We start from the raw sequence: 72,089 nt of genomic DNA, 5'->3' as shown, positions 1-72,089 counted from the left end.
TTTGCACTAGAAATCAGCTTCTTCACTCATTCTAAGATTATTCGTATTAATGCTAATGATCATACTTATGAATGCTAAAGAGTCGATGCAGCCATTCTTTTGCCACCCCTTTCCACTTTTCCTGAATATATAAAAGTTTTACTGGACATCTGTTTGAAATATCAGACAGAAAACATTCTCATAGCTTTAATGCAATTATTTTTTTAGTTACTTCATGTTTCTATCTTGTGCTCTCACGTTTAAATTATCTGTAGCCATACTTATCAGATTTTATTTGAATGGCTCTTTATTAGAAATACCTCATCATGCTCTGTGACAACAGAGCAAAAATCAAACTGTTTAACTAAGTCATGCTTAGTAGAGATGGAATGTGGACAGAAAAGGCTTTGCTGAACAGTTATTGATCCAACTGTAAAAGCTTTGGCTGCACACTGTCCAGGCATTCTCCTTTAGATTGTGATTACCAATGTATTTAAAATTATTATTTGATATTTGAGCACCTGTGTTTGTTTATTGTAACAATGTAAGAATATAAAAAGCAACTGCAGTGAAAGCCCCATTGGTTTTCCTTACTTTTAAGCAGTTTGGTAGATTACAGAAATAATATTTTATTACCATGGGTATAAGGAAGTTTAATAGATTTCAGTTGGTGCTATATGAGTCTTCCTGTCTAACATGCTTCTAATTGTATAGGTCTCCAATGCACACAAATGAAAAACTAATGTCATAATATAAAACTATGTTTATCATTTCTGTTCTCAACTTCATCATATAACCATGACATCTAAAATTCCAGTTTACTTAGTGATAGAAAAGGTAAAAAGCTAAAAATTTGTGTTAAATTCGGTAAAGCAACATCTTGTATTGCAGAAAATCACATGGATAAAACAGGATGGTAAAAGATTGTCAGGGATTGGAAGAGTTCATGCCTTAATACTTGTTACAAAGTTTTGTCCATTATAGCAAAAACTGTATAAAGAGGTCACAACCACAAAAGCTTCCTTGGAACTTTGGGCTGTGAGTTAAGCCAGTTAAATAAAATAAAGCGGACACTGTTGTTCAATTATATATCAAGTCCAGGATGAAACAAACAAGGCTGAAGGAAAGGAATACATCTGCAAGACAGCAAATGAAGCAGAGATTCTTCCTTGTCTGGATTTGGGGTGAGAGAAACCACAGCCCACAGAGGCCAGGTTTGCAGAGATGCCCCCAAAATGATGAGGGAGGAGGAGGTTTCAGGTGTGTGGCATAAAAGGCAGCGAACACCCATCCTCCCTTACACAAACCAGCCCAGCTGTGAAACCCCTAACCCCACAGGCCACATCCATGAGACATTCATGTGGGAGGCAGCTGAAGAGGTGCCATAATCCATCAAAGACCCCTAAAGCACTCCCCACAGGCCTTGCAGCAGAGCACAACACATGATGCAAAATGATGCAACAGATCCAGAGTCTGCTGCAAAAAACTGTGTCAAACTGCCCCTGCCAGAGAGAGGTACCTGTGCAATCCCACCTAGATTGAGTATGTATTATTCCATGCTATGCTTTTTGGGAAACCCTCACCACCAAGAAGACCAGCTGGAGAGGTTCATTGGGACTTCGGTGGGATCCATGGAGTGGTGATACTTTTATTCTCTCTCTGTTACTATCTTTCTGTCCCTTTATCTGTTTTCTATTTCTTTATTCTCTCTCTCTCATATATTTACTATCAAATAAAATCCATACTAATTGACATTGGTGTATGGTCTTGTTCGCATCTTAATTTGAGCAGAAGCCTTTCTAGTAACTTTAAAACTGGATCATGTCAAAGATGAAGGTTCTAAAGAGAAAAATTATAATATAGCTGAAAAAAGGCAGTAGCTGTGATTAGAACACAAGCTTAGACGAACAGTTGGGAATTCTGTTTCCCTTCTGCATATGATCTTGGCGGAAAAAAAGGCTCAAAGAGATAAACTCATTTTATTGTACTTATGATAAATGTAAACAAGTTCTGAAAATTATTATGATGTGGAAGACTCGTTCCCTTTCCAGCCCTAGGCAGCTCCCTGAAACTTTATAAAATTTGTATAAAATCCTCTTACAGTTATTTCATTACCTACAAACAAATTGTTTTTTTTTAAGAAATTGAGTCTTAAATTCTCATTTAACTTTTTTAAAATATAAATTATGTCATAAATGATTTAATATCCTATTCCTTATAACATCCATTTAAGTCAAATAAAACTGTATATATTCCTAAAGTCTGTAGTCATATGACATGTGATTGAAGTGACACAATGAAAATTATATAAACTTATAATTTGTTAGTAAAACATATACTTTTTGATTCTACAGCATATACCTTCCTGGTATGGGTACATTGTCAAAGGGACCTGTATCATGGCTGAGGGGTCGGTGGGATGCAGAGATCCCGCGACTCTCCCTAGCTGTGATTGTGATTTCTGCTCTGACGCTTTATAAAGGCTGTTGTAAGGGAAAATCAGCTCTTCAGAGTGACACAGAGTAAAGAGAGATGGGGCTTTGTATCTGATCTCTTGGAGGCTTTTAATCCATCTCTTTGCCCCAAGAAATCTGTAAACGAATGTCAACAGAGAAGCTGACTTTTTATGCCCTGTAGGTCAGGGTGGTTCCAAGGAGATAATCAGTGAGAAACATAACATGAAATGGGATAGGGACAGGTGGCTTCTAAAATCTCTCTCCCCTCCACAGAGTGATGGGTGTACTGTGGGCTGGCTCACTGTCCCCCACATATCTGGTTCTTTTTTATTTGGTCTTTTTACAAAAGAGTAAACTAACTAACTTCTCTGATTTCTTAACCTTTTATAGAACATTACCTTCTTGTTGACACAGAGCTCCAATGGGAGAGGAAAAATGCATAAGTGGAGTTGTAATTCTGCGGATGTTTTGTGGCATATTTGTGTCAAACCTTTGTGTTCTGCTATGTTTTTAAAGACAGGTATGGATGCAGATTTCTGGGCTTTATTCCTGCTGGAAGAGGAGGAAAGCTTAAGATGTTTTCAGTTATCATTTTGAAATAGAGTTACCTTGTCTGGACAGCTTCTCTTTCCAAAAGTAAATGGCAAATCCTTTATGACTGCATTCAAGTTGAGTTTAATTCACCAGGTCCAAAGGTACTTCCAAATTTACGTATCACAAAGAACACAACAGCACCACTCTACAAACTGACAGCTGTGGAATATGTGCAACAACAAGAGAAAGTGACTTAAAATTCTTCAGTTTGTTATGAAGCAGAAAGTGATAAAATAACAGATTTTTGTGTGGTTTGTTTGTCGCTTTGTTTTTTATTTGTTTTAAATATACAATTTAAATAGTATTGTCATTTCAACATATAATAATTATTCTACTTCACTTGAAAATAGAAATTTGACAGATGTTATTACTAATTAGGCAGACATGGGAATTAATAATATCTTGATAGTAGGGGCTTTTAACAGACAGTGGCATTCCTTACTATCCCAGTTTGCTCCATTACTTTTCTTAACCTTATTCTTCCATGAGGGAAAGAGTGTGGAATGTTGTATTTATAAATCAATCATATTGATGCCATGATCACTTAGTACACATGGATGTGAGAATACTTAATATTGTAATTTAAGTATAGAAAAAGTCCAGGTGATTATTTTGCATAGAAGCAATAAACAAGTTTAAAAATATATCTGTTGTCAGCCTGATGGGTTCAATATAAGGACAGAAGTTCTGTCCAAGCAACACAGATCCCCAGGAAGACAAATGTAACACAGATTTTTGCATTTCCTAATATGCATACAGTCAGGCTCCCGCACTAGAATAATTTAATAATATATTTCTAATCCTTGTTTTCTTCTTCTGAGAAAACAGAGTAAGCTGACAATAAAATTTGAGATAAAATATATTTTTATGATATGGATGTCCATTAAGTTAAGAATCAAGATGTTGAACTGCAACATTTCAATTGCTATTTAATGCCCTAAAGGGAAATTGGATGGTTTATTGACTTAAGTATTGTATTCAGCTCTTTCCTTTTCCTTGCTCTGCAAGGTAACCATCATTACTGATAAAATGGGGGGACATGATAATCTCATTTCTGTAGATCATATATGTATCTATAGATCTATCTATATATAAATATATATAGAGAGAGTGACTTGCTGTGTATAATAATGATGTTTCACTATGGTTTGAATCATGTCTGGGAAAAAATGGTAAATTTGTTTATAATAATTCTTGATTACCTCATGCCAACTTAATGAGAAGGATGCAAAAGAACCTAACACATTTTACAGACAGGTGGCCGCTTCGAAAGCTCTTCTATATTTGATTATCCTCAGGCTGAGGATTGGAACCTGGAGCAACCTGGAACCCAGATTTCCATTTGAGCAGATTTGCCTGTTCCATTGCCTGTGCCTATCAAATGGTGATCTCTCAACAGTTTTATAAAATAAGATATATCTCTGCTAATGTCCTCTGACAACACAAGCCATTAGTCATTTGTTCCACAGTCCTAAGTGAGGGGCAGCTTTGTCGTATGTTAGATACTTTTATCCTTCCTACCTTTTGCTATTCTCACCTGCATTCTAAGCATAAATATTTATATTTGCTTATATCCTAGTGAGATCTGATGTGGTGGGTTAATATGAATGACTCTGAGCTGACATCACAAAATAGTTTTTTAAAATCTCAGACCTTTTCTGGGCCCTATTTGCATTTGGAATGCAAGTTTTGAGTCCAGAGATAACATTTGTCAACTTCGCAGTTTAGAGCTGGTAATTCAAATTCCAGAGAGCACTTCCAATGTGACCTTCTCACCCTCCATACTCTCTCCTTTTCCTTCCCCTCTGTCCCCACCTAAGTTATTTGAAGCAGCACTTGCTGAACAACTCTCTGTTTTTCCAGATGATGGTAACAGTGCTGCCAGCTCTGCACAGCCAGTCCCAGCTCTGGCTGTAAATACTTTCTGAACAAGTCAGTAATTAATGTTGCACTGATGACTGGTGGCATCTGTATGAGTTTATTATCATCTGTACTGAAACACAATGTACGATGAAAGCATGGGGGGACTCTAAAGAAAGAGGCTAATAAATTTACATGAATTAACATTAAATTTAATTTGCCACATGCCAACCAAACTGTGCAGATCTAAATCCTTTAAAAAATATAGATTTCTCTGTTGCAGCTGCTTCCAAGGCCTGGCTGCTACACTTCAAGACTTTGTTCTATTTCTCAATTATAACTGTTTCCACACATGCTGACTGATATATATGAAGTATTGTTTTCTCAATTAGAGAAATAACATATTTAATTTTATTTCTTAAGAATATTGAAACCATTAATTTATTCATGCTTTTAATATAATGCACAGAATAAATATGATCTATTAGTGCCATTTTCTCTCTTGCCAAAATATGAAAGGGTGCTGGAAAACTAACACTAATGAAATTATACTTTTCTTTGTAGTATTTAGGCTAAAAACATGATCGCATTGAAATTTGATAGTAACACGGAAATTAACAGGACATTACCACCTAGTTACCTAGTAAAGAACGATAAGCTGACTCCTTCTTAAGGGTTTCTGTAGTGGCTTCTGGCATCCCCCAAAACACCAAGCACTGGAATGAATAATGTTAATATTTATGTCACTGTTTTAACAACCATAGTGTCAAAAAGAGATCAAATTCCCAATAAGCATAAAACATAAAGAAATAGAAAGAAGACAAAGAAAGACAGAAGGTGTCCTGGTTTGGGACAAATCTGGAAGGGTACTTCCAAAGGGATGATTCTTTTGGCAAAATGAAGGGCAAAATTCAGCTGCCCTTCCCCCCACCTGTTCGGGAGATAAGCCTCCTTCGAGAAAAGTAGAAAAAAGCTGTTTATTTACAAGCAAAGTACTCACAATCATGAAAAGAAATTAGTAATATTAAAGAATGGAACCTCTCGCTGTCCTGAAGAGATGGAAAAGTCCTTCAAAAAGTCCTTCTGTAGCTCAGAGGAAGTCCTCTGTGTTGTGTTTTTCGGGTCACTGTCTCTCAGTCCCTCCAGTGCTGGAATGCGGTTTCCCGGGCCCCTGTGGGCCACAGGCATGACCTCCAGGTGTTCTTCTGGGTTTTCAGTCCAAATCAGGGCTGAACAGTTCCAAGTAAAAGAAAAGCCACAGTCCGGGGAACTTCTGTGCCTCAGCAAGCCAAAGAAAACTAACTAAAAACAATGGAGAGCTCTCCTACTGTCCGAGCTGCAGACAGCACAGCCCAGGAGCTGGAGGAGAAGTGCAGTTTCTGAACACAAAGTGAGCGCTTTTTCTTTCCTCCCTTCACCCCCGGAACCAGCCTTAAAGGTGCAGAACTTAATATCCAGCATGAACAGAACAGACAATTGGGGATACAAGCATCATAAAGTCACCCAAGGGCAGCAGAAACAAAACTTTCCATCAGAGAAGTCTGTCACGATTTCATAGCTCAAAAGCATACATTTGTCCAGTTTTACAGGGAAGTGAATGTAAAATTGTCATGGTTTTAAAACAGTAAATAAAAAACTACTTATTTCTTGCTGTGAGATATGGATTAGAACAAGAGCAAAACAGGCATAAAACTTAAAAGGAATAAAGAAAGTTTATTAAGAAAACTACAAGAATAAAAACACCAGAATAAACTTCCAGAATACTCTTTATCCCCCACTACCTGACCATTCCTTTGTACACGTGACAACATAGAGACAAAAAACTTTAGAACTTTGGTGGTTAAAACAGTCTCAATTCCTGCTACAGTCTTTTCATCAGTCTTTGTAGAAAAACAGAAGTTTTCTTCTGCTAATCTATGGAGTTTCTCACGAGAAAACTATTTCTGTTATAGTTTTCTATATCCCTGATGTCAGCTGGCCGGAAATCCTGACATCAGAGTTCACTCCTCCCATTTCACATCACTCTGAGGTGTATATGGGTCAATGAGTCTAGGGATGGCAATTTAAGGATGAGTTATTCAAAGGCAAAAGTCTTCTTCATCTGTCTCTGTGAGCTTCCCTGGAAACAGTTTTCTCATTGCCTCAAGCAGCCTCAAATCTTCACCTCACTCTGTTCCAGCACCTCACTGTATCACAATTACTCTTTTGCTCAAAATCCACACTTTGAACACTCCATTCTGTAGGGGCTGCTTTAGTTGGTCAGAAAGAAAAAAAAAAAACATAACAAAGCATCATTGATAATATTTTCAAATATAAGCTAGCAATTTATCATAAAAGCATACTGCTAGTATGTAATTCTGTAACCAGTTTTCAGTGGAAAAGTTTAATTGAAAAGTTGCTAATTTCATAACAGCAAACTCCTGGAAGAAAGGTGGCTAATCCAAGTCTGTAAAAATTAATGCAAATGAAAACATATTATTTCTGTTAATTCTTCTGTCTTTCAAAACTTGCCAAGGTTTACGAGTAACAAGGAAATGGCAGGATGATGAGTACTTGTATATCACAAAAGGAAGAAAGAGGTTTGAAAAAAGTTAGAGCTACACAATGTTTTCCTCAGACACATGCATGTCATCACAGATTGCATTGGAAAAGTGCTGTCAAGACAGCAGTAGTTAGTGAGTACATTAAAATTAGATTTTCAGTTAGAGAAATATGACTAAAAGAGTAGAAAATGCAATTGGTCACCCTCTTTTGTTTCTAAGGATCCATTATTTTACATAAGGATTTTTTAGTTTACTTATACCCTGTCCTTCCTTTTCTCCTAATTTTTGTCCTTTATTTTAAAAACTGAGAATGAAAGAGAAGACTTGTTTGAAATAAGATTAGATTAATACCTTCAACAAAGTATGTTTAATGTGACTATGAGAAAACATCTCCTCTAGTAATAAGAAATTTTCAATACTGAGAAGCCAGAGCATCTGTGAAATAGTATATTTTTTTTTCTGAATGAAATACAGCAAGCTGAATATTACATTTTTAATTATAAGGAGAAATTTAAATATGTTGTCAACTTTAAACAGGTATCTTTGACAGAAAAAAATCACTTGTACCCTGTATTAGAAGATATCAAGGATTTCACAGCAAAATAAAGTGCTCTGAAAATAATTGCTATGCTTTATTTTTACATCCCTAAATGTACTTTAGTTCTCATATACAACTACTTAATCAAATAGTTTGGCAGAAAAACTGTTTTCACCTTCCTTTTCAGTTGTGTTTGAAAAGAATCAGTCCAGAGACTGGAGAAAGGGGCGATGCCTACTAACTATAAGTGTCCATTCTTTGCAGTACAGATTCTGACGCCTCTGTTGAAAGGAGATTTAACGTTTTCTTCGTAAGTGAGCATTTTTATTGCATACAGACTGCTTTAACTCAGCAGAGAAACTATAATTCTTCGTATGAATTACATAGGGTAACTGAAATATCCCAAAACAGGCAAATCAATGTTTCATGTTACCAGGTTGTCTCTAGAACACAGTCTGACCCTACACGTCCAATTCTACAGTGTTTAGTTTAATCTTTTACAAACAAACAGTTCATGTTTAGATCTGACCTTTAAGAAGGATTAAATGTTTCACCTTAACCTGTTTTGTTGTCATATCAAATAATTTGAGGTAACTGGAGAGAAAGATAATTGTACCTGAAGCTCTGCACACCAAAGTGGTTATTCTGAAGGGTTATCAAGTCTTTCAGTGAATACAAGACTCCCCTAGCTTTTTCTCTGCAGTCTTCATCTACAAAACAGTGTCAATTGTCCAAGGAAAAACAGGAAGAAGATTTTGCTGCATGTGAGGAAAAAGATACAACTTCGGGGGTTCAAATAAACTGGGGTGTTTATTAAGGGAAAGAAACAAAGGGGAGGAAGGGATAATGGGTGAGGGAGAAAAAAAGAAAAGAAATTAAAAAAAGTCCCGGGTCTGAGGATTGAGGAATCCTCTGGCCGAACCGGTGTTTTGGTCCCAAAGCAAGAACTCAGCTGCACTGCAGTGAATGCAGCTTATATAAAAAGGTCTCTAAAAGAGATGTAGACCAGAGTCTGCAGTGTCGGGTCCTCAGCTGCAGCTAATCCACAGTTAGAGGGCAGTTCTTCAAACTGCACAGGTCCTTTTATAATCTCTGTCCCCTCGGCTTGTTGCTGGCAGTCCCACCCCTATAGTTGTTGTTGATGGGTGCTGGTAACATCTTCTCCTCCAACAGTCTGCTGTCCTTGGGGTAACTGAGGTTTTGGAGGGAAAGTTCCTCATTAGTATTCACCGTTGCCGTGGTGTCAAGTTACAAGTCTTCTGGGGCAGGTTAAAAATTCTTTGTAAGATGCTGCTGGTGAGGGGATTTGCTTTGAAAACCTCGAAAGTAACAAACTTAAAAGGGATTATTAAACTTACAAACAATGCATCAATAGCAACGAACAAATGAATAAGGGACCACAAAAATAGGGATAACGCTTATGACAATTAAACATTCAATTGGAACACACAAAAAACACAACCAGTACAATTCTACAATGAACAACTTCTAAACAACAACAACAACAAACAATTCCACATGCAAAAGCCAATCTAAGGTTTTATAGATGACACTGCATCTCAGTGTTTCTGAACGGCTTGACTGGACGACTTTTTCAGAGTCAAACTGCACAACTCTTTGCTCTTCTTTATCTGCAGTGTCAAGAATAGCATGGAGCCAAACTGAACCTGTCATCCATTCCCTGACCTTCTGTTCCTCTTTCCTCCCTAAGATATGCCTAACAAGTAGGTAAAGAGGATCTGGTTTCAAAGGTGAGTATTATCTTGGTGCTTATCAAAACTGAGACTCTCATGTCACTTTTACCTGTGAAAATGCCTGAAATTGTTACCTCTAAGAGAATTCAGATGTAGGTAAATGTCTAAATTCCTACTGAAGTCTTATTACTAGTATTTAAATTGTGTTTTTTCGGAGGTGGGTGTTTGGATGTAGGTCTGAAGTGGATTGATATATACTCACCAGAGATGGAAACATGGGTTTTTAAGAAAAGAGTTGATAGCATGACTGCGTGGGATGAAGCTAAACTCCGTTTATAACTGTAAGCTATGAACTTCAGCCACACAGAATTGTCAATCACAGCTTGTCTTACTAGTATACAGTTGGGCAAAACTATAAAAGTTCAGGGGAAAAGCTGCTTTTGCCAAGTATTTTAAGTAGCATTTTTAAATGTGTAGTTACTCCTTAAGTGATAGTATAATACTACTATTTTCAACAAGTTTAAGAAAATATGATTTCTTTTCTCCATCTCTCTCAATCATTATTTAACATTTTGCTGTCACAGTTCTAAGATTTTATGTTTTATTAAGTTTCTATGAATGTTTATTAAAATGTAGTTTTGGAAAGTGTAATTTTAACAAAGTGATATTCAAATATAAAAAAAAAAACAAAAATCAGGAAGAAAAAGCTGCAAATTTAAATATTCTATGTAATTTTTAGTGCTAGAATGTCATAGTATTTGTCATCCATCTTAATTTTCTATGATGAATATAACTGGATAATTTTTTTTCATCACAGTACATTTTAATTCCCGTATATTTTAAATCGCTTTCCAAATGAAAAATAGTTTACTATTGAACTATATTTCCTCTGGAGAAAAATGTCATCTGTTTGTCAGAAATCAAAGGCTCAAATGTATCCAGCTGTTACTGAATTACCTAAAGAAACTGTCTTTTATTTTCTGATGGTTACTGCATGAACGATCTGGCTAAAAAAGAACAGTTACTGCAGTTACTAGATGAGAGATTTGGATAGGAGTTACATAATCTCATTACCTGTAGGTGGACAGAGAACTCAGAGAGAATACAGGTGTAGATTTGTTAATGAGCACTGAGTCAAGCAGGAGGAATACCTGAGCTATCCTTTAAAAACTTCTGAAATGCATTAAGCGCAATTGTATTTTAATGAAAGCTCTGTTTTGGATAATGCATAATGCATAGAGGCATCAACAAAAATTAACTAGTGTTTCTAAAGACAGTACAAAACTTTCTAACATCAAAAATTTATGCCATAGCATAAACGAGTGTAAACTTAGCATAGCCAGGAGAATAAAAATCATCAGCTGATAGCAGTATTATAGAAAAAAGGCTTTCTTGCTATAATATTACATTTCATCTATATCATCTATATCGTCTATATCAGCTACATCTATATCATCTTTATATATCTTTATCTATATACACTTATGTCTTTATCTGTGAATTTGAGGTGCAGTTTCTACATGAATTTATAAGCATAGTTGAAGAGAAGAAGCCAGAAAATTGTGAGTAGAAAGAAGTAGTTCTTTAGCAGAAGACACGCAAGTAAAGTGGATCAAATGCCCATGGTTTTATTAAGTTGGTCATTTTGCTGTCATCCAAGGCAAAAAATGGTAAACATTCAGATAAAATACTGATTACAAATAATTAAATGAAATTGTATAATTAGTTGCAGAAATATATTTCTTTAAATAAAAAGTGTATCACAATAAGATGAATTTACTACATTTTTTGAATTTCTGAATCTGGCTAAGGTAACTTGGGAAAGCTATTATATTGCCACTTAAGCAGGTAAAAGGAGGATGATTAAAAAATACAACAAGATATAAGTACAACACTTTTTAAAAAGACTGAATTTGACTACTTAGAGATGGAGAAATATTTTAACAAAAAGAATAAGTAATAGCAAATAAGTAGGGTGAGAGGGGCAGCAGCAATCTGCATTAGAATTTGTTAGATTCAACATTTTCATAATTGATGGGGAAATTAATATTAAATTACATGTGAATTGCATTATATTAAAATATTTGGTGATGCCAAGTTGGTGAAATGGTAAGAATTGGAATTCACAATCTTATATACCTGAGTTATTTGCCAGCCCTGACAGAGCCAATAGGTGAGTGAAGGCAGTGCAACTCTTACTGTCTGTGTGCCTTATCCTAGGCTCCAGGAGTGATACCTTGCATAAAGGGCTGAAGCCATCCTAAGGTGTTTCATCAGTGTGGTAGTGAGTGGATATGGCTTTTCTTCAGTATCTTTGCTCTTCACTAATTACATTAGTTGTAATTACATGCTGTTAGTGGCATTACTAACAATGTTAATGAGTCAAATACACTGGACTTTCTCCTGCCAGATAAATTTTTAAAGGCTGTTAAAAAGTTGGAGTAGGTTTCAGGAAAGACCTATGCATTATTCAGTAGTATTGAGTAGTAGACATGTCTTAATGTGAGATCTTTAGAGAACTCAGTCTAAAAAGATTTAGAGGCAGTTTGATTATTCTGCAGAAGTACTTTCTAGGAAAAAAGATAGTGGATTCTGAAGGACACATAAATCTAATGTAATAAGAGCTAGAAACCAAAATCAAGAATGTTTTCTTTCCCTGATGCTTCGCTGCATAGACATTTCCCCCAAACACAGTCTCTTTTCAGGTGTAGGGTATTGATGACCTACCAATCATGCTATGGAATAATCAGTGCAACCTATGTTATCTTTGAAGGAACTGGCTGTGTTTCTGGAGATGAAGTCTACCGAGGAAGGGTTCCCCTTGTCTTGGCAGAGATCAGGTCAGCTGCTGTGGTTACGTTTTGGAAGCCTAGGCAGAAACTAAAAGATATTTTTACATTAATAAAGAAGCCATTTGAAAAATTACCTTAAAATCGCAGTTATCTACTCTTCTGCTAAATAGCATTCTACTCTGTTCTGTGGAAAAGCATTGAACCATTTTACCTTCTTTCCCATCTATCAATTAAAATATAAAAATATAAAAGGCATTTGCTTTTCTCTAAGGAATATTTGTATTTAGTTATAATTTTTAATATCTTAAAAAAACAATGAAATTATTGCAAACTTTTAAAAGGATCTTTTGATCTCAACATTTTTCTAGTTTCCTTCATCTACAGTTTTTTATTTGATTTTTCCTTTGCACTGGTATATATCACAATGAAGTCTACTCAGCTCGTGGAGTTACACACATGTATGAATAATAAAACCTTTTCTATTTATTTGACAAACTTGATAATTTTGTAACACTGATTTAGAGAACTGGTGAGAAGAATTCTTGTTGCATCTCACATTCTGGCAATGTTTATATTAAAGTGAGTTCTTATTGTTTTACTGTCTGGAGTTTCTTTCAGCTCAGCTTGGGAAAACTGACTATGTTAGACCTATAAATCCTACTGGAACTTAGTGGCAGTTGCTGCTTTGGTGGTTTCCCAAGATTAAGAAATTGTCTCACTGTAATAAAGCCTACTGAAATGCTCACCATGCTGAAAATGAAAACAATGCATATTTTTATAAGAAAGAATTAATTAAAAAAATATTTTATGAACAAGTTATATACAAGAATCTGATGAATGGTATGCATTGTAATATGTACCTTTTAGTTATAACCTTTGATTTTCATTGTCTGAATTTTTATTAAGATCTTCATGAATTTTAAGAGCAGTTTGATAAATTACAACCAGAAAACCTTAATAGAACAGTTAAAAACCAGAACAAGGGTATTTTTTTGTATTATCCTTGTAAATGGAATAATGAAGAAATGTCACAATGTTTTGCTTAAATGCATTGCAAAAACTTGGTGTAACATAAGACCACAAAAGCTTTATAAACTTTATGTACTTTTTCTTGGACTCAAATAATAGTTTTTGCACATACACCTTATAGGATTTCAGTGTGGGAAACAAAGCCTAAGGCTATAATCCTTTTAATTTCCATGGTCATCATATTACTCCAAAAGGAGGAACATTTCATTGAGTGAAATCTTTACTTGAAAAATAAATAACCTGGAAAAAACATGAGTGATCAAGACACACAGTTAATGTTTCTTTGTACATTTTTTTTGTGCACATGACACTAGAGTTCACAGTAAAGAGGAGGGGAAAGGCTCTGTTTAGGCAACAAAATAGCTTTTAGTGCAGTTTAAGTAAGTGACCTGGCCTTGCCTGGGAATTCTATTAACTTTGACTTAACCTCAGACATTTAATTTTTCTCACAACCCTTAAATTAGAGCTTGCAAAAAGTCTACTAGAACCAGCTTTATTCCCAAGTGGTACACAGAGAGCTTGCCTTTAGTTTCAGCCTATCTGCATAGAAGGCATTTCTTCACTGCTGAAAATCACAATGGAAGAGCAAATTAGGAATGAAGTTTATACACTGCTAAATTAAATTCCTAAATTTAAAGCTTAGCAGTTAAGGTATTAACCACTTTTTTCTTCTGAGTGAGGAAAAATGTTTTGTAAACTCTTTTAAATTATTCAATATTAATCCAAGATGTTGGTTTTTAAAATAATTATTTTAATATGTTTATTATCTCTTCTGTCATATTTCAACTTCTTAGATTGAAAACAACTTTTTAAGTTGATGTGTATCCAATACAGAAAACAAAGCTTTTATAAAAGGGAATCAGTACATCATAAGGAAACTATAAGAGCATATCAAATCACATGAAAGTAAATCAGCAATTATAAGTACTACTAATTATTCTGTAAAATAATATTAATAAAGAAAAATTATCAACCCCAAAATCCCAGGTTTTGATTTAGTTATAAATTATTACCCATATATAGCAAAACCAAACAATATTTCCAGATGACTTTTTTGGGGTTTATTTGATAAAGGGTTGTTGTATTGATTTTTTTTTTTTTTGAGGGGAGGAGGATGTGAAAAGAAAAGGAGGGAGAGAGAAATGTTTGAACATATCTAGTTAATTGATTTTTTAAAGTATATTTATTTTACATGGTAATATTTATGAACACTTTATTTGCTTAATTTAAAGCTACCCAATGCATATTAAAGTAGCCTCAAGAGTAAAGACAGGAAAAATCTATTAGCAGTATTCTCGTATCTGGTGAACAAAAATAACCAGTTGTTTCTCTGTTCAGAGATGAAAAAAAATTATTTAGGCAATTAATCTGGCACTCTGACATTGAGGGTGATTTTTTTAATCCTGATTAATTTTCTTTAGGCCAAGGAGAAACCTGTGTCTGATAATTTAAGTGTGTGTCCTCATGAGATGGTCACAGCCTGTGAGAACTTCTTTTTTGGCCTCTGATCTTTCCCTCACCTTTTTTCTAAAAATTCTCCTCTTTTTCTAGAGTCACAAAGTCAGAAAATCCCTTCTGAGGCATTTCAATGTAAAATACGTGGTGGGATTTGAAAAAAGAAAAACCAGAAGATGTTCATGAGGACAATAGTTGAAGAAAAGAGCTTTAAGAGAGAAAATTTCTATTTCCATTAAGAGATTAATGCCTGATTTAATTGATAACTGTTATTTTTCAGTATGTGAGATGAAACTCAAACTATTTAGAAAGCATTCAGCCATGGACATGATGCTTAAACAAAGGGCGTTGTATCCTTTAAACTTGGGAATATTCCATCTTTATCCTCACTTCCTTTACTGCTCATGGTTAACTTTTACCACAGTAAAATACAAATCAGGGCATTTCTTAGTCTCCTCTTTTCCAGAAGCTGTTGATTCCTTGTTGCTTTACAGCCATTAAGCATAGACACACACCTACCCCAGCAGTTTGTGTGTTATACTTTTATGATTCAGCAACCCTGAGAAAATGCAAGTCATTAAAATTTTGCTAAAACAGCTTTCCTACCCAATGACTGTTTAGTGGTTTTGTTATTAAAAATGATTAAAATATAATGTGAATTTTGAATCCCTAGAAGGTTGCACTTAAAACACAATAAAGGCTCACCTCATTACTGTTTAATAATATTAGATTCAACTTAGCATGATTATTATCCAAATGCTGCTGTAGTAGAATTCTGTAGGTAAGATCTACGTTATTGTTAATGCCAATCTGCTGACATTGCCTTATACAATATATTGTTATTAAGTATCTAATAATTTTACAGACTTTCATTACAGTCAGCAGGACTTAATTCAGTAAGGCATTAAGAAGATGTAGGAAACCAGAACATTTGCAGCAAACCTTACACAGCACCGTAGGATTTCTGCTTTGCTCTTGATGTGATGAATCACCTTTGGGTAGAAAAGAAAACCCCATAAAATCCTTTATTACTTATACCTATTAGAGAGGATATTTACTGTGCTGTGGTTTAGAACTTAGTCCTGAAAAAGTATGGATTCTAAGAAAGCCATGTTTATCTGTTCTTTCTCTGCCTGCTTCTTTCCTTTCCTCCATTTTTGCTTCATTCTCTACAGTATGTCAATCATTAACACCAATTTTTCTCTTTGAAGGTTTATATCACATATGAATCCTTACAAATGAACTATTAATGTGCAAGCACCAGGATCCTCCATTCCCTCACAGCAGGCACTTTGTCCCTGAAGCTTAGCCTTCTACCACTCTGATTCAGACCATTGGCAACCTCATGGCTTGGAAAAGTGATTTTTTCCCATTTGAAGATATGGTATACACTACGTGGCTCATCTATCAATAGATTTCTGGTTATTAATTGCTCATAAATGTTCATGAATTTGTGTCACTCTGATGAACCTCTTAACTTGCATACAAGATATTAATTATTCATTTGTAAGTAATTATGCTGATGATTTTTGCATCCTCTATAGCAGCTCATTATGTAAACTAACCATGTTAACAGTCCCTGTACTGATTTAGACCTGAGATACAGCTTTCCCTGACCGCAGATAAAGACTGCAAGATTAGATTACTTCTTTTAACAAAGTACAAATTATTGATAGGTATTAGTTCTTGCCTTTGTAATTGACAAAATGGAAATATTTGCTCAAAAACACAACCAAAAATGAAATTCTTTTTTAATTTCTTAAAAAAACCCCACAATCATTGTCTTAGTTTTAAAAATGAAGGATGAAGTATTAATTTTTTAAAAATTGATTTGTATCTTGAAGAAAAGTATTTAGTTAGATGATTGGAGGTCAGGGGAATTTGGTTGGGGTGTTGTGGGGGTATTTGGGATGGGTACCCCTGATGAAATGTATCTTGGAGACCCCAAGGGAATATTTGGAGAGGTCAGTTGGAGAATGCCATTCTGAATTGCAACATAGTGTTTTTCTAACCCATTTTTGATATCTAGTTTTGAGAAGGTCAACACAAAATGAGCTTGAGATTATGCCAATATCCAGAGAGGTTAATTAAACAGGGTATTTAGATCCCCATGAAATAAATGAGCATCTAAAAAAAAAATCTACATTTTTTTCGAGAGAACAAGAAGTTGTTTTTCTTGGAGGTAAAGTGTCATGATAGAAGAACAATGCTCTACAATCATTGTTTAATTAAAAGGATTGATTGAAAAATAAGTTTCAGAAGAGATACAGAGAAAAAGACCATATCCAAACATGAGAAAGCAGAACTATTCTAGGTGAATTCATGATTTACTGAGATGATAAAGCACTTGAGGAACCAAAATTCACTGAGTTGTAAAAAGCATATAAAGTATTTTCAAACACTATTGAAATCAAGGAGTTTTTCCCTTGGTTTATTTTATTTCAGGGGAGGCTAGAGAGAAACTTATTTTATTTGTACTTAAATTCTGCCACTCTTGATTTACATTTATCTTCCTAGATTTCTGTTCATACTGTACTGTTGAGAACAGGAAGGATAAATGGAAAAAACCCCAAACAAACAAACTGTGAAAAAACCCTCCTGCTTTTCTTAGGTCTGAATATCCTAGGAATCTCAACTCCTTTGCATGAGGCACTTCACTGCACTGGAGTTTGTGATGTGTGCTTGCTAGGGCTCTCAGGGACTCCAGAACAATCTTTTAAGGGCATTTCCTAAAATAGGGAAAGCAATCAACCATAACCTGTTTGCTTTTCTATTTTATTATGAAAAATTGTGTCAGACAGGTGTCCTTTTGCTTAATACATGTATAAAAGAAATGTAAGAACAATTTCTTTGTCAATGGTATTATTTTCATGGTTCCTAGAAAGAAGGACTTTTTTGAAATTTGTTGTGTGGTCCTTACTGAAGGTCTGGTGCACTGCTTCACTGGCAAAGCTCCACTGCTCTATTAACTTGCAGTTAGAATCTTGAATTAGGTTTTGGGGGTAGCTTGAATTGTGCTTAAATTTTTCAGCTGATGTACAGAGCAGTTCACTAGTTTAAATTATGTAACACTTCCACATTCTGCCTATTATCTCCATTTTCTCACTTTGGAAAAGAGTCATATTAACTTGGGAATATATTATTTTACGATAAAACTGCTTTTGAATATACTCCTTACTCATAGAAGTAATGAATATTTGTTAATAACAATGGTAGCATTGTCAATAATCTCTAGCTTAGTAATAGATTTAAGGAGTTGCTGGATATATGAATAAATACATGTTCACAGAAACAACCAAGCTGGTGTAATACTTCCTGTACTCACTTTACTAAAGAAGTGGGAAGCTGCTTTTGAAATTTTTATATGTATTTGTCAATGAAGATCATGAATACCATTTCAGCATTTAAATAGCACGTAGCTACTTTCCCAAAAGCAAACAATAGTGCAGATTCATCAGAGACTTATTACCAGCCAACACAGCACACCTATCAAAGTTCTCTTCCTTTCAACTGAGGTGCACCCCTCTTATTAGTGACATGCATTAACCAGCTTCATTTGAGATTTTGCATCACTTGAGTAACTGCACAATAATGCTTAGTTTATATAATGAGCAACAGTGCAAGAAGCAAAATATTCAGCATAATTAATTAGAAATGAATAATTAATGTCTTCCATATACTTACAAGTTCATCCAGCTGTCATGTACTATAAATGCATGAGAATTTTAGAAATTTAATATCCAAAGTGATGCAAGTACATGGTTGTTGAATGCTATTTTTATACATTTTGATCAAAATCCTGCTGTCTACATCAGACTTCAAGCTCTAGGGAACTGTGGGGGCTTTGCCTAAGAGTAGTAAAATATTATTCATCAGGAGCTCTAGAGATAGGACAAAGACTTATGGGTTCAAACAGAAACGGGAAGTTTAGGTTAGACGTACGGAAGAAAGTCTTTACTGTGGGGGTGGTGGGGCATTGGCACTAGCTGTCCAGAGAAGTGGTGGATCCCCGATGGATCCCCATCCCTGGAAGCATTCAAGGCCAGCTTAGATGGGACTTTGTGCAAACTATTCTAGTTGAAGAGGTCCTTGCCATGAAATCATTCTATAATCCTAGTTTGAGTAACATCCATTTTGATAATCAGATATGCAAAGATAAAAGTAAATAAGGTATAACTTCTCTAAGAGTATAAAGATACTAGTTCTTTGTCTTTTTGCTAACTCAAATTCACATATATTTAGAATCAAGTGGATAATTTCCTGTGAAAAAACACAGAACTATCCTGGTTTTATTCATGTCTGAGTAGCCCTCTTGAGCTGATAGAAGTAGAGAGTTTCCAGGGAAAGCTAAGACCCATACATTAATGAAATATAGATGGAAAAATATAACATTCGAACATAGATGATAAAATTGTCTCAGGTGAACAAAAACCCAACAATCACCCATTATTAGATATTTCAGCAAATCCTTAGAGACAATAGATGTTATATGTAAGTCTACTTCAGGAAAAGTTTCAGTTTGAGCTCACACATTTCTTGACTCAGAAAGCATCTTACCACAGGGCACAAATCAGAGGACAGGCTTCATTAGTTTCAGTTCTACAGTTTCATTAAACTACTTGTTTGCTTTTTTTTTTTTTTTTTTAATCTCAAATCCTTGGTGGTTTAATTCTACATAGTCTGATTTATTGGCCTATAATGGTAGTTTTGTTTTCAATTTATGAATGCTTTACCTTATTTTAATTGATATTTCTGGGCTTTTAAATTATTTCTGCATGGATCTCATTCTCAAAGGGTTTAATTTGGATCTGTGTAAAAATTGATGAATGTACAGAGGAATGGGAAAGAATAAAAGCAAAGAGCTGAATACAAATCTTGCAACTCAAAAATGGCTCCCCAAGGGGAGATTCTTTCAAGCAGATCAGTGTCTTTCTGTGTTGAAGTCAATGGATCTACACTGGTTTACACCTCCTAGGGATCTGGATACACACCATTAATACCTGATTCAAAGCCCATAGAAATAATGTGCTTTTAGTAATGTAACTTTATGGCTGAAATAATCAGTTGGTATTTATGAGCCTCCTTCTTAATGAGTTCTGACATGTTTGCTAGGGAGCCTGTGATCGTACTTGCCCAGGGTAAATCTCTGAGGAGCAGTTTCTTTCCAGGGATGCTCTTGGAATAGTGCACACCTTCATGATTGCTGGATATAAATAGGCAACCCAGATGTTGCTGTTGAGGAGATGTTGACTATGTGGGGGGAGGGAGGGGGACATTCTATGAAACTGTTTGCTGTTTGTTTGTTTGTTTGTTTGTTTTCTGAAACATACCTCAGGCAGTTTTTGGCTTCTAATACTAGGAACTGAAGTTGTTAATTTTGAAGCCCCTGTGAGAATAGTAGAGAAAAAAATGCTTAAAAGGATTTTGTAAAATATACCTCCCACTCATTTATTAGTAGCAATATGTCTACTAGGTAATTTAGTCTTCTAACTACTTAGGTACTTAGGACATTTGTGGGTTTTGGAACAGGTGGAGTCATATGTCTTGCATATATGCATTGGAAAGGTACCCTGAATCTTGGCTGAAATTGCTTTCAGAGCAGTAGAACTGTAGCATAAAAATGGGTGAGGGATGACTTAGTGCCTGCGTGGTAGTGACTTCATTGGTTTCTATTGTCTTAAAATATGAACTTTTCACAATTTTTCTCATTCCTTTTCTGCAGACCTTACTTGAGAACCTCACGAGACCAGTAAGAATTTTATTATGACACTTCTGTATGTTCTATTTTTGAGTAGGTTTCATCTGTATTGTTTAGGCAGTGTAGTCCCTGTCCCAGTACAGTTAAGCCTGGGCAACAATAAATAGTAAGCAGCATGCCAGACAGAGAGAGCTGGAAGAAATAGAAATGGCTTTTCATCCAGCTTGGGGTTTTTTAGTTTCAAAATTATCTGATAATATGTTTCATTCACTAAATGGTTTATCACTGAGATGCCTTATTTACTTGAGATAGTTCAGATGAATTTCTATCAAATATTTTTGGTGGGTTTTTTTGTAAAGTAGCAGATAACTTGATGAAATTATTTCTGACACTTTGGGATGCTTACCAAAGACAAGGAAAAAATAATGCACCTCCATGTATCTTAATATACTGGATTAAATGTTTTCATCTCAGCTTATCAAGATGTAATGGCTATCTGTTGCTCCAATAAAAAAAGAAAATATAAAATTGAAATAATCTGATAGATCTCAAAAAGCCCATCTCATAAATTGATGATGGAAAGGATGATTTAATCATTATATTTTGATTATTTATCCTTTATTTATCGTCATTCTTTGTTTAACTTTGCAATATCAATGCTATCAGTCTGCTCAGATTGGAAAACACAGCTGACAAATCAAAAAATAGAACAATTAGAATTTTTTTCATGTCTCACTTGGGTAAAATACTTGCAGTTACTGCAGTGCAAATGACCTTGAAGTCTCTCACAGTTCTGATGAAGTTCTCATTTTTCCTATAAATTCAACATGACTAAATATGTTGAATACTGCCACTCTTAAGGCTAACTAAGAGTGATAAAAATTAGGAAAAAAAAGTAACTTTTAAATACAGAGGAAATGTAAGTAATGTGGTTCTCAACATGTGCTTCAGACTATTTTCTTGATGCCATTACTCTCCTTTTAAGCCCTTTTTTGGATTCCTGTGCATGCATGCCATTGCTCTTTGCCTCAAGGTGCATAACGCCTGTATCATAAACCATGAGAATTTTTGAGTGATACATTTTACATAAAACTTTTAAATAGCATGTTTATAAACTTTTAAAAGAGATTTTTGTCTCCTAATTCAGAGCTGAAAATAACTTTTCTTAGCTCTTTCAATGCCTGGATGTTATAATTCTCATTAAAGGAGAAATTACTTTCATTCATCCTATAGAGGATGAATGATGAATTCTTCTACTTTTAGAAGAAGAAATAAAAATTCCAAAAGCCCTGACACAGAGCATTTGCAATGACTTTAATTGCTGAGGTAATTAATGTTAGTAATACTTGTTCCCACTTAAATCCAAATTAAAAGTGCTTGGTTCCAGGGAAGTTGAGACCAATGACTTTGTGACAGCTGTAAGATGGTTTTCCTAGTTGTCAGGGAGTTGAAAAGCTTGGTGGCAGCAGTGCCAAAATTTATGGTGAATTGGTTTGTTGGAGGCTGGTATGTCCCAATTTCATGGCAAGATGCTGTCTGGATATGAACTGGGAAAAGCAAAGTGCACACTGACATGGAAGTTGTTGAGAAGGTAGACAAGCCTTTCCAAAACATAAAATTATTTTCCCAGAGACAATTTTTTGAGTAAATTTTTATTGCCACATTTGAAAACTATTTGGATAAAACTCACAAATTTGTATCTGAGTCAAGCTTAGGTGTCCAATGCCTAGGAGAGAATTTGAGGATCGTTTGCACATTTATTGTGCATTCCTTTGGTTGTATTCTGTCTGGTATTGGTAAGAAGTTGCATTTGTGGGGATATGGAATGCTAATACCAATTGTCAATAGAAAGTAAGATATCTTTTATGAATAGTATTTTAACATTTCTGCTGCTTAGTACTTACTTACTGCTACTACTTTGTACTACTTACAAAACCCGATCTTAACTCTGAGACTGAGAGAATCCATAGCATTGTACATTGATACTGAAATACTGAGAAGATAAGAACTATATCAATGGGCTAGACATCTTTTGGGATATCCTTTGGGATAAGCAGAGGGTTTCCTCTGGGGTTTTCTTTATGTGTTCCCAGTATGTTGGTTCTAAACCTCTTGTTTAGCTAGACTTCTTTTTTATCAAGGAATAAGTAAACTGTTGGAATGAATGCTGAGTGATCTTCAATGTGAGCACTAAATCAGATGAATATTAAAATTATATTTACCTCTTCCTTTTTCATGCTGATTCACAGATTGAATCAGAGAGAGAGGACTTCTGAACACTAGTTTGCTGTGATAACATTGCTGAGCTCTTTTTTACATCTCTGTCATACTTTGATAACAGAGGCATCCACAAATATAAATACATCAGTGCTGTTCATTGCTGCAATATTCCTTCTCCTATAGAGAGTACAGAATGAAATCAGCTATCTTATTCCAAAAGTTTACATACTGCTGAGTCAGAAGCCAGGAGCAGAAACTTCTTAAAATATGTTTTTTTTAGAATTCAATGTGACTACTTTATGACTAAAAATGTCAGCACGAAGTATCTTAGCACTGGTGTTGTGTATTTGAAAATACAATCACCTTAATACTACATGTATTTACTCCCTGCACCTTTTAAATAAAACTACAGTTTTTGAAGGAAACCAACGCCTTTTGAGATTTGGACAATATATGCAATATTTTCTTTATATGTTTAATATCTCCCTCCCTTTCCTCTATCTCAAAGCAGTCAGTCATTGGATAGCTAAGTTATATTAAGAAAGCTAGTAAAGATTACTTTTATTTTTGTGGAAAATTACCTTATTACAACACATCAGATACTTATAAAACTACTGCATAAAAAAAAAATAATTCTTTACAGTGAGCAGAATGGTGAAAAATATTTATGCCTTGTAAATATTACTATGAATATGAAAATAAACACCCAGAATAAAGGGATGAACTTACTAGAGAAACATAAATGATACAGACAATACTTTGCAGAGATCAACAAAATCCCAAATCTGATAAATTTTGTATTAGAAGAAATATTAAGGCAACAAAGGTCAAGAGAACATTGAAAAACTATTTCTTACATTTAAACTAGTTGAAGAGTTTCATAAACACTTTTTAGTGACTGACTCTCAAGTGTCCCAAGTTGAATAAAGGGCACATACAAGAAGTTCCTCTTTTTAATGATTCTAGCATTCTTCATTTTATACCTCAAAAAATAAAAGACAAATTTTCCTGCATGTTTTTTTTCTAACAGTGCCAGAGGTCACCTGTAACACTGCCACTGAACATAGCCCCTCAATGGAATAATTTCTCAAAGGCATGTATCTTGTTTCGTCAGAGCTGTAGTAAAGTCATGTTTTCCAAAAGATGTTCTTGATCATACATCCGATTTACATTACTTAGGCTTAGGAAGCCCAAGAACTCTGAAACTGATGTTTCTTTTCCTTTAAATTAAGCAGGAGATTTTTCTCTTTCCACATTTTCCACCCAGAAAAGGTCTGAAAATAAATATCTTCTGAAATTTTCCCTAATTAATTTTACTTTTGCTGTGAACAAAAGTGCCATAAACAAGAGCCAAGCTCTCAAGAGCAGTACCTCAAACAAAGGAAGAATTAGGTATTTGTTTCTGCATAAACATGTGCATTACTTCAGTCATCTAACATACCAAACCTCATCAAATTAGCATGATTTCAGTCTCTGTAGATATTTCCTTACAAGCAAGTAGGAAAAAAAAAAGTGGGAAATCATGTAGTTCTGATTAACAGTCTGGGTTTGTTAGAAATTTCAGGCTGTCCTTCTCTGCATAATTCTGATTAGAGGGAACAGCAGTGAACAATGTGTCTCTCCTGGACAGAAGCAAGAATTGGGTAGGGGGAAGAGTGGAGACACCTGCATTTTTGGGTTTGTGGAGAAGGAGAAATCACTCATATACATGAAAAGACAGCCTAACATTGAACGTTCCAAAATAATCTTGGGATATAAAGGCCCACAGAATTTGATGTGTGCTTTACTTCATTAGGATTTTCCTTCCAAAGAAGTATTAATTATTTTAGATTAACCTGAATAGAGGATAAACACTGACTACACTAAAGGATGAAATCAAGGTTAATTAAAACATCTAAGTCTTTGATTACAAAAGTGATAATTGCAGTAGAATTAAGAACAAAATAACTCTATTGAATAGTTCCTTATTAGGTATGCTCAACCTTTCCTATCAGATCCTGAAAGAGTTTTTAACACCTTTTTTGTGTCTTTATTCTTATACTCTTTGTGTCCTAGAAAGACAGAGAGAAAAGAAGGAAATGAAGACTGGAAGGGAGGAAGAAGGGAGAAAAAAAGTCTTGTTACATTTATGCAAAATACCTGTCTTTCTGTGGGTAGCCTGCTTCCATCATGATGTGCTTGATTTCCTTATTTCTGAGACACACAAATATTTGCTGTTTACAAGAATTTGGTATAAGAACTGTAGAAAAGCAAAGTCAACACATATATTGATGTTAGTAATGTAGAATTTTGTTTCAAAAACTGAAATTGGGAGGAGAATAAAGTACTTTAGCAGGACTAGGAGGAAAAGCTCCTAGTACAGCTAATAGTCTGTGGTGTCAGCTGCAACTGTGACTTTCCAGGAAAAGGCTGTAAAAGCTTTTTATCTTCCACTTTTTTATTCTCTTTCCCCCTTTATGCGTAGTCCATCTTATAAGAAGACTGGACTACAGTGTAGCAACAGGAGTAAAAGTACTGCCTCTGAAATATATTCCTTTCTTTTCCTAGCAAGGAAACTTCAAATTCTTGAGGATAGTAGCTGAAAGGAAGGAGGAACAGGAAAGATTGTTAAAATGGAGGTATACTTAAGATGGTTATGAGGAGGTTCCCTGGGTGGCCCTGTTTCATATTGTCAAATACATTTTTTTATCATGAATAATGTGCTCACTGTTGGAGAGCTGCCTTAGTGCTTCCAGATCCAGGTTTTCTGAGGTAGGTATGGTTGGTAGGGCTGAACATGCCCTTTGCCCAGACCATCCAGCTCTCAGGGAATGGATTCTGCCCACTGTTCAGCTTTCTCCATGAGGGGCCTCAGTGTCTGACTGTTCAATGGCTACAGGTGAAGGACCTGTGCAACAAAGCAAGGGATAATAGCACTGCTAATGCCGTGGACCTCTTTCCATGATCATGGCTTTAAATGACAGGCTTAGCTGCTCTCACACAGTCAGCTTTGAAGGGAAGCTTATTTCACATAACATCTTGATGATAAATGGTATTGTCTTGAGTTAGAGCAACACGTATAAAGCAGGCTGGGATCAATAGCGTGAGGCTGGGAGAATTCATTATACTGTGTCTTGAAGTGGGCCTCCAGGGGTGTGCCAGGGACAGGCTCTTCCCAGTTTAGATGAGGACACAGGCACTGCCTTATGGCTGGTGTGCTGAGGATGGGGTAGCCAGAGACAGGGGCTTCCAACCCTGTGGAGGGGAAGGAGAGGACACAGCACCTGGGCTGGTTCCTGCCGGTGTGTTCATACATGCCTGAGAGAAATGGGGGTCTCTGGGGTGCCAGCTGAGAAAAGTCAAAAGCATCACCTACACGTTTCCGTCTCACTGTGCCTTTGTGGAAAGACCCATAAGACAGGCAGATTTTGCTGCTCCTTGTGTTATCACTGGAAGATGGACGCAGCCCCAAGGCCTGGTCAGTGACTTCTGCTGCTGCCCCCCACCCTGTCTCTCAACCACAGCTCTCTCTGAGCTGTGGGCTTAGCCACCTCCTTTGTGGATCTGCCTGGATCCAGGGGCTGGTACACTGCAGGGGTCCTGAAGAGTGGCATCAGCATCTCAAGGAACCCCACAGTTTTGGTGCAGGGAGCTCAGGCTGAGATCACAGACTTACAGAATAGTTCTGACAACAACCACAGAACTACTTCTTACCTGAAGAAGTGGCTAAACAGAAAGCTTCTCTGCAGCTGGGTGAGCCCCTGAGAGTGAGGTGAATATCACTGGGGCAAAATATCTTTTGTACCAGGGTATTTCTTGCAAAAGTTTTGTAGTCCCTTCAAGGTGTCTCATTAACCTGCATGCATCAGGGAAAGTCAAAAGTTTGGAGCCCTGAGTAGCCCTTGCTGTGGAGAAAAATGCCTGGTTCATGTTGGCAGTGTGCACATGTGTACAGACACCATCATTTAAATCTCAGCCCATTGCCTACACTGCAAAAATTATAAAGGTTTCAGAAAACACTCAAGGGATTGGGCTAAAGACCTTGGCTGTGATCAGAAACAGCAGTGACCTCAGGCCCTTTCTTATGTGGAGACAGGAGAAACAAGTAGGAAAAGTGTTGAGTTGTTCATGGGGGTCTCTAGGTCTTTAAGGAGACAAAAGCTATAAAGACGTTTATTGTTGGGGTCAGAAATGCAAGATATATACCTTTATCTGTGATGCCTAACTCTGACACTCAAGAAAGAAGTGAATTTTACATAACACCATGGAGACAACTGTAAAAGTTAAGTAGAGAAACTGAAAATGTGAGTGTGTAAATTAGAGAGTTTTCTTAAGTCACTGGGTGAAAAAAATAAAGTTTAAGCTAGTTTAAGCTAGTTTAGAAAATAAGAGGGAAGATGGGGGAATTAGGGCATTGTCTCTTTTCCTTCTTCCTTCTTCATTTTCTTCTTCTAAAGGTTTTTGGGTAGTATTAAGTGATTGGATAGAGAATGTCGCAGTGCAACACACACGTGTTGGGTCATTGGGTCACTAAGAAAAATAATTTACTTGGCATTTTTTAATTGGATAAATAGACATATAAAAGGCCTTGAAGAAGTTCTTTGTTAGCCATTTTGTACCTTTCTTAGTGCACATAGCTCCTTGTACCCTGTATACATGTAATATAGATTAGAGAAGAATAAAAAACCAAGTCTGAACAAAAGAAAGCTTCTTCTCTCTCATCAGTCTCAGTGCAAAGGGGAAAAAGAACCCAGACATAAGTGTCCCATCAGGACAGTTTATTATATGAGTACATCAATCTCAAACACAAAGAATTCAGAGAGTTAAAGTCCTTACTAAAAGCTTTTGGTATAAAGTCCCGAATTCTGAGCAGCAGCTTGCCGGTGTAGAGTTCTGTTGGTCTGGACAGCCGAAGCAGTTGCAGTAGTTCTTCTGGTGATGATGATCATGATGATGGTGGTGTTGCTCTTCTTCGTATGTGTCTCCCAATACAGGGGATTAAACTCATAAATCATCCAATCAGCTAAAAATATGAATCTAAAACATTCCTTCTACACCAATTTATGCTTAATTCTAAATTCATGAAAGCAGTGTCAGTTTTACCTAAATTCTATGTATAGAGCATTATCTGTTTATGTGAGTAATCCTATCTGTTCTATCTAAAAATGCAAGCTATGTTTTCATTGTGTCTGAGACTAAGTTGAATCTGTGAAGGGTATCACTACTGAACTTTAAACTAGGCCTTAGGGCTTTTCACTAGCTAACACAGACTCTTAAGACACTTAAGCTATATTTCTACTTACTTAAAATTAAAACCTACACTCTTATTGCATATCTATGTGGTTTAATATATTTTATTTCTTTTCTTTCTCTGAGGGACCCAGTGAGGCTTTTATTTCAGATTCCAGCAGAAAAGAAATACTGTGTTTGTTGCTTTTAGGCAGATGCTCAAAATTCTACAGCTTGGGAAATGTTACATTTAGCTGTCTTCATTGTAATTAGCTGTTATTCTCTATTTGCTGAAAAGCTGGTTATGCATTTTGGCAAAAAGGGCTGTGAGAATTTTTCAGCTGTTCCTTTGCTTTACCATATTCTTAGTCAATTAATTTTAGTCTTTCTGTATGTTACAGCTAATAGTACAATATTACTAGAATAACAGGGCTTTCTCTGATATCTTTAGTATTCTAAAATTAAAAATTATTAAAACTGAAAGGGCATTTTTCAATTAAATTCTTAATTATCTTTTGTAGAAACAAGTGAATTAATTTTGAAATTCATGGTTCTTACTACATAAATGAATACTTTATGTTGTTAGTAGGCAAATAGTTTTTCTTCTGTTTTCCTATTAATTCCAATAAATCTGTCTTTGAATTTTCAAGTGGCTTTTTGACTTCATATTTAAAATATTATTTTGACTTTAAATTTTGAATTTCATTGTTTTAGGGAAGGTTTCTTAGATGTTTATGAAATTAGCTTATAAGATGGGGCTACGAATACAGACCTTTCAGATCATGGTTTTACATGGCGAGCTTCCAGAAAAGCAGCCTCCTTTCTGCTCTTCTGGTGAATACAGCATGAAAACATGCCTGATTCTCTAAATCTGCCAAGTTTAAAAATTGTTCTTGAGCTAACTGACTTCCTCAGTTTCTATTAGATGGACAGGTATGTATATATACCCTTTTGACACCACTTTGAATTAAAATTGTACCTACACTCAAGTTCATTTAACCAGAAAAAAACAAATCTTAATAATTTGGTTTTGGTTTATTTTACTTATACTTTGCATACTTTTGAATTTTGGTTATACAAAAATAGAGGGATGTGGTGATATTAATTTTCCCTTTCCCAGCTAAATTACCTATTGCACTAAATTAGTTATAAGCTAAAAGAGCTTCCAAATTAATATAATTTGCTGGGGTTTCACTAAAAAAATTAAATACATTTAGGTCCTGAGACTTTCTTTACTTGTTTTAAAAGGTAAGGCAATCTGAATATATACATTTCTCTCCTAATTTGACACTTTTTAATTTAGTGAAAATTATTTTGAGGTTTTCATATTATTAATTTTCTCTCAAGTATGGTTAAGAAATCTATTTTCACAGAAGTATAATTAGGTTCAGTAAAAAGTTCAGCTTTGTCTCTAACTTCAAGGGAATTTTTAGGAGAAATATATTTTCTAGTAGGTTTTGTTGTTGTTTTTTGTTGTTGTTTTTGAGTAAGTTTTCTAATTCTAAAATTCTGAATGATGGTTTTTCACTGTACATAAACATGTCCAAATTTTGTCTGACAGATAAAATCTCACAATATTCTTTCAAGTTTTCTGCTAAATTTTAGCAACACACCTGGACTGTGCTCTTTTTCATTCTAATTTGATTTTGATTGGATACACCTGCTTATCTTGATATAAAGTATCAAAATTCTTCACTTATCCTTCCAAAAAAGTGTATGACCTTTCTCTTTTCTTTCATTATTATTCATCCTTATTTAATATAATTGGTATATTGGTATATATTGATATATTTTCAGTGCTCTGACCTTCCTAGAATTCTGCCATGTTCTTCATGACTTTGACCCAGAAATATGAGAAAGGGAGGCACATTTTCAAAGAAGTTTCTTCCTACAGGAAAGGTAAACACATTGTTTTAAAGAAGTTACTTTTCTTCTGCCTTCGTGCTCTTGGTTTCCTTTGTTATTCTTTTCCCTTTGAATAATTAACCTTGATGTATGTCATCACCTACATTTGACAGCCTGTGAGGTAAACACACATCAAAAAGCATCTGGATATTGTGGTGTGGGGTATAAAACCTGAGTAAAATCAGATTCTAGGGTCTTTTGTAGCACTCCAAACAACAAAGTTATTGAGATTAGTAAGATATAAAATAATTTCACATCCAATTCTTACTATAAAAGTCCCTGATTTTTTGATATGTGATAGACACATCTTAAAAATTTTGAAAACTATTTGAAAACTATTTCTATGGTTTTTTTTTTTTTTTTTTTTACTTCTGCCTATGGAAAAACTTGGACTCTTTAAATAAGCCCATTGTGAACTGAACACTCTATGTCACAATCCTCCCTTTGATAGTTTAAAAATCATTTGTCTCAACTTCCTTGCATTTGCAGATAACATGCACCAGGAAGCATACAGGAGGATTGTGACATACAGTGTTACCAACTCTTCTGACAGTAATTTATTGTCCCAACAGTTATGTGATTTGATTACTGTTTTACTGTGAGTATATCACTAAAGACACTTTAGCAATAAGCAGTCTACCGGAAGCAGTGTGTCTAAAGTACTATTAAACACTCCATTTCTCCCTGAGACCAAAATAATAATTAAAGATTATACTGAAATCTTGTAAAAAATAATCTATCATTCCTGACCACTTGAAGTAGATTTTGAATGTCCAGCAATGAGCTGACTGGAAAATATCTGTAGGCATGATCCACCTTTTGGAAGCTGAGGAGTTATTTCATATTCCATCAGTCAATTAAAACAAGAATATGACTGGACTGCAGACTTTGGCTTACAGATTTCAGAAACTGGAAAAAAAAAATTGCAATCAATGTCACCTGGTAAACAAACTGGGGTTCCCTGTGTTTTCTTCACTTTCTTTAGGTGTTTCAACTGAAAATCCTATCTTGAGGTAATTTCAAATTTCTTTTCAGATTTTTCTGTCTTTTCTGTCTACGATGCACTAGTTTAGGTTCTTGTCCTACCTTACACACAGAGAAAATTAAATTTTTGAAAAAACTCAATTTTTAAGCAAGTACCAATTACTTCTGCATGATACTGTCTTTTCAAGAGACCCAATCTTTTTATCTACATAATAGTTCTGTATTAATTCTTGGGATCCTTTTTCTGATAGAAAGTGCTGGTGCACGAGAGTAATGAATACCAAGAAAATAATGTTTTAGTGTTAACTATGGGCTTGCAAAGGATCTTATTTGTGACTCTCTATACAAGGGGTTTCTTCCATAAGGGTTATGAATCTGACCAAAAGCTGGACTAACAGACCATGAAAGTTTAGGCTTTTATAACCAGACATTCACTTTTAAACAGGAAATTGAGACTACTTGTCTATTTTTAAATCTGTTACTTAACACATTGTCATTTCATCCTTAAATCCTTAGCAATGTTTTTCTTATAAAAATATGTTCTGGGGGTAGTATAAAAGGCTAAAACATAATAGAATGTTTGAAAGGTTCTAATTTATCACCTTATAACTGATACTATATGGCATTTTCTCCAAAATTATGAAAATAGTATTGTAAAACAAGAGATGACAATCCTAATATTGGTTTCAGGTAATGACTGATAAATAAATTTTGCTGAAGATCTTTTTACTTCCTCAGGTCTTTCAGACATATTGAATAACTGCCTAGCAAAAATAATTTAAATTTTGATATTGCTTAAATGTCTTTGCATGCATATTATTTCTTTAGTTAATAGAAAAAGATTTTTTAACATTTTTTTATGGGTATATCTGTGGTGATAATAGCATGAATTTAGTAAACTGAGTGGCTGTGCTGAAACTGAGAAAACAACAGAATTGATTTAAATGAAACCTGCCATGAAAATCTTTTATTTTGAAACATTCTTCTTTCACATAGTAAACCAGAATTTTTGTAGATGACATTTTTATAGTATGAAAAAATAAGCTTTGATGAGCAAACTTGTTGGATTGCTGAGGATGAGCTGACCCCGTTGCTGAAGATTTCAGACACAGCAAGTCGTGTAACAGTATATAAGGCAACAAGATACACACACAAACACACACACATATATAAAAATATTATTGACCCATATGAATAAAATGGTTTATAAGGCAGTGAGCTTGACAGGGGAGGGAGAGAGATTTCTTCCCAGAACAGAGATTTCCTTGGGTGAAAAAATACATTGGAATTTTTTTTCATATGGATCAACTATGATTTCACATGCTCACACATCATCACATGCTTCTGCAGCTTCTAGGTTTATGACATGTCATTAGTAATAGCATTATTGATGACATTGTTTCTTTTTATACAGGACTTGTGTGATTATTACCTTGACATGGTAATATTTAATATCAATTTTGCATGTTATCTTGAAAATAGCTTCTCTTGAAGTCAACACTGTGCAGCTTCCGAATTCATCATTGTAAATCCATTACACTTCCTTTTTTCCAGTCAGTTTGATCTCTCTGGGAAAGTATGTCATGTGTCTTTATAAACAACATGTTCTGCTCTGTGAGATGTGCGCTAGTAAAAAAAAAATCAACAAAACAGAAACAAAAGAAAACAAAAATCCAACATGGGTTCCCCATGTAAAAATGTTTTCCTGTTGGTGAGCTTTCTTCATAGTTATGCAAATTAAATTTGGCAAGATTTTTGTGACAGCAACAATGCACACTGACAGCCATGTCAAGACTAGAATTTGAGGTAATTATACTGTGGATTTTACTATATGGTGCCATGTCTTGATCTGAGACACAAAGTCACTCACAGTGAAATCCACCTGCTTATAAATATTGATGTTCCCAACATGACTTGTCAGATTGGTGATGAGTACAAGCCCTTTCTTATAATCCAGAAAATTATTGAACAACATAAGTTCACTGTTGTTTATCTTGCCAGCTTTGTTGTGATCAATTGCAGCATACCAGATGTCAGCTGCCAAAGCAGCACATTGAAGTCATCTGTGATGAGCAGTTTGCCTGCCACAGGATCTATGCCAGTGTTGTAGTGAAGGCTGTTGAACTTTTTATTTCCCCTGCAGAATTTGTTTTTTGTTTTTTGTTTTTTCCCAGTTCCAGTGACAGCACTGTTGAACTTGCCACATAATGGTAATAGAGCTGGTTTGAAATTCCTGCTTGGTCGAGTTTGATTTTGGTTTGTTGGGGATTTTTTGCTGGACTACTTAACTTTGTAACTGCAAATTGTGCAAGGTTATTCGTATTGCCTGGGCATGGTCTCTGTGTTTGGGTTCCAGAGATTATTAGTTCAGCTGTTCCTCCCTGGATCCTCTCAGTACTGATATGGTTCTATAGCCTTGACAACACCCTTTGCTCCATCAACAGGGGGTTTTTGTTTTATCCTTCACTCATATTGTGGGAATGCTAGTATTGATCATTTGAGCTATCACCACCTTGCTTCAGTTTTCAATAGGATTAGACACAGTTTTTGTGTAATTTTCTCACACCTGTTTATTTCTACTCACAAGGCAAACTGCTTGTACTTGATTCATGATTTCTTTTAAAACATACCTGAAAGATTAGTAGTTTCTGAATTAGGGTTTTGTTAGTAAATAGTTAGTAAATTGTTAGTAAATATGGGAAGCAGTTTTGAAGATCTTCATATAATCTTATCTATTCTTCTATCCAAAATTGAAGCTGTAACTCTTTTGAAGGGCAACTTTTGTTGTTCAGGAACTGATACATTTAATATGATTGAAGATTTTAGGAATATATAAAGGTTAATAAAAGATGGAGTATACAGTTTTAAGGAACTGGGGTCACTGAGTTGTACAGTGGATAGTGGGATCTATCTCAATAAAGGGATGAACAAAATATGCTGAGTACTCCTCCAGAGCTATTCTTTAAGCAAGCTCTATGATGAACATTTTAGCTGTCTCCTAGGTCATATGAAACATTCCTCATTAGCACACAGACTATTGAGGAAAGCTTCTGAATGAATCATCTGATATTTTCTGCTGCAAATCTCCAATGTTCTACTTGTCTGTGTCACTGATGATTACTTGGATAAGGAGTAAGAGGCCTCCTTCTCCTCCCTCAACTCCCTTAACTCCTAGAAACAAAAGGAAAACTCAGCAGAAACTGGGAGGTGCATATGACTTTCTTAAGCCCTACAAGTTTTTAGAGAGATGTTGTACAATACATATGAACATTCCCTTCTAAACCAGGTCCTTTATCAAAAATAGTTACTGACAGCTCTATGAGGAATAAAATTAAGGATAATATGATTACAGAATACTTATAGCACTACTTTCCAAGCTTGGGCATCCAAATGTCATAATTAGGTTGGATTTTTGTTTGTGTGAAGGGTTTTTTACAGTAGTTGTAATATTTTTTCAGTGAGCATTTCATGCATAACCAATATATATATGTATTTTCTGTGGATCTAATTATCATATTACAAGCAAGCTCCTCGTCAGTATGAAATGCTGTGGGGATCGGCTCCTTGTTTTAAAAGGACATATGAATTGAATCGTGTTAGAGGGAGAAGGAAGACTGAATCTTGAACCAAGAGACCAGGGATTTCTGACTGGTCATTGGTAAGGCTCTCAAGTTTAAAATATCTTCAGTACTTCTGAAACAGAGTAGTTCCATTTAAAATCTATTGTGCTCTTGTTACTATACCGAATTTTCTTACTTTAAAATGACATGGAACTTACTTTGACAATTATGTGTTTGTATGTTAAACATATGTGTACACGTATTTATACATGAAATAGTTCAACTTCTACATCAAAAGATAATGACATTTTAATGCCATACAACTGAGCCAGTTTCTGTTCAGCTTGAAGGGATAATAACTGATCAGAATAAATTTGTCAGAAGTAAGACAAAAAATATGTATAATATTAAACACAATTTTAAACCTTCCTACCATCCTAAACTGCTGAGAAAGTAAGATTCAATGTCACAAAACCTGCATGCGATGGGAAAATTAAATATATGTGCTTACATCTATGGTGAAATGAGCATTGATTAGAGTTAAAATCAACGGTGAAAATGTATATATCCACCTGGAAAAGGACCAGTATCTGTTCTTGTACATTTCACATAAGATATGTGAGAACTATGGAGCAGAGAGAAACTGTCTATTTAAACCATCAGACTTAAATTATAGACATAATATTTTCTGAAAGCAATATGAGAGCTGGAAGAGATAATAAAAAATCTCAATGAATCCTCCGTAGTCCACATTTGAGTCCTTCTACTCAAGCAGGAAGAAAGTCTTAATGCCAGTGATAACTTCCTTCCAAAGAAATAATAGAAAAAAAATTCCTATTGAAAAAAAAAAAATAGAAGAAAAAGTGCATTTCTTTTGCATGAATGATGAACTGAGACTGAGGAAACGATCTAAGAAATATAGTTGGAATTAAACAAGTTTCTGGGCTTGTTTCGATTTAGAGGGATGTGCTGTGAAGGATGTGCTGATGAAAAGGTATTAATGATCTAATAAACAAGTAATCATCTCTTTCTTCTAACTTGAAATTTCAGCTGCTGAAGGATAAACAAAATGTTCCCTGGAGCATGTTAAGAACATCTTAGACTTTACTCTTCATACAGGATTGTAATACAGTGCTTGTCCAACAGTATCCATCAGAATCCAATTTTATATTCAGGGGTGAAGAGCTGAAATGGAGCTGTTTAATGTGATTTAAGGCAGTATACTCTGATTTTGACAGTATCAGCTGACAGAGAAAAGATCAGCACTTGGAGCTCAAATCTCACAAATTATTTCATTTTAGCTGTTTTAGCTGATTCACCTGAAAGGAAGGAGGAGTTACATTTTTCTTGTATGTATTTGTGGTTGTGGAATCATGGAATATCCTGAGTTGGAAAAACCTTAGAAGAATAATTGAGTCCAGCTCCTGTCTCCAGTGTTGCCCAAATATTCCAGGACTAGGGCCACAACTATCTGAGGAGCTTATCCAGTGTTTGACCATCCTCGCAGTGAAGAATTTTTTCCTGTTATCCAGTCCAATGGGATAGAAAAGCAGGTGGGAGGCTCAGAGATCCAATTATGTAACATACATGTATCTAAATTACTACTTGATTCTGGAAGAACAAATACAAGCATTGGAGAAATTATTCAGAAAATTAATTAACAAAGGTGGAATGCACTGCTAAGGCAGCCTACAATCATACCCAAAACTTGGCCCTTGGCCTTGGTAAAGCTGACAGTCTTCAACAGAACATGGTTTCTGTGGTGAGAATGCTGGAGAAAGGAAGCAAGAACAGAGGGAAATCAGCTCAATCCCTCTTAGAGAAGGCAGTCTCCTCAGCAACATTTAAACCAGCTCCAGGATATCAGAATTCACAAACACAGGCCAGATAGGTATGGGAGAATAAAAAGGTTAATGATAAGGCAAGATGTTAGCTTTTAAAATGGAAATAAAGGGAGAGGAGGAGAAACTTTTAATTTTTCTCCAAGGACTTCTTTGTAGATAGAGTGAAGGATTCCAAGGGAACCCATTGTCAATACTGAAGAAAGCCCTGAATAAAAAACTAAAAGTCAGAGAGAACCCTTTTAAACCCAGTCTGGTTAGTCTTACATATTTTATTTTAATTTCAGACTCAAATATTGGGTAGCAGTTATAAGGCTATGCTTTTTCTGCTTTTTAAAGTTGTTTTGTTTTAAATCAAACAGTATCCTGGAGAAAAATGCTGGGACACTGTCCATCACTGAATGGAAATAGAATAATATCTTGAAAAATTTTCTTTATCTTTGGTCTGATCTCCAAATTCTTAATTTCTGACCTGTACTTCCCACACATTTATGCATCATAAATGATTTAATATTTTTATCATTGTTCTTAATATAACTATAAAAATATTATTTCATATAAAATCATAAAAATATCATGTGACTTAAGTTGCAGCTATCTGGTTACACTAAGATTCAGTTTTGATCTTGGACTTTCCCTTTGCCAATGTTTTATATCTGTTTCTTTGATTTTGCAATGAGATAACTTGCTTGTCTGGTAGGGAAAATCTTGTTGTACCATAAGTTGGTATCATAAGGCATTCTTTTGCAAATATAAATTTGCAGATCTTATGTACATGGGTAATAATATGTTCTCCAAAAAGAGCACAGCTTTTTTTTTCTAATGGAGCAACATGCTCTAAGGATATTGTTGAAATGGTGGCCATGAGAAATGCTGCAAGGTATCTGCAATGTTAATCAGTGCAGGTTAAGTGATGAAGGCAGACTCCTCTGGTGGGCTCTGAGGACTTATTAATCTCCTCTCTGTGCATTGAAGTATCAAGTGCAAAGTGCAGTTTTTAGAATGTGTTTATTGTCATGGTTGTCCATCACAGGACCTGCACAAAGCTCTGTCCTGATTTGGGAGCAGGGGGAGGGAGGAAGGTTAATATCTGCACACAGGAATGTTGGAAGGCTTTGGCACATATATAGTATAAACACATCATCTGAAACCTATCGACCAGAGATAGTAGCAAGTTTGAATGTGTTGCAGGAATACTTTGTGGTCTTGAGCCACTTGGTGGCATAATTTAATGAAATGTAAATTTAAGCAGGGTTGCAGTAGTAGCTGAGGTGCTCTGATCTGGATATATGAATGTGTTAGACAAATGGCTGTATCATTTTGTACCTGATAGATTGCTTAAACTGTGGAATTTTCAGCTCCATGATCAGCTCATTTTGACTATCTTCTCTGACACTTTTGGGTGATGTGAAACAGTTTCCATTTACTGAAGCAGATTCAATAAGACAAAGTGCCTTAATCTTTTTTATTGATTTATTTAATGAAATTTCAAATTAATATTTCCATTCAATTGTTTAGAGTTGAACTTTAATCTCATTGATGTTTGCTTCAATTGCAGCAACCAAATGCACAATACACGTACTCTGACAAGACCATTTAGTAATAAATAAAGAGCAGATTCATAACCTCCAGTTTGCCAAATATTTGGCTAAATTATATTTCTCACTAGTGGCTCCAGAATATTAGGAATATTTGCCTCAGCAATGGAGGTATAACTTGCTGAAATATTACAAATCCATGATAGTATCTTTTCTGATAATATAAGGCAAAATATCTGCAAAGTAACATTTCCTGGCCTATGGAGTCAAAGTTTGTACAAAACCTCTCTCTCAATACTTTTCCAGTAAAGTTTCTTCGTAGTAGCAATTTATTTAAATTTTCATATAATTGTTTTGTTTAAATTTAAATTTGGCTTAATTCCCAACCATAGCATTCTTTATGTATGCATTTTCGAATTACTAAGCGAATATCCTAAAACTAATTCTGAATAAGCCCTGATAGCACTTAATTCAATAGAAGGTAGAATTCCCTTAAAAATCCAGGTGCAATTAATCACTGCTCTGATAGAGCAGTCAATGCTGTATGAACTTTAGATATTTTACAGTAAGGTAAGATCATCTCTACATTTTATGGAGATATATCATTCTCATTTACAAAGAATATAATACAGTACTTTATCACCTGATTCAACTAAACCAGCTGAGTTATCTTGAAATTTAGGTTAATTGATTTATAAATGATCTACTGACAAATGGTTTCTGTTGAATTGCGAGACTTGATGTAGTGTCAGCATATTTTTGTGAATAAAAGGACTTTCTCTAAATGAAGACAAACTAGGCTTTGCACAAACATATTACAACCACTGTTTTGTTTTTTTTTTGTTTCCATTCTAATTGAAGCTGTGTGAAGTTGTTTTTTACTTATAACCAAGTTTAAAAGATTCATAGCAGTCTTTTGTAAAAAGCCATCACAATAGGAAAGAACAAAGAGATTATTAACCAGATTTTCTGCCTTGTTGTTACAGAGATGTATAGGACTATTCTCTTCACCTATAGTACCAGGTGGTGCTGACAAATACTTATCTAAATTTTAAATGGTTATGACATTTTATATTCTCTGTAATCCTTCAGTTTGTTTAGAAATCTACTTTTGTTCTACTCATGATTTCTTTTGTCCAAGGAAAAAACATGACCAAGCTCACTTGGTAATCAGAAGATCATAAAGAACTTTCTATTTTAGGGTGTTAATATGAGAACTTGTGTATGCATATGTATAACTTTGTATACAAGTAATAGAAATTTTTTGCTACAAGGGACTATAATTTATTCAAGACAATTTTCCAGTCTGCTCTGAAACAGAATTTAGTACATCTGTGGAATTCCATGCTCATGGAATTTAGTTGGTTCCAAACAATTAATCACCTTGGAGGTTGAAAGGCATTGGGTTTACTTTTTCATTTATGTATATGTTCTTCCAGAACCCTTCTGCTGTTTACTCTTTGTTCAAATCCTAGCTGACATTTAAAGCAACCAACCACTACCTCCTGCGCAAAAGGAAACCATACTATCATTACACTGATCACATCCTTCTGTTTTTGCAAGACAAACTGGATGTTCTTGCTGTCCTCAGGAATGTTTCCAAACATGTCTATAGGAAGGATACAGTAATATATTATGGCTTAGTTTCTCTCAGAGGCCACCCTTGCATCACCCCTGCTGCAAACACTTTGTCACCTACAAACTGTGCTAACATCTTAAAAAAATTCCTAGAAAGAAAATATGCATATATAAAGTATCTTCAAAAAATCTTCCCTCAGGCTATAGAAAAATCTGAATTTCTCCAGCTTTCCAGATGAGTGTTATAACCATTAGTCTGAGGGAAAATTAATATTCTGTTTTCAGATATATTTTTAAAGTGCTGCACTCCCAACATGGAATTCTTTCAAAGCCTATTTTCAGTAGAGGGTTCATTGCTATGAATCCTGAATTCAAGATGGTAGCAAAGTACCTAGTTTTGGCTAGAATTTAAGACAAATTACTGTCAATGGTGTTTCTTCCAGATAGAAATATCCCTCCAGATTACAGTTAGCTCCTGGATTGCTCTGGCCATGAAGAAACTTGAGTGGTATAGAAAATCAGACTGAGACTGTGTATTGTTCAGTCTGTAGCTCCTTGAAGGAAATTTAAAGTTTTTTTCATTAATTCAATGGCATTGTTACAACTTGCACAAAAAGTTTTGATTTCTGGTCTATTTCTTCTACATTACAAAAATGTAATATTCTGAAAGGGCTGAGCCATTTATTTAATTTTAAGGAACTGTTCTAGAAACAGAAAAGTGCTGATACTTTTTTTAGTTCAACATGGGCATATTGAGAATGTTCCACTTAGGCAGACCACTCATCCATCCAGCACAGTATTTGATGTCCAGAAGAAACACAGGGATTCTCTTGCCCTCATGCTCTGTCAGCATTGATAACTGTTGTGTTAGGGATATTTGAGGAACTGTCACCTTTTTGTACTTCTGTTGTCCAATAATCTAATTCATATGTTAACTTGCTGTGTGCATGTGTCTTTGTGTCTACAAATTCTACCACCTGCTATGATGAAGAAATATTTTCTTTTATCTCTGTTCATCTGATCCCCTGCTACTTTTACCAAGAACACACTAGATCTTGTATGCAAGCACCAACTGTGAGTAAAATGCCCCTTGCCATCATGATTTTACAAATATTGGTCAGCATTTTCTCTCCAAATGAAAGAGCACCAACCATATTAGTCTTGTATGGCAGCTGTCCCATGCCTTTGATCTTCTTCTCTAATGCCAGTAGACTCTTCCAGAAATGGAACACCAGAGCCACATGCAGTGTTCAAATGTGGATTTGGTCTTTATATGTGGCAACAGAATGAAAAATTTTGTGGTTTTCTCAATATCTACCATGTTGAGGTACAACATGTCATTGTCTGCTTTGCCAAATGCTGGACATTCAGCTGATGAATTCCAAGGTCTCTAAAAAGTGATTCAAACAAATCTCTTCTGAAATGCAACAGCTACTCCCGTTTTTCAGAATTTATGCTGCTTACATAATGTCTCATTTAATTTTTTTCATAAACAAATAATTGGCAATTTGGGGCTCCTGGTAAAAAGAGTTATGGAAAAATATTTCACTTGGTGGTCTTTCTTTATTAATTTTAAAAAACCATAAAAAAAATTGGTGACAGAGTTATAGTGCTGGTACAACATGGAGTAATAGTTTGGATACTTTCCTGTGAGTTAATTTGAAAAAGTAGAGGATAATACAATAATAATTTTGTCTTGCAGAACTAAATATTTTAATTTATCTGTGAAAAATAAATGAGGACTGGTCAAACATTCCAATCAGCTGAAAAAAAAAAAAAAAAAAGACTGGAAATGGTAAAAGAGAGACAGATTGCATTCTGAATGAAATAAAATATTGTATCACCAGCGAATTTTCTTTACCTTGCAAAGTAGGAAACAAACAATTGGAAATAAGTGGATGAAAACCAGTATATTGAAAACTATCTTCCAAGTGAAAAAAAAGAATAGAAATGGTGACTGTTGCACTCTGCTCTTTTTGAGGCTCTGTTTTGATTCTCGTGTGATCTCTTGGGGGCTATGTTTGAGTTCCTCTTGAAGAAGGTGATATGGATTATCAGCCTTTCCTTCTGTTACAATTCAACATTAAGTTTCTCTGCCCAAATTAAGGTGCAAACAAGAGCAAACACCAATTCAATCATACTGACTTGATTTTATAGCATGGAGTACACAGAAGGCAGAGGGTGGGAAACAGAGACAATAGGAGTGAGATACTGTGAGAAGATGAATCCAGTAATGTCCAGTTGGTCTTCAGTGTCCTGGGTTTCTTTGGAGTGACAGTCTAACCATATTTACTTAAGACTTACTCAGAGGACTGAGATGACATAGAAGAGGACTTGTTTTATTTCAAGGCAGGAAAAGGCATGATTCTTCACAATTCAGAATTTAGTAACAGAACATGTTCTCTTTTTTCTTGTCAAAATGGAAAACATGTAAAAAAAATATATGTGTTTCCATAAAGCACTTGATATTCAGTTTCTTAAAACTGAATATGATGTTTCAGTAAGTGTCAAAAGTGTCAGTGCCCTATACTATAAAATTCAGAACAGCACATGTCATCTGATACTAAGGCACTATTATAAGTGGTAGATCTTTCTGTGTATTGATTGTATTAAAATTGATAATATAGTACCTTTAAAATTTGTTCTGGATATTTCTGTAATATTTTGACTGTATTGACATAGTTTGCTCTGTTTATTCCATGTTTCTTATATTTTTCATTTACAAATAAAATATGTAGAAGGCTGTTAAACCCCCACAGACTGTTTAGCGGAATTAAAATTGGGTTACTCAAGATCAGGTTCTCTACAGATTGATTCAGCTTCTTTGATGTACCAGGCATAGTGCCAACTTCTGCCAGCAGAGAATTTTCTCCTCATTTAAGGTTCTATCAGCTCATTGTATTGTGCCCTTTTCCATTTGCCTCTTCTAAATACTCTTTCATTACGTGATCATGGAGCTTTATGTTAGCTAGCATATGTTAATATCAAGGAATCATCCTCTTCTTTGACTGCAAATGTCTACAGACATGGTTTGTTTCTGTATGTACATAGGCCTTTGAATGATAAAATAACCCCAGAGTGAACACACATATTTCATATAGCAATATAGTTAGTACTTTCTTGCCAGAATCATCTTCAGTAATGCACTACTATTGTGCTGGTTTCTAAATATGCTTGGCTTTATCTCTGTTTTTCATGTCTATCTTCAAGTTTTGATTTTTGACTTGATGGGGTTTTGAAAGCTGTTGTTAACCTTTCCTCATTGGTTATTTATTCTGTTCCTTACAGATCATCTAGCATGTGAGGAGCAGAGAGACTCAGAGGCTTGAATTCTCACAAAGATTCTTGTTCTTCGCATTAGAGTCAGTACAGGGCTGCTCTCTCTGCGACCTTTCTTCCTTTATTACAGTCTGTTCTGCTTCTCGGCAAGTTAGATAGATGCTGTTGCAATGAGACATTAAATTGGCTTTGCTTTTATAGCCTGTCATCCATATATGCAAAGCTTTGTGAACTTCAATTTTCAAATTTTCTTGTCTCTAACAATCTGCTTTGCTGCATCTGTGCTTGCTCAATTCTTATGAATTAAGGCATGCTGCCCTAAAGGGATTTGGTCAAAGTTATGATGTTGCTTTATTATTCCCCCTGCATACAATTCTTTCTCAGTCTTACTATTATTTCATTGTAATACACCCCAAGGCCACTTTGGGTTGCTTTGAAGAGCCTTGAAAGACCACAGCATAAACATTAGCAATTCATGTGAACAAAACATTCTAATAGCTATGCCGGAAATCTTGAAATATTTACTGGAAAACAGTGAAGATGAAACATATCCTTAGAGATTCAGCACCAAAGAAAACCCAGCAGACTGGTAGATCCTCTGAAAGAACCTAAAACATATTGTTTGTTTTCTGTGCTGGTGATACTATAGCAGCAATTAGAGAACAATGAAAAGAAAGCAGAAAGCAAGTCAGAAATGAAATATTTTAAACATTTTATTCCAAATGTGTAAAAATTAAGAAGCCATAAGAATCATATAAACAAGAAGGCATAAAAATGAAAAAATATATATTCATTTAACTATCCTTATACAAACACATCGTCATTCAAAATATAAATGACTGGGGAAATATCAAGGCTTTACTTTCTTTTTATGTGAGACTTTTTCACAATTGAAAGTAATATTACTTGCAGGCAAATATTCCCCATATTTTTAAGTAATTGCTGACTGTCCTGTACAAAGTCTGTATCTTTCTTTTTCCCCCAGCTTCCCTACATGAGCAGAAAATAGGAAGACTTATTATGCTTTGCTATTCCTAATCTTTTCTTCAGCACATACTTCAGGGTTTAAAAAAAGACACACACACAAACAGAACCCAAACCCAAACCATCTTTGATAGGACTTGCAGTGTGAAGATTAGTTATCATGCTGTTAAGTGAATAAATACTATATCATCATGAATCAATACCTTATCAGAGCTATCCAAAAACCCTAGGGTCAAATAGTATACACAGATGGCAGAGTATAAATCAAGTTACTGGATTTGCAATGGACTGTTTTGTAGTGCATTCATTTCCATTGGAGATGCAAATGCATTCTCACTGTCTTACACAGGGTTTTTACAAGCGTAACCGAGCAATATAAAGAACTATGAAGTCTTGTGTAAGTTACACAGGCAGGATTTCTTGACATTCTTCCTACAGTACATAAACATTTAGCCGAAATAATGACTGGGCCATTACTAATTATCTCTCAGAGGTTTTACAGGACAAAATGAGAGTCCCAGAAAAGTGAAGATGGGAAAAGATAAATTACTACCTTAGAAAGAGGTGAGGCCAGAGGGAATTACAGGCCCTGTAAAGCTGCATTTTGTGAACAAGTAAGGTTCCAAACCAATCTGAGAAACAGTTTCTGAACACCTTGAGGGGAATAAATTAAAGCTAATAAGAAACAGCCATGTCTGTTAGTCATGATAGAACTTGCTCAGTGAACAGCAGAAGCAGAGGACCCAATAGTTCTAAATTAAGAAGTACTGCTGAATTCTTCAAAAATTCAAGAAGTTGTTGTAAGCTCAGTGGTCAGTTTCCCCCAGAGGTAGAAAAAAAGAATGATCAAGCTAATTTGATCATCACATATCTGTGCTTAGGTTGATAGTAGAATAGTTTTTTCCACATACAAAAATGTATTTTTCACTTTATTAGAAATTTTCAGGAATTGATAGCCAGAAATATTTCAGAAATAATAGTAGTAGTACTTCAATATAATTTGGAAGCAGATTATATGACTCATGCTTGCACACCCTTATGTCTCTGCCTCAAAAGCAATTATATTTTGCATTGTCAGGCCTCACAAATTTGCAATCAAGTCAAAGAGTTCTACTTCACACCTCTGTTTTAGAAGTGGTGGATCAGAAAAAAAACAACATTTCTAAGTACATATTAGAGCAAATAATTACTTCTGGGAATAATGAAAGAAAACCTCCTTCATATGCTCTGTGTTTATATTCCAACATAACATTTTTTAAAGGTAATGAATTTGTTCTGGAATTCCAACAATAGCAAACAGAATCTTGTTATTTTGATGAAAAAATCAAAAAACTGAGAGGGATGAGAGTTATATGAAGAATATATGAAGCCCATAATTCGGTTTACTAGAGCTTCACTTTGGAGAGCACTTGCAACAGTGATATCAGCTGTTGTGTTCTTCCTGTAACATTTATTCCTGTTTCACCAAATATTTAATGTATTGAATGACCCATCTCTCAAAAAGACATAATGGGACAACATAGAATGGGAAGACAAATCATTTGCAGAGCTTTCTGCAAATGAAGGGAACAACAGATGTTAACTCATCATTCATATGCTTTGCCTCAGCTGAAAAAAAATACAAGATAGTTTGATTCAGTGATGTTAAAGGTCTTTTACAACCTGATTTATTCTATGATTTTTTTTCCACCTTTAATTAATGATAAAGGAGGATAATGTAAAGGCACATAGAATACAGAGTAATTGCAGAAAGAAAGAGCAAAGTGACAGAGGGATATAAAATCCCAAAAAGAGAGGTGAATTCAACACAATAAATAATAGAGTTTCAGTTACTAAAAAGTTGTTGTGGGTCTCAAATGAGCAAGGGGGGTTTGGGGATCTGCCTTTGCAGCCCTCTGTAGAAGTGTGCTGTTTGCACATCACAATAGCAGTATCAGCATCATATCAGCAGCATTAACATCATCATGCCCATGTGCAGTTTGGCCTAAAGGATTTTGTAGGGTTCTTTGGTCTTGAAACAGATCCCTCAGAGCAACAGCAGGTATTTCTTGAAATTTCTCTCTCTATGGAAGGCTAAGATGTCCATATTGCTGATCTCATTTGTTTGCAAAATACACAGTTTATATAAAAGAAGATTGTATGGTAGGGTTTAAAATCAATAATCAAGTTACATAATTGAAAACAAAAGGCTACAAAATAAAAAAAAAATAAAACAAATATCACTAACATCTTCTTTGTTAGTTATATAACTGGGCTTTGGTCACACAATCTGCATCCCAAGTACAAAGAAAATATCTAGGATATTTGGCCTAGGGCCATCACAAATGCTGAAAAAATGTGTTCTTCAAGGCAATGCCCACAACCTAAAGAAAGCCTGGAAAGCATGTCTCCCTAGATATGAATAGGCTATAATGGTCTTGGCTTCCTGTAGATCTAGACAAACTACTTGGTTTCTTTTTTTTTTTTTTTTTTTTTAATTTATTCTTCAGTTTTACCTTAAGCTTTCAGAATCTAGAAACCCTGCTACAATCTCCTCAGTTCTAGATATCTTTTCCAACCTCTATTTTTTGCCTTTTGAAACATCTAACATAGTCTTAATTGCTATGATTTCTATCACCCTTGATTTTGAAAGTTGTGGTTGTAAAAAATAATAGAATTTTTCTCAAAGGGACTGTTCTGGCATTATTATTCTCTTCCACTACAAGTGCTCATGTAGGAGACACACCTTTGCAAGACCCCTGATGGTTGCTGTTTGCCACTCTCCCTGGAATATCCATTTCACACTCCACAGACTTAAGTGTCAGCTGCTATTTTATTCATTATGTATTAGGCACATTTATTCCAATACTTCATAAACTACGGTGAGTTACCAGGTGTCACTGGAGAATGGCAGAGATGTATCCATTAGCACATTGTCTTACCTGGACCTGGCTGTGGGAGAAACTCATTTCTTATCACCACCACGTGTTCATCCCCAAGCTCTTGAATTCTGTTTTCTGTGACTGAATTTTTATTAAGTAGACATCATTACAATTAAAATAACTATTCAAGTCATTCTTCAGCAAAACTGTTAGCAGAATCAACTTCATAACTAATTGGCCACTGGAGATCTTTAGTATTGTATGAAATCATTGTTTGAAAAAAAAAAAAGTAATTTTTTTATATGTTAAAAAGCAAACACAGCAGATTTAGGTAAGTGCAAATCTTGCCTGGTCTATGACAATACAATACACAAATGAAAAGAAAAAGTTCTTAAATTGTAATAGAACATTATAAATGCATAAAAAAGAAAAATACCAAAGCATAAAAGGAAATATGCAGAAAGAGGAAATGAAAATTAAATTGATTGATTCCAGCTGCTATAACATCTGCTAGTAGGTGTGAAAAAGTATCATATAACAACTTCAAATACATTTTTTAATAAATAGAAAAATAAGAATATTATGTAAAACATTATCCAAACATACAGCATTAAGATGAGTAAACACTGTTCTAATACTTTAAAAGGATGTTATAATCTATTTTTGGCATTTTGATGCTTATACTTCTGATTCTAAATTTCTGTGAATTTTTGTTTTCCAGATTATCATGCCACTGTTGTTTTTACTGGATTTTTTTATTTCATTAATAAAGGTCAAATTCTAAGGAAGTATTTCAATTAAACATGTACCAACACTAGATTCTATGATAGAAATTATTGATTTGCCACAACTTATGGAAATTTCTGCTTTCTTGGTATTACAGTGAAGAATATATTATTTTTGTAGGCATCTGCTAGTCATATACCTCAGTACACATGGCTTGACTTCTTTATAGAGTAAAAAGTAGCTACTCTAAAGAATATATTGCATTGTATGTGAGAAAACTGCCAAAATTTAGTAACTATATAGCTTTTAATTTTCAAAATAGTGGTTTAGGGAACCTCTCTAAATTGTTCAAGATACCCAAAACAATAATGGCAATCTCATGGTTTTTAAAGTGCTCTTAAAGCTGTAGATGGTTATAAAACCATGAGAATGGGAAATGTCCAAAACAGCAGGCGTGATGTTGTTCCTCAGTAGTTCACAGCATTTTGTTCTCTGACATTTTCTCGTGTGTTAACCAAGCTGCAGCAGGGAGGTAATATGCACATGTACGTGGTCCTAGAAAGAATTTGAAAAGCATCTGCTGGCCTGTCCTTGCACCAAGGACTTAGCTGAGGAGATGAGGACTGCACAGGTGATGCCAGTATATAAACCACTTATATAACCTAAAAGCCAAAACTGAGATTTTGAAAACCTCCACCTGCTTCAATGCAATATCAGACTCTTTGAAGAAGAGGTAGGAGAGGAGTCTTGTGATGCTTTCTTTTATGCAGTAACATGTTACTAAAGCCCTGTAATTCAGACAAGAGCACTTTCCTTGTGAAGAAACTTCTTTATTCTAGGAAGTTGCAGAACTTGTGTGAGTTTCTTACTCATTTAGCAGCCATCTGCCAAACTACTGCATTCAACAGCTAGAATTTGTCCTGTTACAAGAGACAGTTGGGACTGTTCTTCTCTTTCATAAACAGTTTAAGTTTTCTTTTTGCCAATTATTTTTCAGCATAATGATGATGATTTTTTTCTGCTATTGATAAATGAACAAGAAAATGTAGGTGGATTTTTCTTCTAGAATAGGAGGATTTTTTTTCCGAAATGTCTGCATAAAGTAGTTATAAAGTTGAAAGGTACTTTGATATTTTTGTCTTTTCTTTTTTGAAAGAATAGCAGTTAAAATAGCTTAAGTGTCTAAGGAATGTTAGACATTAATAGCTAACACGTCTAAGAAAGCATTAATTCTTCAAGAATAGTATAAAAATACAAAATATTTATACATAAAACAATATAAAATTATTATGTGTTGGATAAAAATTATTATATAATCGGAAAGGGCTACAATATCCTAAGTTGTGGTATCTTAGTAAGAGTGAACATCTGTCACTCATTAATCAGTAGGACTGTAGTGTTTTGTACCTTCTTGCCAGCAGCATTTCATAAATTTTGATGAATGTTTTCATCATTGCTGGCTGGTGATGGCTTCTGTCTTTTTCTATATGATAGGAACAAAAATAGAGTTTGACTATAGCAAAGATAGAACCAGCATTTCTTGGATTACAAAAGAAGTTTTCATTCCCATCAGAAGCAGTGAATGACAAAAGAATATAGAAATAAAAATATGATTCCTCCATGTATCTTAGGATCTTAAATCTCTTCAGCATCTTTTATACAGCAAAAATTATTCCCAACTGCAGTTTATTTTTTTTTCCCATGCCTATTTTTATCGTAGTAATACTTTTGAAACCTATTTTTGCTGTACTTCAAAGAAGGTGTCAACATTATCTGGAAGAAAGTAAAGAAGTCCAAGAATCTTCAGAACTTTTGCATGTAATCCTGTCTCTACCAGTGACTCATTGGGTACTTGAGTGAACAACTGACTTCTTTATGTGCCAAATCAAGAAGTCAATCAGATTATAGGAATAGATCAATCCCCCAGGCTCAATTTATCTTGTTCTGTCTCTTTTATTTTTTTTTCCACAAAATTTGAGAGAAAAAATTCTTTAGGGATGATAGAATTAATTGAGAGTATATTTTGTCAAGGGCAGTAGGTTTTTGGCTGCAAGAAAAGTGGTCCTAAAAACTTCTGCCTTCACCCGAAAATAAAACTTGGATGAGAAATCCAGTCTCCCACTGCCTTTTAATCCCACTATAGAGAGACTTGCCATTATTTCTGAGACCACCTGTTTCCACTGTATTGTAACTGCATCGCTGAAATTTATTTACAAACACTATAAAATTAAGAAGGACTTACAGAAGGACTGTAGTAGATGTTGCAAAAGATAATATATTTAGTTTTAAGTCAAAAGATAGAAACCCATGCAAAACAGAAAAACTGAAATGTACACTGAAGAGTGGCACATTTGTAGATCTTATGCAGCAATGTATTAAATGTTTTTTAACATATTTAGATAATGTGATGAAATGTGGGAAATAAAATTATTTAATCTTTTTGATTTTTTAAATATGATATTGAAAAACCACAATGAGAGTATGTGAAATTAAGAGGGCATTCATATATTTATAACCACTTATTCGTCAAAGGCCAACATTTACAACAATAAACAGATTTTGTATTTTTAGTATCCAGTAAAAATTCTTTAAAACCGTCTGATTTCTTTCATGAAGAGTTAGTGATTAGACTTTTAAGAACTCTCTCTTTGAAAGAATGAAATATTCTGGTTTGTAAGACAAAATGTAGAATCTGAGAATTTTAGCTGAGTATTCCCAAGAAGTTGGCTATTAGCAGGAAGAGAATAATTAATGATTCAGTCAAGAATGACAAGGCCAGCATTGATGGATTCTATTGTATCATTCACAAATTGTCAACAATTTATGCCAATTTTTTTTTCTTCTTGGTAGTAAAAAATAATTTAGATCAGTTTGTATGTTTATGTTTAATTTGATTGCACTAGAAATGCCATTCACTTTTGTGGGCTGCCCAACATATAAAAATTTACCAATGTGTCCATGAATGTTTTCCAGTGAAAATTTTTTTGCACTTAGTTACATATCATGGTTGCTTTTATGTTATTGTACCTGAATAAGTAAAAGTTTTAAAGTATCAAGCCAGTTCAGGTGAAAGTCATGACCAAACTACAAGTTTGAGATCAGTCTTCATGGCACTGTGGTGACATCAGAAAAATTTTTCTGTTCATGAAGTCAGAAAATTTAATTTTCCTGAAGGGCTCCCAATGTGGCTGGCAAATCACAGATGAAGGCATCCTTTGTGCTTTGTTCTCTAATCTAAATCATTCATTTGTGAATTCCTAGTTCTCTACTTGCTGGTAATAGTACAAAGCTATGCTGAAGGTCAACAGGCAGTGCCAAGAAAAATTTAGAATTGATTTTGGTAAATGTTGAAAGATATGCCTTATATTCCTCTCAAAAACTCTGATGTGGCACCAGTTACAGTGAGAAACATCTGTCTCAAGTTTGTTGGATGATTTTCTTGCATTCTCTATAGACTTTGCTAGGAAGAACTTATTCTTTGCCCTTGTTTCAAGCTGCAGTTCTCAGCTAAGCAGAGATTTCTTTATTGAATATTGTTCATGTGATGCTTCTCATAGTGTGTGTTTACTTTTTTTTTAGTCAGAATTCTGATTCTCTTTATTCTGATTCTCTTATGCTTTATAATTTTCATATGACCTTCAAAGAGGACATAGAGCTGAGGCAGCGTCTGCAGCAATGTTGTTGAAAGCTTGCTGAATAGAGATTGTTGTCAAACTATTTTTCTTTTCAAAATCTGATAATAAAACTTAGACTTACAGTACATTAATCACCAGAAACATTTATATTCAGTGTGTCTTCTGTGTGTATACTGTTATAAATATGTTAAAATATAGCTGATAGCTAAAAATGCTGAAAATACTCTTTTTTTTTTTATTCCCCAAATAGAGTAACTTTTGTATTTATAAAGTCTTATGAAAAGTAAAGGGGGCTTGGATGTTAGAGACAGAAGACATCTTTTACAGTATATTTTATCTTATCACAGATCATATAAAACGTGGATAGTTCCCAGTTCCAGATAACTTGAGTCCCATATGTATTACTAGAACTTTTGAAAAATTATTTGTGATAAGGCATGGGATTCCTAATCTTATAAAAGTAGGGTTTTGTTGCAAAATAGTAATTTTTTTTTATATATTGCAGGTTTTTTCTTTATAGTAGAAGTGCTTAGAGAAGATAATGTCTGTTGTCTTCTTTCTATACTTCAGACACAATATTTGGATATACAAGTATCTAATGTAAATTTGGCATTATAGTTGCATTTCAGTCAAAAGGATATCTTTTTTTTATGGTATGAATATATAAAGATCGGTTCTTAAAAATAAAAAATTATTCTATTATCCACACACATTGTTGTTTTCCATTAGATGCTGTTGAAAAAAGTTTGCTGTAGAATTATTTATTTTCTGTATATAATGCAAGAATTTCAATAGTGGACAATTGAAGTAGAAAAAAAAGAATGACAGAATTTATTCAGCTGGTATAATATCAGGATTTTAGGATGACAGAAGAAAAAGTGATACTTGTTGAGACACTCAATATAGATTTTGAATGTATTATAAATATATTCTGCATCTCTTTGTTTTTTTTATTGGTTTAGTTGTAAATAAATGCTTATGTCCTTTGAATATAGTGTTAAAAGATATTGTTATTGGCTTGAAAAAATGTTAAATAAAGAATGTTAAACAATCATTCATCAAGTTTTAGAAATATTCATCAAACCATGCAAACCATAGAGTCCAGATATTTTCAATGTCTATTGGTAGCTATGGTAAATATTTGGATATTAGAGAAAAAAGTTATTATGATCCTTTTTCTTTATACTGACCATGTAAACTTCCTGTTTGTGAAACAGAAGATATACATCACTGTTTCACTGTTTATAAAATTATTCTATGGATGATTTGTATAGCATTGAACACAGCTTTTACATGGTCCAAACTAATATAAACATATCTTGAAGCAAAGAGCATTTTCATAGCACATTACATTATAGACTAGGTGTGAAATTAGTTTTATGGTCAATGGAGACCCTAAAGGTTGCTAGCCTTTTATTATGTATGGCTTCTTTTCTATAGCTACATTAAGTTTTTCATAGATAATAAAGTACGTTTCAATGAATTAATTTATCTTTTAGTACGTAGACAGATTCCCAAATATCTCCTCAGCTATTTTCACATTGTTATATTCATAATCAGATATAAATTTGCATCATCTACCTTGTTAAAAAATATTAATATGTCAAGAAAAATATTAAATTTTTTTTCAGTGAAGTTTGAATTTGGTTTAGTTCTATGGTTAGAGTTCCTCAATATCTCTCTGATATATAATTTTACTTGTATTGAAAAGATTATGGATCAGGAAGAATTTTTAAATCTTGTTCTTGTTACAGGGTTTTTTTTGATGCTGTTATGGGACATCACCGGTGCTGTTGCAAAGCTTTTGAAGGTATCTCCCCAAGATTCTCAGTCCCAAGAGAAATGATTTGCTATCTATGTCATTCTGTATAGCTAAATTAAAATTGTAGACACACATGAGAAACTTCCTATGTACAGTTTTCAGCATTTAATCCAGCCGTTTATGTATAAGGTAGTTTCAGAGGAGGTGATTTAATCTGAATATTCTGATTACATTATATCAAAATTTGGAAAAGCTCAAAGCAAGCAGAACATTCCACTCACAGAACAAATCTTTTAATCAATGATATTTTTTGTCTTTCTGGAAAGTGTTTATTTTCCAGAACAGAACAATTTCCTGTAAGTACACTAATTACCATCTAAGTTTTTTAGCTTTAGCAGTACAGGCCCGTAAGAAATCTAACAGCTCAATAACTGGAAATGAATCAGTTGTGTAGGACACAAAAGGGTTATTTTTTCCTTCTCCACCTAATTCACATCTTCGTATTAAACTACAGCTTATCCTGACATTTGTCACTTTGCGCACCTCTCCCAGTCTGATGTTACTCCAGAAGAACTGTTGCCTGGCAACGAGTTAAACCCTGTAAAGGAGTGGATTCAGATATGTGTGTGTGCGTGTCCTGTGCCACCACAGCACCAGCTGTGCTGAAAGCAGGACAGTCAGACAGTGAGGTGGGCTGGCAAGGCAGTGATGCTGCAGTTGGCACGGGAGCTGAAATCCAGGGTTGCCTGGATTGCTTGTCCTGTCAGTCTCAGTACTTTTAATTATCTCACCACTCTGTGATTGCACTTGAAGTGGTTTGATACTGTTGTAATTGGAACACTTAAAACCTCAAAATCAACAGTAGACAACAGTTGATTTCTGGCACATGTTTTAGCTCTTTGACCTAGATTTATTTCAAATTTCCAAGAGATGTCAATGCAAGTTGCTTCTGAAGAGTATGCAGAGAGTATGCACTCAGCATTTAGAATATTTCAGTACAGATTAGTAGATAAGCAATAACAGTTGCCAAAGAGGTCACAGATAATAACTATAAACCATCACTATTTCTATTTAGGCCATGTACTTTCTTATTAAGGTGCTGGCTCAGTGGTTTCATGATATATCTAATCTTTAATTGAAAGATTTATTGTTAATTTGGGAGCACCTCTTGCTATAAGTTGTTTTATATTTCACATTTTTTCTGTAATTTCCCTATACTGATATAAATCTGATTACAGAAAGGTCCTGCACAAAGTCATCTGGGAAAGACTGAAAGAGTCAAAAGTAGTACGCTTCTCTACCTAGAGAAAAATTGGAAAAGGCAAGACTGTCTGGAAAGCAAGAGCAGTTTAAACTTGTACTCAGTCAGTGCATACCTTTGAACAGTCTTTGCCAAAAGGGCTACTGTTGAGGTTCCATTGAAAATTAAGTCTGACCATGACCAATGGAACTCCTAAGAAAGAGGAGACAGATTTGTCTTTTCTGTCTTGAGAATGATTTGGAGTTGAGTTGCATTTGCAAACAACATTACAAATGTACAAATTACATAAAATGCATCCCATGTTTGTAAATTGCTTTTGGAGACTGAATGCTATAGTTCATGGCTTAAACATCTTCAAGAAGGACCTTTGCCTATTATAGCAAAAACTGTACAAAAGCAGCAGAGAAAACCACCAAAAGCCCTGGAATACTTGATGAAGATAAGAAAGCATTCACAGGGGGATCAATCTTAGCACCTCAGGGTGGAGATCACAGACCTGGGGCTATCAGCTTCCAGGCTGGCACAGACCCTCAGACCAAAGTTAGGAGAGGAGGAGAGGTTTTGGGTGTGTAGTGAAAAAGCCTCTTTTCAGTGACCACCCATCCTTTTTTTCCTCCTCCCTCCCTCCCTCCCTCCCTCCCTCCCTCCCTCCCTCCCTCCCTCCCTCCCTCCCTCCCTCCCTCCCTCCCTCCCTCCCTCCCTCCCTCCCTCCCTCCCTCCCTCCCTCCCTCCCTCCCTCCCTCCCTCCCTCCCTCCCTCCCTCCCTCCCTTTCTCTCTCTCACTTTCTCTCTCTTCCTCTCTCCCTCTCCCTCTCTCCCTCTTTCACTATTAAATAAAATATACCAAGGTTTTTTGGCACCAACATCTAGCCTAGTTTTGTTTTAATCATGTTTTTGGGTATGTTTAGAATCTTTCTGGGTTTGATCTGCACAGAGGCTTACTTTCCTTTAATCTTCTGTGTTTAAACAATTTGTTTGTCATAACGTCTCAATTAAAATATCACCTAAATCTGAATATTATGCGAATTAACTTTTCCTGTTATACAGGGACTTGCATGATGAGTAAGGCCATCCAGTAAACTTTAAGACACATGTAAGGGTGATATTCCATATTAACCTTTCAAAAGTTTTTTAAAAAAGATATTTTACCATTATACAGGAGGTGGGGGGTTGGAGTGGAACAAAACAAAACACAAGAAAAACCTAACTTTTTAAACTATTTTTTAGGGAAAATTTTGTTTTTTTTCTCTCTGTAGGAGTTTTTGTAAGCTGCATAGAAATAAGAAAAAACAACCAAACAAAACCCCCTAACAAATCCCGGGACTATGTACCTACTTCTGAAATAAGTAAATAAAAGTTATATTCATAGAGAAAAAATGGAAAAAGAATCTGTTTTGACTAGTGCACTTGGCGTAACCTTTGAAAATACTATATAAGGTGGTCTGTTCACATGGTTAAAAAGGTCTGATGACATGGGGAGAAGATGTGGGGGGAGTTATTTTTATCCACGGTATACTTGAAGGAACTGAAGTTGCCTTTTGAAGGCTTAAATTCTCTAGTGAAAAACTTAAAAGGAAAAAAGATAAAATAAACATTGCATTACAAGCTTTAATCAGAGAATAAATAAAACAAAAGGTCTGCAGGGACCTGAAAGGTATTTATGAAGTATCTTTCAGGAGAAAAATTTTATTCTGATAAGAGTAATTAATTTACTAAGTAGCCCAGGAGATTTGGTAAGTGTATAACAAAATGTCTTGTAACATTGATCCCTCTGAACAGCTGCACAACTGTGGTGGAATTTGCAGGTTGTTTTCCAAAGATGGTGTGGGCTAGGCAGAGAAATCGGTGTGGTCACCTTACAGGAAGTGGAGAACTGTTCTGTGTTCTCTGATGGTTCAGAATGGAGCTGCCAGTGATCCAGTCCAGCCAAACTAAATCAGCATTGCTTGCATAAAATAGAACAACTCCACAGAGGATGTGCAAGCTTTTCTAACTCTAATTCTGAATACAAGAACATGCCATTTCTCTGATGCAGCCTTCTATTGGCACCTATTTTCTGCAGTTTTATTTTTTAAGGACATAACATTGTTCTTCTCGTTTCCATCTCCACAAGAGTGTTTGGAGACTTATGCAATGTGGTCTCTTTTAGCAGCTGAAGAAGCTAATTGCTAATAAGGAAACCTCACTAAGAAGCTGTTTCTAATAAGAAAATCTGCTTCTCTGGTTTTATATTACAATGTTGCTACATAAACATTTTAAGGGTAAGACTGATGTCTTTGCTGCTTGAAAAGAGTAGTGATTGAAAAGAAAGACCTGAGAATAAAGACTTAATGAGTTGACTTAAAGGAAGGAATAATAAATTTTATTTGAAACAGTGGGAAGGCAGCTAAACCAAACAAGTGATTACAGAATTTAAAGTGTTGTAGCACAAAACCAAAGAAGTAAAAATCAGGGAAAAGAACGTTCATAATTATCAGGGGAAAATTAAACTAGAAATATTTATGCATAAATCAATTTTTTTTAAAAAAAATCAATAGAAATAAATCTTAGATACGTTATAGTTTCTGATTTTAAAATTCTTATATGCTTAGAAAAGATAGAAGAATTATTTCTTTTCATTGGCAGTGTTGAAATTTCCTTTTCCATGTAGATGTGAGCATGTTATGCAACAACTTCTTGATACATACAATTTCATGCAGAAGCTTGAAATCCTGTATTTTGTTATTGTGCTAGAAGTTTTGCTCATACACAAAGATGTTGTTTGCAAAAATGTGCAGCATTGACTATCAATTTCATCCCAAGTATGTCTCTAAGTTCTTTTACCATTAGTATATTCCACAAGCAGTATTCCAGCCCCAGCTAGACTAAGTTCTTAATGGTATAAATTGTGATGCACCAATATAAAATAAATGATGCCTATTATGGGTTGATAAAACTGGAAAAAATTATATTTCTACAGCTACTACAAAGTTCTTCACCCTCTGCTTATTTTTAAACTATTTTTTCTCAAACTGATCTCGAATTACAACCGCCAAATGATTCATTTGTGTGCTGAGACTGTTTTCCATATCTATGTCATCAGTGGCACATTTTCCACTTCAGTGTAAGCTCTATCAGCCTGTCAGAGGAAAAAACTTCCTTTCCCTCCATGCAAGGATAAAGTAGGTATGTGCCAGTCAACACCTTACTTCAGAAAGACTGGAACTTCAAAAATAACAATAGTCCATGAAGAGAGTAACAATAATAAAAAGGGTAATGAGTGTATCCATAATCTGTTTTATTTAGTAATTTGTGGTATGACTATTACATATACTAGATTATATAATATAGTCTTTGATTTTAGATGGAAACTTCCTAAAGCAGCCACAGGAGGCATTTGATGAGATTCTGTTTCTGTTCCTGAGTTTGCCACTGGCTACTGCATGATTTTAAAATGTAAGAGGTGGATTTATGAACTTCCACTATAAAAAGATATATATTTTATACATTTTCAGAAAATACATTATTCTCTGAAGTACTTTTGGAGATAGATACCCACATACTGTGTTCATTTCTTTGAACTCCGCCATTGCAGTGAGTCTGAAACTAGATTATAAATCATTAACTTTCACATCAACCAGCTGATGCTTAGGATTTCTGAGCATTGGAAAGATTCTTATTTGCCTAAGGATGTCATCATTTAAGACAACTCTTAGAAGGCAGAGAGACAAACCATGGGGAAGAGATTCATAAAAACTTAACTCACGCACAGGCATGACTGCAGAATTCAGCTTTTAACCATTTACTGAAAAAGTTGTAGGTATTTCCAGCTGTTTTCCTAAGTGATAGAAATTTTCAGTGCATGATTCACAGCACTTTAACTTACATTTTATAATGTCCTTTCTACAGAAAATATGGTTCTTTGGCCTGAACAAGGCCAGGGATAGGGGAGGGAAAAGAGCCTCAGAACTTCTAATTATGCTTTTGATAATTAGACTGATGACTTAATTTTCCCTAGGAGAATGTTCATTGCATTTAAGTGTGAATATATGTTATTCAATTAAAATGTACTGCACTTTGTAGGGGAGAATATTTAGCAAATGAAAAATCTAATAATATTTGTGTTTCTATGTGTTATGAATCAGCAAGTCCTCAGGAAGAATTGTATATCTAACAGAACTGGAAAAGCTAATGAGAAATGAAAGAGCTGTAATTAATACATTGTAATTAATTCTGTCCAACTCTTTTTCATACAGAGATTACAAATTTCGGTGAAAATTTTGGACACATTATTTTCTTTGTTTGCATAGTAAATAGAAAAACATATCTTACAAAGAAATTTGTAGGACTCCCTGAAAACCAATTCAAAAGAATGTGAAGCTAATAGACAACCCTGGAAATTTAATGCAAACTGTAGGCACTATGTACTGAGCTGTGGTGTTCTACAGCTCAGCCTTTTTATATGTTCACTGTGATCATCCCATAAATTAAGGTTTGATTGATCTGAACAATCTGGGGCTATGTAACCTACTAGTAAGTGAGTATTATGATTGTGCTCTCTCTTCTTGACAAACTACAAAGCCTAGTTCAGTAATTTAAGCAACGTATCACTCTCAGCATCACTGTATCTGGTTTAACTAAGCAGTTACTTTTCACTTTTGTTGGACTCTATACATGCTGCCACTGTGAAGAAACATAGGTTTGCTTTCTGGGCTTTTTTCTTCCTTTGGTGTCATTTGGGTGCAAAAAGGTTATTCAGATCAAAACCCTGTTTGTTCTTTGTGCATGAAGCTGTTTGATTCTGAAATAGTAACTTTTAATGTCTAAGAACACATACTGCAAGATAGTTGAAGCCAGTCATGGGAGACTAAAGTTTTCAATAAAAATGCAGCACAGAATCCTCAATAGCAAATCAGGATTAAGGGATAGCAGAGAGAAGTACATTCTCTAGTAGAGGAAATAATGATGATTAAGGTGACTGTTCAGCTAATAAATAATAAATCAACAAGAGAGTTCACTGATAATAATACTATTAAGGAGCAGAAAAGAGACTCTCTGTAAAGTAAGGATTTTACACAACGTGAACAATTTAGCACAGCTCTGAAGATTTTGCTCTAGTTGATCAAAGAGAATTTAATGATCAAAGGTGCTTTTTAGAGATGTGAAGGAAGAGTGAGAAAATAACCTTTATTGAGTGAGCATAAACTCAATATGTAATTCATGGCCTCTAAGAGCATAAAATCCTATATCATGGACAAAAAAAATATCAGTCTGTATCTACCTTAGCACATACTAATGGGGAAAAAAGCTCTTTTTTCTTGTCTAAGAAGAAAAGGAATGGGACAGCTTTGGCAGAGATGTATAAAAATATCTTTAAAGTGACTAACAGAATGTGCAGGAAAGAAGAAGAGAGAAGGTTTGAGATATTTTATTTTCTTCTTCCACATTTGAAGATCCTTCACACTTAGAAGGAGGAAGAACCTGTATAAGATGATCAGCTTTCCATTATCATGGGTTAATAAGAACAAACAGTGCTAACAAAAGTAGAATTATAGAGAAATCACAAATAAATAAGAATTACCTGGCTTCTCACCCATGAAGGTTCAAAGCTTGGCTGAGGCTTCTTGGTGCAGCACTTTGTAAGGAAGTGCACTCTTCGGTGCCTGTCATACAAGAAAGCTCAAAATGAAATCATCTCAAACAATATGTTTTAGGATTTCATTTACACTCATTCTAAAAGTAATCACTATTGAACAATTAAAATAAATCTCAGTCTACTGGTAAAATACAGCTACAAAGAACTCATGAACCAGCAAGGATGTCTTTTGAAAGAAATGAGAATGTTTCCATTGTGATTACATGAGCTGGTGGTGATAGCCAGGTACAGGTTACATTTATTTGTGTCATCCAAATATAATTCTGAACAGACAAGACCAGATTTTAACCTGCTGTACATAGTAAAAGCAGCTGTATTTGCCCATAAATTGGTGCTCCTAATAATTTCTGAATTTCCCACTTCCTGTCTGGCCTTTGTTCCTTTTAGTGTCAGTTTATTCACACCCTGCTATTGTCAGAGGGGTCCAACCGTGCTGTTTTCTATTCCTGAACACACTTTACCTCTGGACAGAGCTCCTCACAGCCGGGCTCTTGGCAGGTGGCAGGTGTTTGATTAGGCAAAGAGAGACACACTTACTCCTCTTGCAGGCCTTCTTCTGCTCCAATTATAGAACTAACTAAATAAAAAAAAAAAAAATAAAACCAAACCAGAAAATTATCTCCTTCCTCCTGTGGAAGCCACTTATTTAGCATTCATCACATGGACAATACTATTCCGTCATTGTTTTCTCAGGTCTTTATAATTTATTTTTCATAATGAGATTTTGATGACATAGGTCCAAGTTGCAGCTAGTATGAATAAGAAAAGTTATTTTCTCAGCAAACATACAGGCAGAACCTCTAGCTATTCACATCCTTGTATAGATTTAACTAACTTACACTTACAGACCTAGTCTGTGAAACACCATCTTAGTGTGAGAAACATTTCTACATTAATTTTATACAGATATGTTTTGAGGACAGTTGATCCTGTTAAAAAAAATTAAAGTAAGATCTTATGAAATTTGAGTGGCTGCTGCCAAAAAAAGTATATAAAATATAATATTTTATTTTCAAGGATACTGTAATAGTTGAATATAATGCTTAAGACCATAGACTGTCTCAAGAGAAGGATTTTAGGGATTTTGGATCATGGAAAGAAAAGCACTCTTATACTTATTAGCAGTATGTGGAAACTCATAGCACCCATCTCCTGGACAAGTGATCTGAGTGAATAGAACAGGGGAAAGGCTTGGGTCATTAGAAATGCCTGGCTGAGAAATCTAATGCCTTAGAGCTCACCTGCTTTCATGTAGATGAAAAGTGTAGATATTAAAAGACCTGGAATGAGAATTCAATATTTATTTTAAGAAAAGTTGTTTTCTGTCTTTGTTTTTTTTATCTGTGGTATAAAAGCCTTTAGTAGTCCATAAAAAAAGCAACAGTTTGCTAAAGAAATACACAGTAGTTACTCTATGTTATAACATTACTCCAAAGCAGTTATTTTGAAACATCTTAAAATCATCTCTGTATTATAAAAGAATGGGAAAATAAAAATGAAGTACAATAACTTGCAGTTAAAGTAAAATTGCCTGATGATATAAACAGAGTCAATTTCTGTGTTTGCTCCTCAGTCTATTTTCTCTTTTCAAATGCTGGATAAAATAAGTAAATAAATAATCCGGAAGAAGAACCATAACTCAGAACCCTCCAGCTCCTTACTAGGTCTCTAATCACCCTACTACAGAATCATGGCCATTGTTCAACTCCCTCTCTTTCTAGCCCAACCATTTTCTCATTCTTAGTTCCATTTTGGCAAAAGTAAGAGGTGGAAGAATGCTGCTATACTTCTGTGGAGACCTTCTTTCCTTCTCTTTAAAATTCCATGAGTCTGGTAAGTAGAGCTCATGGCACGGTGCTGAGAGAAAAGACGGAGAGAGGCATTAGATATTCCTGGACTCTTAACCCTTGAAATATATTGTTGTCTAACCATTAAGATTCTGTACAACTCCTCCTGAAATATGGGATTCATTGCAAAATGAAGCAGCTGGAGCTCCATTTTGTGAGGAAAATTTTCCAGTTTGTGTGTTCAGAGTGTTCTGGATGTAGCCTACTGTACCAGGAAAGTGAATCTCTTTTGCAGATCTCAGTCTGGAGAACCTAGGCCTTTTATGTGTTCTTCATGTCATTTTAGTTCAACAGTGAGATTTTAAAACACTGAATAGCTACTAACTAGGGGGTCATTCAAGTTACATGACTAGCCTCTTAAGTTTTGAGTCCTTCTGTGTCCATTTAGTCCTGGGTTATCCGAATCAGAAATGGTCTCTGACTTATTTGTGATGCTGAATAGAAGTCCAGCTCTGGGTCCTAGTTGTATCTTTTTTTTTGCTTAAAGCAAAGGCAAGCAACAAGCTCAGGAGCAAGTAATCAATTCATGTTCAAGAGAGGCTGTTATATTTTAATGAGGAGCAAGGAGAAACTCTTCACACTGTCAGTCAAAGTCTCACCTGAGAGCACCTGGCACCTGCCTATGTGAAGTTTTTCCCTGTTGCACTCTTTGACTCCCAGTACTGAAAAGTCCTCTAACAAGTTTTGGGTGAGAGGAGGCAAATGTCAGATTTTGCTTGGAGCCATTGCTCTTAATTGTCATTTCTCAGTCCAGGCCAATACTTCAGGATATAAATACCTCCAATATGTTCAAATTCCAAGTGAAATAGGTTAGCTTAAGCTCAGGCCCCAAAACAAGCAGGAAAGACATTTGACAGCTGACATGAATTACAGTGATAATGAGATGATGCTGATTAGAGATTTGTTTTCTGCAAGCTTTGTCACAAACCTTAAATACCTGAACTATAATATGCTTGACTCCACTAAGAGAATGTCCAATCTCTGACACCATGCTGGGAAATCAAAATGTGAGCAGTTGGAAGACTGACATGGAACAACCATGCCCATCAGGAGTGTGCTCTAAGGATCTCTGTGGTAAAATGCATTTGTTTGATGTTAACAGGATGTCAATCCAAGATCTCTGTTGATTGTCAATTTCGGTTTAATATTTTGATTTTGTAATCTCCAGAACACCATGTGGAAATTTCTGGTTTTCATCACATGCTGGAATAAGTTAGTAAGTTTGCAAGGCTTACCAAGGAACCCTACGGAGCAAGATTTTTATTCCACTTTTTCTGTTTACATTGTAGTTTTTAGGAGGATGTAAAATACCCGACCATTACCGTCACAGTTCTGGCCAGGATAGGGTTAATTCTCTTGTTCATCTCACCACAGAGGGGGCAAGGGGGAAGTGGGCCAAGCAAGCAGTGCCCAGTCTGGGGTGTTTCAGTGGGAACACTGAACTGGGGAATACCATTCCTAAACTACAACTACTGAATTTGAATCTACTGAAAAAATGAGCTGGAATGTTCTTGAAGAAACGTGGTAAGTGCACGTGAAAATGCAGTAGTTTGAAGACAGGAGGGAAAAAAAGGCTGAAAATTGATCAGTCATAAGGATCTCTAATGGAAGCTGAGAGAGAAAAGGTCAGCTAAGAAATCCAATAAAAAAGAAACTTGTCATTTTGTGTTCTCTCCTATTTCACCAGTTTTTGTTCTCTCCCATTCAGTTTAATCTCAAAGGTGTAAGTGATGTAAGTTCGTAGATCTGAGCTTGCCTATATTCATAGTGAAATTTATCATATTAACTCCTTGCATTCTCAATGTAAATGTGTTTACAAAACCACCTATCAAGTTGAATATTTGTATATATCCAAAATCTCTGAAGATTTGCAGTGTGAGATTCATTATCTTTGTTCCGTAGGAATAAAATATGAAGTATTTACAAGAATATGATCATAAATAGAAAGCAATGCCTTCAAGGATAAGAAAGAAGGCTGAAGGTATTAAACAAATTTGAACTTATTACTGAAATGTCTATTCAAATCATCAGTTTGTTCTCAGAGATATTTTCATACTGTACTTGGTAATAAAAGGCTTTGAATGGCAACAGTAATACAGAAGCTGTATAGGAAAAATAATATTAAAAAACCCAAAAGCCATTGGCCAATATGGTAGCTCAGAAGAGAAAGCCTGCCTGATTAAAACTAAAAATATGCAACTGTGGCAATGTTGGGAAGAGCACATTTCAGTTCAGCTCAAGGCTTAATATTAACATGCAAAGAAATTGAGGATGCGTTTTCAAAGCATAAGGATTTATGAAGTAGATGGAAATTACTCCAGATCAGTTGGTTAGAGCAGGGTGTTAATAATGCCAAGGTCACAGCCTCGATATCTCAACAGGCCATTCGTTGAAGGGTTAGACTTGATGATCCTTGTGGGTCCCTTCCAACTCAGAATATTCTGTGATTCACAAAAGGGTCAAATCCTGCAAATGCTTCAGCTCTATAAAATTACTGAGGAAGTGAAATTACTCAAGGAGGTATTAAAGGAGTGAGTGGGAATCTAGGGGCTGTGGAAGTTTACCTCCCCCCTGCCCCAGAATGACTATAATTTTCTTTTGATTGTGAGAAAGCAAGGCAGGAATTGGCCATTGGGTTAAACATCAACAGAGGGTGGTTATTGACCAGTTAATTGTTCTGTAGCTTTGAGCTGAGCACCACTTCTCTGTTGATACTACTAATTTTAATAGCACAGGTTAGGTTGATGGTTTATTTGTAAGATTTCTTTTATGAAATTGTGATTTTTCTCTTTACTCATAGGTGAATGACTTCAGATGAGATAAAAACTGTTATTTTGGTCAGATAAAAGTATTCTTACTTGTGTGTTTTTTCCCCCCTCATTTTTTGTTCCTTTAAAGAAGAGTAAGATTTTAAGTAATTAATTAGAAATTAAGGCAATGATTTGCAAAAATGTAAATGCCCAAAGCTTTTACTTTTTTTTTTTTACTTTTTTTTTATTGGAAGATGATGGTTTACTCTCCTCTGAAATCCCTTTCTATAGGAGCCTGCATCATAGTCATAGGAGGAATTTCTCAGGTTATCACAAATTTATAAGCTATCCTTTGTACATTCAGATGATCAAAAATGTTTATTTCTAATTCCCATAATCTTCTAAAATCTCATTGTTTATGGATACTTCATGGATAAAAGGCGGTACAAGTATACAAAGCATCATGTTTTTCTGACTTCAAAGCATTTAACTGAGATTATTCCTATATAATGTAGGTGGAAAACACCTGAAACAGATGCATATTAGCTCTGGCATAATGTTTTTTGTCACACCTTTGCAGAGATTGAGACTTTAGCTCTTCCTGGTATGCTATGCTGTCTCCATGTGCGTATGCTATATGTCTAATGTTCTGATGCTATAGATTGAGGCGGAAGAGATGTTGTCTCTGTGCTAATCTCACTGTTCAATCTAGCAGAACCTTTCCAGCTCTGCTACCACAGACATGGTGACATGATGGACCTTCCTAAACTTTTTCAGTTGAGGAAACTGTAATTTTCGTAAATAACAAAATAAACTCACACTTTATGAAAAAATCCCGCAGAACTGACCTTTAAATGTTCTAAACACCAGTAGTTCTACGGCATTACAATTTATTTAACCTTTGAGAGTGTGTTCATTTAAGTCACTCCAGCTTTATTACTTTTTAACTGTAAGAAAATGAATTATGTCACAAAAAGGTGGTTTTATTCTTATTGATAAGAAATTTCTCTGCATTTTATATTTTTAGCCATTAATTTACAGGACAAGTTATTTAATATGCACGTCTCAAAGTTTCTTTGATTTTTATTTAAAATACTATTTTCAAAACTATATTAACAATATTTTCTATGTGTTTTTCCTTCTTTGTAGCATTGCCCTCTAAGATTTCTAATCTAATGATGCAGTGCTTAACGAGACCAAGTGACTCTACTGTTAACTTAGGGCTTATTTTATCTCTTTATCTCTTTAAGATTAACCATAAATTTCAATTGTAATGGTGTTGCATTTCAGAATATTAAAGTAATAAATACTAATAGTTATAAGAATAGAGGGACCTTTGAATCAATCCGCTGCACCGTTTTTTTTTTGAAAAGGGTCTGTTCTAATCTCCATTTGAAGAGCTGAATTCTAAATGCCCTATTTCATGGACAGAATTTAACTATTGTTTTGTAGTGTCTGAGACATGTTCTTCTTAAAAAGCAAAGTGATGTTTATTTGATAGAAAGAGAGCTTTGGGCCAAGAAGAAATTGGGAAAGAGGGGACAGTGGTACTCTTTTGAACTGAATGTTTCATCCTTTTCTTCTGAACAGTAACAACTAGAATTTGGTTTTAAGCATATCATCCCTCTGGTTATTTAGAAAAAATACAGTGCTATTCCACTCCTTGTTCGGGCTTTAAAATGGAGAAAAAAAAAGTGACCATTTTTATGAATGCAAGAACCAATTCAGATTGCCATTATTGGTGTTGTGTCTGTGTACAAGAGTCCTCCATCTGCTATGGAGTCCTCCACAAGAACAATTTAAAGCATTCTTGGGGGCATCTGTGGATCTGCACCTTCAGAAAGATTTTGGAACAGAGACACACTATCACCCTTCATAATAAAAGTCATTGAGGGCCACATAAATTTGAGTCAGTAGCATTTAATAGTAAAAGTTAGATCTATCATTAAAGATAAGACATCTCAAGGTAAATACTGAAGTGCTCTTCTGTCATTCACATGAGTGGTTTACTCTGAAAGCCATGACATACAGAGCTACTTGACTACCTGATCCTGTCCCTCTGCTGTTTTTTCAATTTATGTGAATGGCCTATTCTTTGACAAGATCCATTGAAATCATCAGAGACTTTGAAGCCAGTTAGGTCAACTTTAGTATCTCTGTAAATCCATCTTTTCATGAGCAGGAAAATGTATGCATCCAAAACAATCTTTGTCTTTTTTTTGTAGCCAGACAGCCACATAATTTCTTCTCAAATATAGAAGTCTCTATGAACACATTTTCACTTTAACTTTTTTGAAATATTTTACACTTTCCATAAATGTATTGCCAAATTGAATTATTTTAATGAACATATTAATGCATATTTAATGAGCACAGTTTATAACACACTTTTAGATTTTGGCTTTATCCAATTTATCTGAAATGACTGAAAATTTTGACTTTGAGCAATGTTACACATTCCAACCATCAGTTTAGTACTCTATCTATCTATCTATCTATCTATCTATCTATCATCTATCTATCTATCTCTAATCACCAGAATATAGTGCTCACCAGACAGAATTATATTAAATGAGGAGCACAATACAACTTTGAATGGTTAATAATAATAACAACAATAAATGGTTATTAACTTTTGGGTATGCATAAGTCATATTTCCGATAAAAGAGTGTGTTCTACTAGGTACTTTCACTCTATCAACTATATGATATTTTTAAATTAAAATTTTTTTAAAGCTTCTGTTTTTATCATTAAAAAAAAGTTCCAGCAAATAATCTCAGTTCCCTACCTGCAATGTAATTCTGATATGGCAAGTGAATTTATAATCACAAACCACTTAAAAATATGTTTTCTTGCTTTGTTAGAATTTATGACAATGTGATAACAAATATTACCTCATTGCTATTCCTTTCAGCTATGTTTCTCATGAAATCCAAGCATAAATTTTGGATACACTTTGGATAAACTTATGGATAAACATCCATAAACTTGGATGGATGCTTATAGATGTTTCACAATATGATACACCAATGTTTTATATTTTATATAAAAAACACAGATGAAGATAAGGCAGAAGTCTGTTGATCTATACTATGAGGGCTTGCTGTGTACCATGAAGTATGAAAGCCTGTGACAGGAGGATACTGCTCTTTCCCTGAAAATAACAACAAAATTAGTGCTTAAGAAACTTCTACATGCACCAGTTGAAAGATGGTGAATGACACAGTAGTACAGGCACCTTTATAAGTGTGGAGTGCTGTATTCCTGAGAGAAGCAAGAACAGAGATCTGATAGCTTAGCCTCAGCTGTGCCATAAAAAAGGGCTCAAAGATAACTCTATGAAATTGTTTTGAAAGTGCCTCCTGCCCTATCCAAATGCAATCAGGTAGGCCATTTTGGGCAACAGGATAAGCTAAATGGACTGCTGCAGTGCTTCTGCTATACTTGTCCTCTGAACATCTCCTCAGTGTGCATACCCAGACATAGCTAAATTTCATTGTATGCATTGCTGCTTTCTCCTGAATATTTTCCACTTTTAGGCTGGAGGTTATTTCCTTTTCCTCTAATCTTAATGGGACTCTTTTACAAAGAGATATTTGTTATTTCTTCGTAGGTTTCCTAATATCTACAAGGCCAATGTTTTGTTTAGGAACTGTAGATTGGATATGCAAAAAATGTAAGAAATATATATATAGTCACATATACACACACACACACACACACACACATATGTATATATATATATATATATTTATGTTTTCTTTAGTTGACTTCTCACTTTTTTCATTGCCTTTTTTAACTCGTGGAGTCATGGAGCACCTTAAAATTATCCATGACATTCTCTGTTCCAATCCATTGGTAGAAAATTTTTCATTGTAAATTATGTTTTCAACGGCTAGTTAATATAAAACATCTGAAATGTTTAGGGAGAGGAGATTTCTGTAATTTCTCTAATGCAGCAGTATGACTAAGAAATAAGAGCTTCAAAGAGACTTTTTAATGTTTTAGAATTTCCAAGTTAAGAAGAAGCTGTTAAATATTTGGGGGAGGCAATAACTTATTTTCTGCAAATGAGTCTATCAGTTAAAAGAAGCAATGTAATACAATTAAAATTTGGTGGCTAATATAGACAGAGGTTTCCATCTGGCATCGTATTATTAGAAGAAAAACAAGAACAATAAACAATTTCACTATACTGATGGTTTTTTCCCTTCATTGAATCTCAATACTAAATGTAATTAGGATCTCTGAGCCCCAATGACTAATACAAATTTCTCTTTTCAGCTTTCCTTTTTGCAGGCTAATGAAGTAAGTAAAATATCTTTTGTGTCTACTGGAGAAGTATTCTAGACTTTAGCTTCATGTCAGGCATAAATCAAGCCTCATAGTACTTCATATCCTCAGAATCTCCCAAGGAAAGAGAAATTCATCAAGAGTAACACTATTAGTCAATGCCTGGCGGGCAACCATCTTATTCTCTTAAACCAATGAATAAACTGCTAGTATACAATCAGAGTTTTAATTTATGAAAATTTGCACAAAAAAGTATAACAAAAAGACTGTCATTATGTTCTTTTTAACAATTTAATAATATTCTGACTCCAAGTTTTTATCTCTGAGATCTATCACCTTTTTTATCCTGCTGCTTCTCACAAATATTCTGTTCCTAATTTCATGTGTTTGCTTATATACTCATCATATACTTTATAAAAATTCTTAAAAAGAAAAAAAAAAAGAGAAGTTTTTAAAAAGAACAATTTTAAAATCTTTCAGGACATAAAAATACATTGAAGGATTTATGTTTAAGTATTTTGGGGCATTTTTTGGTGGTATTCCATTAGAAAAGCTTCTGTAACTAAATTTAAGAAACTGATGAACAAGTTATGATGATTCATGTATTTGCACTTGATTGTACTTTCTGTTTCAGTATCAAGATTGTTGGATGCCAAGCTCTGTTTTGGTGATACTTTGTTCCACAAACTCTTTCCTGAGATTCTGACTTCCATCAGCCTAGATATATATTTTTTCTCTGATACATCAGTGTTTCTGGAAGCTTTTCTTCACTCCATTATTAAAAAATAAAGTACATAATACTGTAACATGAAAAGCTGCCACAACTTTGTGTTCAATTATTGCATTGGGAAGTTTTCTAATGCAATAATCTCTATTTTAATTAATTTATTTAAAGATCCAAAGATCATAATGACTTACTGTAGAAGATCAGCTACAGAAGCTGAGTCGGGTAGCACCGACCTTCTGACCCTGGTACAGTGGAAGCTGTGGGAGAGGTAAACTCAAGGCAAGAAGAGAAATTCAGACGTCATGTCTGGTCACTCTGACCCTTTGATGCTGACCATTCTGACGAGGGAAGATACAGCAAGGACTTTGCTGGTGAAATAGACAACAGGGACATTACTAGCATAAGAGATAATTGAAAAGATTGTGTTTCTAAAGGGTACCAGGCCAAAGGGGTTTGAGTGGAAAATTTTGTATGAACGTAGTGACCTATAAATACTGATAAACTGGTGTAGTAAGCTGGCTTTACTTGGATGGCATAGCAGGGTCCGTGTTCTCAATCCTCGCAAATTACCTCATGTCAAGAATCATTTCTCCTGTAACATTTTTTGAAATAAATGTAAGATTAGAGGCAAATGAAATTCTTGAAGTATTGCAACTCTACCTTCTACAAGATACTTTCCTATTATTTGATCCACATTACTTGACTTAAGGCATGTTATTATTTACTTTTCCAAGACAACTCAGATAATTCAGACTTACAAAAATGAGAAAAAAAATGTTTTTTTTTCTCCTTTTAGATGATTGAATCTCGTGATTTTAAGGGTCTTATTTTTAAACTTTCTTTTATACAAATGGTTATAACAAGATGATTTAAGAGGATGAGAAATTTCCTGCTGCAAGATCCAGATCTGGTTTTAAGTAATTTTAAATCAGGATAGCTGGTCAAAATTGAAACCATCTACATTTTCCAGGGAAGCCCTGAATAGAAACACAAAATTAATGGAGAGAGACAAAATTATCTATCAGCTAACAAAATTGTTAGTGTAGGTTAAATTTTGTATTTTTAAGTTCACATGGCTGCCCAGTTAGTAAAATGTCTGCTGCTACCTCCCATTACACCCTTGGCTCTGGAGTCAACTCAGTACTCTCTATTTTAACTTTTCTCTGGAAACATTTATTCCACTTTTCTCTGTATCTTCGTTTTAAACCAGTAGGTTTGATCATAAGTCAGTTTATCAAAAAGTGTTGCATTGGGACTGTAGGGACCATATATGCTCCAATATAGGGGGCACCTGAGGTGATCCAAACTTCCTGCTTCAGAGGGAAAGAAATCTATAATCTCCACCTGTAATTACAGAAAAGTTTGTAGGTGTTACTATGTAATCAGATTAGATGCTTACACTTTAGACATTGTTATGAACTGCATTAATTAAAATGTTTAAAATGAATGATGGAGAAGAATGGGGGGGCCTTCACACAGCACTTTCTAACTTCTGTCTGTCCTACAGTGTCTATCTGTCTTTTTAAAGGAAAGAAATTGATCTCTTTCAAATGCCTATGGAGTGTTGGCACTCTGTATTTTTCTCCCAAGCTGCTTGCAGTAGAACATATAAATTCATCTTGCTCTGAATGTTTAGGCTAATCACTGCTGCCGGCTGAAAAAGGGACACTTCATATTCCCTAGACTAACAAATTTGGATTGGGAGTGGCTCAAGTTTATTTGTTCCTGGAGAGACTAATTGTGCTACTCTTGGTCTCTATGCTTCACCAAATTTTTGTATTTAGTGCTCTTACACTTTCTACCAGTTATATCTGTATATGCTTTTCCTCTCATGTTTTACTACAGATACAAGAAAGCAGCAAGTTTCACTATAAATACTTGGAAAACCCACACAAGTAGCATTACTTAGGGTTGGAGAGAATCTAGAGATTTATAACAGGCAAATTATTTTAAAATCATCTTTCATTACATGGCCCCTCACTGTTTTCTTGCAATTCCCTTCATAGCCTGGACAGATAATACGAATGACATTTAGCAGGCTTTTCCATGCTTCTCATTGAAATCACTTATGTAACTGTAAATAACATCTGAATGAACATGATTCTTATTATTAATTTGTTTTCTGTAATTTTTTTTTTTTTTTTTTTTTTTTTTTTTTTGTGAATGCAATGTTCTTTGGCGATAGTAACAGTATCTTGCCAAAGGGGAGGGGTTATAATATTTTGGGCTTTACTCCAGTCATTTAGAACCATTACAAAATGATTAGTTTTGTTATACTAGAAAAAGAGCGTGGTAACTTTTTGTGCCCCTTAATATTACTGAAAAGTCCATTTATACCTTTCAGAAAAAAAAATGCTATGAAAGCTTTTAATTAAATTCATTAAAAATTGCACTGCATTGATTATTTGACATTACTTACCCAAGATGTGATTATACAAAACAGAGTAATCTGTTCCCTGGCTGTAACTTAGATAATAACATATCTAATAGGAGTTGCCATGGTAATCAAAGTAAGAAAAGTGCTTTTTCAGACAGGAATTCAAAAATTAAAGGACTTCGAATGTTGTGATTTTTCTGGAGCAGAACTCTGCTTCTGATGGTTTTAGAAGCTTGTCAGAAAAATTAATGCAATCCTTAAAAACTTCACTTTTAACATGTTCTTTACAGAAATACTTCTAAATTTTAAGCTAGTTACTCCTTCTTTAAACTTCTGTATTCCAGTTATCTCGAGTTTTGCTCATCATAGAGGAACTAAAGGACATAGGAGTAAGACAGTTGACTATGAAGGTACCTAAAATTAGGGCACCTGCAGTTCTTACTCTCTTGCATTTAATCAGGAACAATGAATTTAGGAAT

The sequence above is a fragment of the Poecile atricapillus genome, chromosome 4 (genome assembly GCF_030490865.1).
Source record: "Poecile atricapillus isolate bPoeAtr1 chromosome 4, bPoeAtr1.hap1, whole genome shotgun sequence".
Classification (NCBI taxonomy): Eukaryota; Metazoa; Chordata; class Aves; order Passeriformes; family Paridae; genus Poecile; species Poecile atricapillus.
The sequence above is the reverse complement of the archived record's forward strand: the minus strand, read 5'-3'. Positions refer to the sequence as shown.